Source organism: Leptonychotes weddellii, chromosome 16, assembly GCF_054177405.1.
Source record: "Leptonychotes weddellii isolate Sample4059 chromosome 16, ASM5417740v2, whole genome shotgun sequence".
Taxonomy (NCBI): domain Eukaryota; kingdom Metazoa; phylum Chordata; class Mammalia; order Carnivora; family Phocidae; genus Leptonychotes; species Leptonychotes weddellii.
This window is the reverse complement of record NC_138384.1, coordinates 21785869-21857957: the sequence shown is the minus strand read 5'-3', so window position 1 is coordinate 21857957 and position 72089 is coordinate 21785869.

Here is a 72089-nt window from a genome sequence, read left to right as displayed (position 1 = left end):
ACTAAAGAATACCTAAATAAATATATTTATTTATTCTTGACTTGGAAGAGTCAATATTGTTGATATAGATACTTCTGAAACTGATCTCTAGATTAAATTCAATGCTAATCACAATAAAAAAAGGCTTTTTTGCTATTATTGTTAAAGTTGTTAAACCGATTCTAAAATTAATATTAAAATGCAATAGATATAGATTGCAAAACAACATTTAAAAAGAAGACCAAAGTTGCAGGGCTAACGCTAGCTGATTTCAAGAAGTATTATAAGGCTACCATAATTAAGAAATTATAAGCAAATATAAACAAAATGATCAGTGGGACAGAATAGAAAGTCCAAGAATAGTACCTTGAGTACATAGGAGCAACTGATTTTTTATAAAGATGCATTTCAATAAGGAAAGTAAGGAAATTATAGTTTTTCCTTAAGTAAGTAATTTCCTTAAGTAAGGAAAGGATAGTTTTGCAACAATTTGTCCTGAAAAAATGGGACGTGTGTCCACATGTACACATATATATATGCATGCACATGCACATATCCCATTTTTCATATATATACATGAACTTCATTTTGTGTCTTACATTATATACAGAAATTAACTCAAAACAAATCAAAGATTTATATGTAAATCCTAAAACTATAAAATTTATGGAAAAAAGGGTAGATGAAAAATGGTGACCTTAAGATAGATAAAGTTTTCTCAGACTTGATATCAGCCAAACATGGTCCATTAATGAACAAACTGATAAAATGGATTCCATCAAAACTAAAACCTTATGATCTTTAAAAGGCAGTGTAAAGAGAAGAAAAAGGCAAATCACAGACTGGGAGAAAATTTGCAAAACAAATATCTGATAAAGGACTTATTTCCAGAACCTAAGGAATTTCAAAATGCAGTAAAAAGGGAAGTGAAGTAAAAAGTGGCCAAAATATGTGAACATTTTACCAAAGGTATATGGATAGCACAAAAGCACAGGAAAAGATGCTCAACATCATTCACCACTAAAATACTACAATTTAAAGTCACAATGAGATAGACCTGTCTGAATGCTAAAATTAAAAAACAAAAACAAAAACCAGAAAAATCTAAAATGATTGTACCAAGTGTTGGTGAGGTTATAGAGAAACTGGAACTCTCATAAACTACTATAGGAATGTAAAGTAGAACCACTTTAGAAAATATCTTGTCAGTTTCTTAAAAAGTTAAACATACACCTGTCATGTGACTCAGTCATTCCACTCCTAGGTATTTACCTAAAAGAAATGAAAGAAAAGAGCTGTACAAAGACTAGTACAAGAATAATTATTGCAGCTTCAGTTATAATAGCCAAAAATTGGGAACAGCCCAAATGTCCATTGATAGGTGAATGGGGAGAAAACCTTTGGTATACGTATTCAATACTCAGCAATAATTTATAAAATGGACTATTGATAAATGCCCCAATATGGATGAATCTCAAAATAATTATTACAAGTAAGAGAATAAGTGTATATACAGCATTGCTCTATTTATATATGATTTTAGAGAATGCAAAACAGTCTATCCTGACAGAAAATAAATGAATGGGAGGGATGACCTGGAGAGATGAGCGAGTGGGAAGTAGGAGGGACAGATGACAGGGCCACCAGCAAACTTTTGGGATGATAGAAATGTTCATTATTTGGATTTGGTGATGGTTAAGTGTATACACAAAACAAAACTTGTTGTATGACTTATAACTGTACATTTTATCGCATATCAATTATATCTCAAAAAAGATGTTAAAAGTAAAAAAGAGATGTGCATGAAAACCTTCATAAGGATAAATTTGAAAATATGTACAAAAAAACCAATTCTCCAGAAAAAGTAATTGTGGTAGTTACATTGAAAATAATGCAGTAATTAGTTACTCCCACAGATATGCACACTTCTGTACAGACTTAAAGTAAGAACTGCATACTCTGTTAAGTTGCTGTTTTCTGTTTTCCCCCCAGCTTAATTGAGGTATAATTGCCAAATAAAATTATACACATTTAAAGTATACAGCATGATGATTTAATACACATATACACTGTGAAATCAGTACTACAATGCTATTTTATGTTTTCATAACTCAGGAAAAACTGAGGACAGTGGAAAAATTATGGTTAAAAAACCAGAGAAATTTTTTTAAAAATAAAATTAAAGCTTAGTTTAATGTGACTTTCCCATTCTTGTTCTTACTCTTATTGATAAGGGATTGGTTTTCCTCTCTTCATTATTTATTTTGTATTTTATAAGTTCTTTCTATATATTTATTCTTTTTCAAGTTATTTTCTCTCTCTTCTTACCAAACCTTCTCCTAAGGAAATTGCAATAGAAAAACCAACAACAACCACCACAACAATGTAAAAATCCTCTTTACTGTGATGTTTACTTGGGGCCTCTTAGCTCTGATGTGTCAATAAATGGGAGCACTTTTCCTAAGGCAGAAAATAGAATAATAGGAAAAATGTTTCTGAATCAATAATGAAAAGATGAAAGTAAATATGTATTCAAACTTCAGCTTGAAAAAGTACAAACTGGAAATACCAGATTTATGTTTTACTTACGCTAATTGACATTTTAGTCTTGATCAACATCTACAAACATCAGCATCTACAAATGTGAGCTCAGCCTTTTTGTAGAAACTTCTCTGTTAATGATATCTCTATTCACTTCAAGCAACTGATGTAATAATATTTAGCTCTACTTTACTCTCCCTAGCTCCTCATCGATGTAAAATTGATTCAGTTTTCTAAATGTCTCTAACAGATATATTAAATTTAAGTAAACTTGTGGAAAGTAATCAAAATATAACTTTATTTTTTGTATCCTACTATCCTTTTAAAATGTATTCAGTATGGGAAATTAAATTTTCCCTCTGTTATTGCACGATAACTCCTGCAGACTGCCTCACTTCTCTGTTCACTTTAGATAATAAAATGTCCTTTGCTCAATTTTTGCTGTTAAAGTCTTCATTCAGAAGTCATCCAGTCCTATATTAATATTTTAATCCTCTCTTAAGGTGAAAATTTCTCCCACCTGTCTAACTAGGACTGGCTTTGCTTTGGCTATTCCTGGTAGACAAAAGATGCTAGCAAAGCAGACCTCTCTTTCTCATTTACTTCCTCTCTCACTAGCTATCAGTGACCTCTCCAGTCCTGGTACATATAGGAGATTAAAAAGAAGGAAAGTGGCCCTTCTGACCTAATACCATTTTATTAGAGTTCTCCAGAGAAACAGAACCAGTAGGATGTGTGTGTGAATATATAAAGGGGTTTATTATAAGGAATTGCCTCACCTCATAATGGAAGCTGGCTAGTCTGCTGTCTGCACGGTCTAGCAGACTGGAGATGCAGGAGACCCAGTTGTGTAGATGAAGTCCAAAGGCATTCTTCTGGAGAATTTTCTCTTGCTCTCAAAGGTCGATCTTTTTGTTCAGTTCAGGCTTTTGGATTAATGGTACGAGGCTGTTCTCATTAGAGAGGGTAATCTGCTTTACCCAGAGTTCACTGATTTAAATGTTTATCTTATCCAAAAGCACCCTCTAAGTTGACACATAAAATGAACGATCACATCATTGCAAGGAATCTTTACTCCCTTTAGGCTCAGCAAATGCTTGAAACGGATGATTTAGTCCTAAATTTCTAGAGTCCTATCTTCCTTTTTCTTTGGCTACATCTCATTATCTCCCCAAGTTATGCAATGGGCAGGAGTCAAGCAGCACTAAGGTACCTGTCTTTACCATATGACTCCCTTTTGACAAAAAAAAAAAAAAAAGATAAAAAAGTAAAGAATATCCACCATACTTGCACCCTTGTCTCAAATATTCATACACACTTGTATCTCAAGAATTGACTGAAACATCTGATAATAGATGTTCAATTAAAAACTATAAAAGAAGAAAGACACAAGGACAAATGGAAGAAAGAAATAAGGAACAAAAAAGTATGAGCTGACTTTGGACTTGGAGGAATCTAGAAAGAAATATATATATAATAATGACATATTATTGGGATAAATAATTTTGCAAGACCATCAAGACTTAACTTATTTTACACTCTGCAAGTGCAAGAATGTGAATAGTTTTCTACTCAGCTAACAAAATAGAAATTAAGAAATAAACAGCTTAACTTTTAAGAAACGTTACAATTACTCAATGTAGCATAGTAAAATGAACATATTGTTTTTGTTCTAACATAAGCATGGAACTATCCTGAAATTATAGATCAAAAACATCAATCTGTATAATGTTTCCAATGTCAGGTGGCATGAATTTACTACAGTGACACTAGTAGGATTAGGAAAAAAAAAAAGTCAGGCCTCTGAAATTTATTTAGACCCCCATCTCTGTCAAAATTTGAGCCAAAAAAAAGAGAGTATCAATCAGTATCTATCTCACACAAATTTATTTGATTTTCCATCTTGTTGAATAGTTATATATATATATTTTTTAACTGAGGTTTTAAAGGTGACTTCCCAGGGCACCTGGGTGGCTCAGTTGTTAAGTGTCTGCCTTTGGCTCAGGTCATGATCCCAGGGCCCTGGGATTGAGCCTCCCTGCTTGGCAGGAAGCCTGCTTCTCCTTCTTCCACTCCCCCTGCTTGTATTCCCTCTCTCACTGTCTCTCTGTCTGTCAAATAAATAAATAAAATATTTAAAAAAAATAAAGGTGACTTCCCTGGAGGGTACAATGTAAAAATAAGTAAGTCCAGTATGAAAACCATGACCTGCATGCACCAAAAGTTGCAAGTAAAGACCACATAGACCCACATGCATAGGCACACAAACACATTTCTCACATTGCAACTTTGGATAAAGGGTAAACTAAAGTAATGCTTATTTATTGAGACACTATTTTAATTTGGTGGTTTTTGAGCTGTGAATTTAGCTAGTGGCAATATGCTAAATGTTTTGCATACATCATATCATTTAATCCTTACCACCACACAATAAGATCTAAGTGAAGATTGGGCCTCCCTAAGAATCAGACTGTGAGGGGTGCCTGGGTGGCTCCATAAGGGTGACTCCAGCTCAGGTCATGATCTCAGGACCTGGGATTGAGCCCTGCATAGGGCTCTGCACTCAGCAGGTAGTCTGTTTCTCCCTCTCCCTCTGCCCTTCCCACAACCCATGCTTGCTTTCTCTCTCTCAGACAAATAAATCTTCAAAAAGTGGACTGTAAGAGAGTTAGCATGCCAGATGCCATTAAAGAATGCTCTTGGGATCAAAATCCCTGCAAAGGAGACAAAAAAAGAAGGTATTTGTAAGAGAAATCTAAGTGTGATACAGGCCTAACTAGAACCACAGCTAACCTCACCGAAATCTCTGCAATTAGAATGGCTTTTCATAGTTGGTTTTATTTGGACCAAGATGGGAAGACCTTTATATCATGTATCAAATAGTTATTGGATGTGGGCCAGCTCTGAAAGGATATAAATATGGTGAGGGCTTTGATTCTTAGCTGAGGCAATCCTTGAAGAGACTGACAGGTAATGGCCATCAGCAGCAGAATTCCAAGTAGCTGGAGCAGAAGTCTTTAATTGAATGGGGTCTTGGTGTTGCAACAGAATCTACTCAAAGTGTAACTACAGTCCTCCTCTTTGGCCACTGGCATCTACTTTTCATAGAAATTCTCGAAGCGGGACCTCCTTTGTTCTGGTGGAGCTATCTTTACTGGGGGTAAACTTAAGAAGAAGAAGGTTTATAAATTAACCAAAATCTGAGTCTGATTTTTGGGTCAGAACAAATTATCCCAGTCTCTCCTTCCACCATTAGTTTTAGATTCCCTTCACCTGTAGCTGGCCTGTCTTTGGGCTCAGTGGCTTGATCCAGAGACATGATCACACTTATATTCTTCATCCTAGGTAGAGATTGTTACTATTATCCATTTGCATCAAAATTAAGTAGGACTGCCAACACACATCCAGTTTGATCACCTGAATGTCAAACATATTCCTCCCCTCCCCCATTTGTAACATTGATCCTACCTCCTTCTGATAATGAAGGTCAATTGCAACTTCCAAAATGGTGAGGTCCATTATTTCTAGCTTGTCCCTTCGAACAAAAAGCCTGTATTAGTTTTCTGGAGCTGCAGTAACAAAATTCCATAAACTGGGTGGCTTTAACAAAATTATTTTGTCTCAAAGTTCTGGAGGCTAGAAGTCTGAGATCCAAATATTGGTAGGGTTGGTTTCTTTTGAGGGCTTCTCACAGTTTGCTAGCAGTCTTTGGTATCTCTGCTCTATGCCTTCATTTTCACACATTCTGTGTGTATGTGAATTTCCACGTCCAAATTTCCCCTTTTCATAAGGATACCTAGTCATTGGATTGGGGCTGACTCTAATGAACTCTCTTAACCTGATAAGCTCTATAACAACCCTATATCGAATTAAGGACTGGGGATGGTAGGACCTCAACATAGGAGTTTGAGGGAGAGAACAGTTCAATGCATAATAAGGCCCAAAGTGTCCAGGGAGTACTCATATGTGACTCTTTTTCTATCCTGTGATGTAAAGATCATCTTATTGGGAATGCTAAACCTGCAGAGCACAATTTTACAGGGATAGGAAATACTTATTTTCTGAGGGGGTCATTAGAAATAATAGTAAGTAGGATTACTCTTCTTCCAGCCCTTGGTTCCAAGACCCATGAATTCTTACTAATATGGATAGAACACCATATACAGATCTTTGCTTCATAATATCTACTACATACTAGAAGATGGTTATCAATCTCTTGAAGTACTAATCTATGCTGTCTCTTTATCTGTGCTTTAACAGGCCATTCTAAGTCTCACTGCTTATGGATGATATAGTATATGATAAGAACAGTGGATCCCATAGAAAATGGTTCACTCTCATACCTTCTTTTCTGTAAAATGAGTCTCTTGCTATATGAGATGCTAAATGAATGGATCAAGCACTTTATAAGCCCTGGATAGTGGTGCTCATTGATGCCCTCTAGGCAGGAAAGACAAGTTGATACCCGGAATATGTGTCTATTCCTGTCAAAGAAGAAAGAAAAACAACAACAACAACAAAAATCCCTGACTCTCTTTTAAGTAGAAGAAATCCAATGTAGTCAACTAGTCATAAAGTGTTGGGTGAGGGGTGGTACAATGCTGGAAATTCAGTGTTGACCTTTGTGCTGGCAGTTTGGAGATTGAGTGGCAGCAATAGCTAGACAAGCCCTGGTCTTCAGAGCATATGATATACCCATGTATATCCTCCATTGCTTATGTAGATGCTATATTTATGAGTCCATTTTGCTAGCATTGGGTTCAGTGAACAAGACACTGGTTAATTTTAGTGGACTGAGTTAATTTATATATTTGGTGTTTTATTTCTCTTTTCCATGGTGAGTGCCTTCTGAATTCAGGTTCTTCACACTTTGTGCTCACTCTAATATACCCATTCATGTAATTCTACTCCAGTTCTCCTTGTCTCAAACTTGTAATCTTTCTTCTTCCAGGAACCTGACTAAACAACCAAGCCTTTTGTCATTGCTCGTGAGTCCATATACTTTCTAATTTTAAACCACTTCTCTTTCTTTGATTTTTTTTGTTTGTTTTTGGTTTTGTTTTTAGAGATTGTGGGGAGGGGAGCAAAGGGAGAGAGAGGGAATCTTAATCAGATTCCGCCCAGTGCTGAACCCCATGCGGGGCTCGATCTCATGACCCTGAGATAATGACCTGAGCTGGAATTAAGAGTCGGATGCTTAACCGACTGAACCACCCAGGCTCCCAAACCCCTTCTCTTTCAACATAAAGGAGGCAACCAGGTATATTGGTTAAAGCTCTGCCTTTAGGATTATTCTTTGATACTGATGTATGTTCCTTTCATTTATGGCTTCTACCTATGTACCAAACTGACCAATCATTAGCCAAGCTTGGGGTTTTTCTTCCTTCTGTGAGCCAGTCATAAGGGATTCTCAGGAAGCGACAGGTGTGAACTGAGAGAGAGGTCCTGATACAATGGCAACAGATGACACAGGAGGCTGGACTACCCTGGCTCCAGTTCAAAAATTGAACAATGGACCATCATATTTTATTAGATTGACTACCCTCAGTCACCTAATCTATTCATCCTTGATTTCTTATGATTGTATAGGTTTAGCGATGATTACTTTTTTGGGTACCCATCTAAGCCCCTAGAGATTCTGTGTTCTATTAAATGTATTTATAACTCTCTGTAGATTGGCTCTGCCTCTTTGGACCTTTGGACCTTGCTGTGAATTATAATTGTGCCCATCTATATGATGAAACTACCTGGACTTTTCAGGGGAGATCCTATTATCCTCATTGAAATCAGTGACCCTAATTTTGTTACGGCCTCTCCTATCATCAACCCTGGCAAACAGAGGAGAGACATTGAGTTTGGTGCCTCAGCACCTATATAATCATAGTGGCATTGCAAAATGGTGTATTTTCCAAGCCTTCCTGTTGCAGATAATCATCACATGTATATCTTCTCCACCACACCCACTTTTCTGAACATTCTAATCTCTTTTTTTTTTTATCATCTTCTATAGAAATTCTGCCCTCTCAACTTCATTTCAAGTAGTTTACCACAGTTTCCATTTTTCCAGGGGGCCACCCCAGTAGCAAATTCCGACAATCTCTTCAAATTTTTGCCAGTGTGTTAAGTTCTATATGTCAAGATCATGTTCTTAGGATGATAAAGTTCCTCTTACTCAACATTAAGAACTTTTGTTCTTAGTCAAGTGGACTCAAAATCCTATCCCGTTTATGTTCTTGTGAATTGCACATATAAATCTTGAACCTCTTTGGAGTATAGTTTCTCCTTCCATTATCAGTCCCAGTGTATCCCCTGCTGAGTTATGATGTGACTTAATCCTATTTATTTGTACTGTGACAAAGAGGAGAGATGAGGGTAGACCTTGAGGGGACACATGGTATCTTGCGGAAGAGAGAATTTCTGTTGTCTCCAAGCAAGGAAAGAATGCTATCTCTTATCATAGAGGGGTGGTTCACTTCTGCCTCAGAAAGTTCAAGAGAATTTGTGGATCCAAAAGTTTCAGAGGAATCAACTCAGATATCCCCACTCATTTATTCCAGCCAATAGTTCAACATTGGCATAGTAGAGTTGCCTTGGTTGGAGATTTATCATTCTTTGGAACTCTGCCACTCTTTAAGCCTTCCCTCAGTTTTCCCTGACATTCTATTACCTGATCTTTGGCTTTCATTTTTTATTCTTTTTCAGAGGCAATAGAGCTTGGCAATCATAGCCACCCAGTACTCATTGACCTTAGAGTTACTATTCCCTTCACATTTTTCAAACAACAGATACTTTGCACCAGGCAGTACATTTCCTATCAAATGTATATCATCTCAATTCATTGCCAATAAAAGTTTATTTTTATTTTTTTAATTTTTTAATTTTTAATTTTTAATTTTTTTTTTTATTTGCGAAAGAGAACATGAGAGCACGAGAGGGAGGAGGGTCAGAGGGAGAAGGAGACTCCCTGCTCAGCATGGGACTCGATCCTGGGACTCCAGGATCATGACCTCAGCCGAAGGCAGTCGCTTAACCAACTGAGCCCCCCAGGCGCCCAATTGCCAATAAAAGTTTTAAAAATCATATCTTATTCCACAGGCCAGCTGTGCTCTACCTGCCCGTTGCCAAAGATTTCTATAAGATTCCTGTTGCCAAATAGGTGGCAAATAATGCAACTCCAAACCTTTCCTTATCATCTTTATCAGAATATGTCTGACAACTGCTACAGATTTGGTTCCCCAACAAACAGATTCTGTCGAATTTAGCCTACAGGAAAATTGTTAAGGAGTGCCCTAGGAATCAACACCCATGGAAGGGAGGAGATGAAAGTAGTAAGCAAAGGCAGAATTCAGACTTTGATGCAAGCACAATTACAGTCTTGGTTGACCCCACAGAGAGGTCTAGAGTTACAATCATCCTTAGCCAAGTTGAGCCAACATGACCAGGCCTTAAAACTCAATCATTGATACTGGTCACCTTTGATGTGATAGCTTCTGAATCTAAAGCAGTCTCTGAAGTCACAAAAAGATACCTGGTGATGCCATTTTCAGCACCTGTGGTAACAACACTCATTAAAACAGCATCTGGGAAGTACATCATGGTGTAGGTACTCTTAGCCTTTGTAAGCCTCAGTTTCCTAAAATTAGGATAAGTAAATTGACCACCTGGCAACTGTTAGGGAAATTGAGGTTCAGTCTGATCCTTATTTGCAGAGCTTGTACTCTGAATCTTTATCCAATAAATCTTATTATATACATATGAGTTCCTCTTCATATCATCTTAAAATATTCCCTCTACTACTAATTACGTATTGCTTTTTGTTTTAATAATTAGTCTTTTGTTGATGCTAATTGTTGTTCTTTAATAAATATTTGTGGTGTTAATGAGAGTTTTAAAATAAAATTTCAGTCCCAAATTTTTAGGGTAGTTGATAGGATTATATAAATAATCTATGTAAATATTTGTACATTTTTTTACTTATTATCTGATAATACATAGTATGCTATTGTTGATTATATTATTTTATTATAATGAACAAGCTAATTAAGAACTTGGGTCATCAAAGCATTCATTGTTTTCTTTTACCACATATGCCTTGGTTATTTTTCGTCATGCATGAGTTGAACTACATAGACCATAATGGTATAAAAGCAGGTTCACTAGTTGTTGGTTTTTTTTTTTTTACTTAAGTTTTACACGTTCATTCAATAAAGATGTTTCAGTGTTTACTATGATACAGGTTTAGTGCTTGTTGTCTATCAGTCTTGACATATCACTGATGATCCAAAGTTGAAGAGGGCAAATTCCTGTCCTTGATAATAATAATGCAATTATATTCTGGTGGGAGAGAGAGATGAGTAAATCATTGACAATAATGCTCTGTGATTAGGCTATGGCTTAATATCCATTCAAGATAATTTCTTTAAATGTAAATCATCTACACTCTCATAAATCAAAGTCTACAAAAGCAAACCTCCATTTTATTTCTTTACTTCTTTGAAAGAAAATTAAAGATTTTTCATTCTTTGAATATTTGATGAATTGCCTTGAAATCATATTTCTTATTACCTGTATAATTTTGTAGGAGAAGGTGTGTGTTTTTCTTAGGGTTTATTAAGAAAAAACTAAAATAATTCGTTCTCATTTTAATTCACACTGTGGCCTCTGTTAAAAATGTTTAAATGCAATTATACATATATAACATGAAATGCTATATATAAACATATAAAATTCTAAACTTTTTTTTAACAAGTTGAGTTCATTAAGAATGGAGAATGCGGATTTTCTTAAAATTCAGGAATGATTTCTCACATTGCGTTATCAGGTATTCAATATTATTATTTTGTTTGATTTTTTAAATGTATTTGGTCTTAGAATGCCTGTGTGGATTGATAAGCAATAATAATGCTTGGGTGCCTGGGTGGCTCAGTCAGTTAGGTGTCTGCCTTTGGCTCAGGTCATGATCCTAGGGTCCTGGGATGAGTCCTGCATTGGGCTCCCTGCTGAGCAGGGAGCGTGCCTCTCCCTCTACCTGCCACTCCCCCTGCTTGTGCTCTCTCTCTCTGTGTCCGATAAATAAATAAAATCTTAAAAAAAAAGAAATAATAATTCAACTGTTTTAATGTGTATTTTAAACTTCATGAGAACATTATAGGAAAATCAATGCAATATAGAACTAAGAATTAGTACTTAATTTCCATGGGAATTTAAGCCACTTATTTGTAGACATGAAAAGTTCAATTTATTGTAACTGTGGTTGAAAGCAACTGGTTGAAACAGATCTCGCAAGATTTAGCACAAGGATTTCTTAAAATTTAAGGCTTAAAGCAATTTAGAGCCCAAACTGTATAATTCTACTTGGTTCTAAATGAGAACCTGGATTGTCAACAGAGCTTTTACTAGTGTAAGATGAAGACCCTTTATGGGGAAAAAATTGAAGACCAACATAACTTCACCTTGGTTTGCGAATCTTCAGCTGTCACCTAGAAGTGTATTGGATCATGTCAAAAGATCCAGAGACAAATAATTTTGGCTACAACTAACAAACTAAAATCTCTATAAAATTATTTATTTTAATTGATTTTCATATTTATAATTTGATAACATTTCAATTGGATTAGATACGTGTTTTCCTATGAAAACACTAATTGAACTTTTTTCATTTTAATTTTGATATCTCACTATTTATATTAACCCTTAAGAATCAATGAGTTTCTTGATAATAAGCAATGAAAGTGATGGAGAATGCATTTTAAATTGAAACAATAACACACTCTAGGAATAAACATTCCTATTTGTTTACGAGATAAGACATTTTCCAGTTTCATTTTCCCCAGCGCAGTTACCAGTTCCTGCTTTGTACATATAATCTTAATTCTCACCAACTGAATCTCCTACATATCTCTAAAATGCACTCCCTTTTTTTTTTTTTTGACTTTCAAAATAGAGGCACACCTTGGAGATATTGAGGGTTCAGTTCCAGACCACCACAATAAAATGGCTATCACAGTAAAAATAAAAATGCACTCCTTATTCTTGTCTTAGTTGTCTTATGTGTCAGACTCATAAATTCTCCCTTGGATTACAGACATAGCTCCCAAAATGATCTGCCTTTTTCTTCCCCTGCTTCAGTGGATTCTCTCCCATGGCAGTATAAATCATATCACTCCTCTTCATAAATACCTTTCAGAAACTCTCTATAATCTACAGGATAACATCCCTATACTAGTATATATCTCATTTCATAATTTGTTGCATCACCAACTTTTCTGTATGAGTCTTGAAAGCAAGCCACATTAAGATACCAAGAGCTTAGATTCTTGATATACTCCTCCACTAATAAGCTGTGTGATTTTGGAAAAATTAGGATGATTCCAAAATCTGTGCCTTAATTTTCTCATTTGTGGAAGGGTTACAAAAAATATTTGATTCAGAGTTTTGAAGAAGAATAAGTGCTACCACTATTAACACAATAAAGTAATGATGATGATAATAGCAGTAGCAAATATTTCATAAGCAATGACTTAGTGCCAGATACAATGCTAAGTATTTTAGATGTCTTTACCCAGATTTCCCTAAGACTTTAATTGTCTCTCACTTTCTGATGCTTTTTTATAGGATGTATTCTCTCTATAAAGTAATTTTCTATCTTTATCTACCTGGAAAATTCCAATACATCCTTCACAACAAACTCAAGCATCTCTTCCTCTGGGAAGTTTTGCCTCATGCTTTGTGAGGCACAGTGAGAAACCCCCTTTCTCTGATCCCATCCCATTTATTCTGCTTGTCTTTTTTTTCCCACATTGTGGTGGACCTACTTTGTTCAAGAAATGGACTAGGCACTTCTTAGAGACAGAGATAATCTCTTTTCTCACCTCTGTATTCCCAGTGCCTAGTTTGGTGTTTGGCATAGAATAGCTAATCAGTCATGTTGTATGCATAAATGATTAATTCCAAGACTAAATAAATAATGTAAAGCCCACATGTTCAGCAAATGTTGTCAACATTTCTTGAATTTATTTTCATTGAAATCAAAAGGAAGACAAGAGAAAGGTCAATTTTATTAAACAGCTATGCTCTAGGTTTCATTTGAGCAAAAATCCTTTGTTATAACATATTATTATGCTAGATGCCTCATATTCACAGGATAGTATTTCAGGAACTTTCTTAGAAACAATAGTAAACAAGGAATTATGATTTCCATCCCCAACAACAAACACAGGAATTGTCTTGTGCATAATCATGACCTCAGTTTCTATCTTCTTTATATACACCTTCCATCAAAGATAAAAGCTGAGTGTGAATATAATAATTTGAATTCATTTTTATATACGATTAAACTTATAGAGATCAAAACTATATGCTGCGCTTGACTCTTTATGCTGTTTGAATTCTCAAAAAGTTCATGGCCTGTGTTGTTTCCTCAAAACATGTCCAGATTTGGCAAAGGAATTTCAAGAGTTCCTCAGACATTGAACCAGGAATAAATATTGGTGAAAAAGAAAAAAAAAAAAATAGAAGTCAACTCAGGTATGAAAATGTTAAAACCTACTTACTCGTTTGCTAGCCAATTCCATTTCTAGGAATCCACAAACAGAAAGACTTGCACCAGCACATAAGGATATATTTATAATTATGTTTATTGAAGCACTGTTTGACAAAATTGTCTGAGACAGTCTAAATGTATATTAGATCAGGGACTATTGAATCAAAGGCTCCTTTTTGTTGTTTTGTTCATTTTTAATATCACCCCTAGGAGATACAGCCTATACAGTCTCTTACTTCACTGTTAAAAATTTATTTAGAAAATGAACCCAAGGGTAAACATACCTAGTAAAAAAAAGCTTCTCAGTGAGATCTTGAGCAGGGTCCTCATAGTCCTCATTTTCTTAGGCAATTCCAGAGCAAGATCCTTGATGAGCACAAGGCAACCATAGACATACATTTGATTGCATAGGCTAACGCCGAGAGAAACAGTCTGAAAAATCCAAAGATAACTGCACTGAAAATTTAGGGGCAGGGGCAGAGCAAAAGAGGGAGTTTTTTCCCCTTCATACCTAAAGCTCTATTCTCTATTTCTTTGTCTACTTAGTATCCATGGCCCACAATTTATGTCCTTCTTCTTAAGAGAAGAACAAGGTAAAGGAGATGGTGAAGGTAAATCTAACTTCCTGGCTGAGTCCAGCAAACTTATCATCAGTATTAGCATGAGATTGAGTCCATGAAGCTCAGACTCATCTCCAACATGAGAAATTTCCATTCTTGGTACTAAAAATGTATTCCAAAAACTTTCAGTAGAGAAAATAAACATATAAGCAATAAATTGTTTAAATTCTACTTAATCTCTATGTTCCCCATAAACTTTTCTTACCATCTCACTTCAGTCATCCTTCCCTCCAAGAATGTTGGTTAAATGGGAGCTCTACTAGAATTTAGGACATGGGTTGAATCTCAACAAAAAAAGGCCATCAAAATGAAATGAATTCCATAATAAGTAAGTCTTTTTATATTTACCATATTTACTCTTAGAAGTATAAATGAGAGACACCATTCATGAGCAAAGCAGAAATATCTAGAAGTAATTCATGTGTGTGGAAGGCTAGATGTGGGAAAGTAAGGATGATTCAAGGAAATCTCTATTACATTAAATAATACAATTGATCTAGGAAGAATAAATATCTTTTAAGTCATTTTATCACAAAAATCTATATTGTTGCAGGAAGTACTGTGATCATTGCTTTTTTTCCTTTTTTTTTTCTGGGATGCACTCCAATTTTATGTTATTCTTAAGGAATGTTAGATTAATTTAGTAGCCCTTTATCTTAGTAAGTTTGACCAGCAATAGACATTAAAATAGGAAAGAAATATAAATTTATGGTAGTTATTTTAGATCATCACAGATATCCAAATAAGGACACATCTTTAAATATTCTAATAAGTTTTTTTAAGAGCTTGGTTATTTGTAGTGTAATCTGATAAAGTCAGCTGAATTCAGAGTCTTTCTCAAAATTTTATTGCAGGTTTATATATTTCATTAAGAAGCCAAACACCAAAAGAGTAATACCTTTCATGATGTTAGAAAGAAAGAAAGAAAGAAAGAAAGAAAGAAAGAAAGAAAGAAAAGGAAGAAAGAAAAGGAAGGAGGAAGAAAGAAAGAAAGAAGGAAGAAAGGGAGGAAGGGAGGAAGAGAGGGAGGAAGGAAGGAAGGAGGAAGGAGGGAGGGAGGGAGGAAGAAAGGAAGGAAGGATGGAAGGATTGCATTTTGGAGAATATATGATGTGGGGCAAAACTGTCCCTTCCCCAAATCTGTTTTGTAGAGTGCCTCTTAATATAACCACAAGAGTAACCAAATTCTGATGAAATTAATATAATCTCTGTATTTAAACCAAGTTAATATTCTATCCATATCAGGTTTAAAGTATTACCCTTCTGGGGCACCTGGGTGGCTCAGTCGGCAAACCATCTGCCTTCGGCTTAGGTCATGATTCTGGGGTCCTGGGATCGAGCCCCGCATCAGGCTCCCTGCTTAGTGGGGAGCCTGCTTCTCCCTCTCCCTCTCCCCCTGCCACACACCTCTCTCTCGTGCTCTTTCTCTATCTCTTAAATAAATAAATAAAATCTTTAAAAAAAATATTATCCTAATAGCGCAAATCTTGATGCCATTATGGAGAAAAAGAATAGGGAGGAGTGGGCATTACTATAGGAGAGTTAAGTTCAAATTTCGGGTCTATCATTTGCTCACTGTGTGACACTGGGTGAAATTAAATAATTTGCTCAAAACTAAGTTTTCTCTGGATATGTTATTTAATTTATCTCTCATAAGGAAAACATGCTGATAACCATTTCAGTGCCTGTATATGGTAGATGCTCATTTAATGATGGTTCTTTCTTTCAGTGGATGCATTCATCTCATGTCAGTATTCTTAACTTGTTCTTTTGTTGTTGTTTTAATCTTGTGAAAATATGCCAGCGTTCAACATTACAATGCAGTAAGATTTTAACACAATTTTTATATTTGTCATAATTTCGAGATATGTATCATTTAAAAAGCTATTAATAGTGAGAGCTGCATAGTGAATGACACAGTAACCGTATTAACACATAGTTTGGGACACTATTCCTACAGTGATATAAATTCACTGATTCACTTAGCAGTTACTTTTTAAATGTAATTCATCTAAATCATATTATTAAATTTATCTGAACAACTTGAATAGACATTTCTGCAATTGAAAAACGTGTTCCATAGGCCTTTTTGAGTGTATCCCAGAAATAGTGAAGATGTTCTTCTCTGCAGTACCAGATAGCAGATTGAATGGCTACTTTAGGTAGATCATATTTATACTAATAAGCATTAATTGATAAAAGATAATCGATATATGTGCCAGGAATCTATAATCCTAATTTAAAATCCCACTATTCTGTCTTAGCTTCAGTGAGAATGACACATGCTTAAAGTGTATTTGCATGTTCATTAAATGTCAAAATCCAAAATAAGCTTGTTGAAACATTCTTTTTAGAATTTATATTCATCCCTCATCATTCTTCATGTATTTCCAGAGTATAACTTGCATGTGAAATTTCATGAAGTATGACATATATAGTTGTATGTGATGTTATAAAAAAGATTAAATAATTTCAAGATGTAGTATATTGATTTATTTAGGTATGAATGTGGTTTCTTTTCAAGAAAAAAAAAAAAAAACTCCAGAAACATAATTAACTGGACTGTCTTAGTCAATATGACAAAAACTATGGTGACAGACTTTAAAAATCTATTTTATTTTTAGCCAACCCTGAAATCAAGGCACTTGCTTTTGATAATTCTATTTTAAAATAAGTTTGAAGTCAGAAAGATTTAAAACTCAAATGATGTGGCATTTTATGTGCCTGTTTTTGATTTAATAATTCTTGCCTGCTATTTGATAAATAATGAGTGAATTTTCTCTGATATAACCTGGTGTTCATTCAACAAATCATTTAGATTGAAACATTATTTATAATTGTGCAACTTAATTAGTTTTTAAACAAGTTTAACACATCTGATGCTTTTATTTTCCTGAACATTTTGTTGTGTTTAGACTTCTGATGTTTTTCGGATAATTTTCTTATGATTAAATTAAATGTTATACTCTTATCAAATGAGAAACAGAAATATAAATATTTTATAGCTTTTCCCAAAAAATACAAGAGTCCTTCCCTTGAGTACTCTGTTACATATTGAGACCTCCACATTTAGGGACAGGGATGTGTGTGTGTGTGTGTGTAAAAGTATATTATTTGTACTTTGGGTAGGGTTGGAAGTGGAGTAAGTGCAATAATCCTAAATTTCTACCTTAAAAATTTCTGTTTTTCAGAAAAGTACACACATAAAACAGTAACAGTAAATCTGCCAACTGTTATCTGTATCAGTAAAAATTTTGACATTGGCATAGCTTAAAAAAAAAGAAAAAACTCTTTGAAAAAGTATGCCATATTTATACCCTGCATCTATATCTGCATTTAACTTTGAAATTATGTCAGAAATATTTTGTAATCTGTGTCTGAAAAAATAGGATCTTTGAGAGTATTAATCAACAGTCCCCCAGCTGGGGACATGATGATGATATCACTAATGGATATAACTATAGGAAAGGAGAAGAGGATTTAGAGATAAGGTAACTGGTTTTAATGTGGTAGAAATCGGCCTGGAAATTATTTTATTCCTGTTTATGCTACAGATGGGTTGTTTGACCTTGGTAATGTCACTTCTCTGTTCTGCCTCAGTTTCTTTGTATGTAAAATGAGAGTATTAAAATATACATCCTCTATAGAGCACCAAAATTTTCTTAGTGATTTATGAATGGTCAGTAATTATATTTAATGGGCACATGGGTGCATTGTTTTCCATTTGTCTCCAACCACTTAATACCTATGAGTCAGTTGCACTGGCATATGGCTAGATTCTGAAAGATAATCAATAAAAAGTGGAAATTGCTAATGAATCTACCATACAACCCATTATGTATTTTGCTGATGCAGCAATTTTTAAATAATATGATTAATAATACTCTTTTAATATCAGGAGATCTGATGAGGTAAGCATACCATCCTCAAAAATTATCTCAAACTGGGCGGTTCACATTTCAAATATATATATATATAACAGGAAAATTTAAGACATCTTATTATCCCATTCTATTTTCTGAATTTGGATACAAATCCAGGATTACAGCATCAGTGAGCTCAAAAATTCCCTTCCTCCATACCAGTTTGGTTTTGCACAATGGTACTTGCTCAGTACATACCTGCATGATGACTCATGATGCAGAAATTGTGAGCTGCCTACCCAGGATACTGTCTTTCATCTCTATCAGTTGAACCCAGATTTTATTTAGGGGACCAAAGTCACTAGCTGGAAAGTTCCCCAGTTTTCCTTTCAGCTAAGGTGGATTATGTGGCCTACTTCTAGGAAAAGTGAGGGACAAGGAAGTCATAAGGTAGGGGCTAATAACGTTCTTTAAAGGAGCGCACTCACTTGGCTTACAGCTTTTTGCCTCACACCCTTGTCCTTTTTAGGTGCTATAATGTAGATACTCTGGTCTCTCCCACGTGGTCACAGGGTGATGGCCCTGAGTGATTGCATCAACAACAACTACTTAATTTCAGAGTTCCTATTACCCAAAGAAAATTATAATAACCTTTCATCTTATTAAGCCAATGTTAATTATTTTCTCTTATGTCACACAAGACTCATTCTTAAATGATGGCTACTTGGGTGATAGACAGGTGTATTTGATGAAGCAGTGGGAGGGTACAATATCTAAATGACTTCAGAAACACAGCGATTTTAAGTATTCGGACACATTTTACAGACATAACATTCAAGTCTGGTAGATGGAGTAAGAAAATCATCATAAGCCATTCTGTAACATAAAATTACACATTTCAAAAGTTCTATCATCAAATGTAGGTGTTCAGAAAGAATTACAAAAGAGAGAAAACAAGGACAAATTATAATTCATTACAATTGTGTTTCCATTGCCACGCTTGGGACTACCATACAAAGATCATGATCAACAGCACCAAGTTCTGACAAATTAGAAGATAAACTTCTAATGTAATTAGCACGCAATAAATATGACAAACATTTACAGCATTGTGTTCAGAACTTTACAGTATGGACAGTAAAGGAGAAAATGTTTTAACTTACCTATTTATTCAACAAATATTGTTCAAATACTTGTAACTTGCTTTTTAAGATTTTTAGAATTTGAGGTAATATACTTCTCCATTCCTTTAGAGTCATATTATAAACTGTATATCAGGTTAGTACAATCACAGAGATTGAAAGACTGCTAAGACATATAGCTAGAATGTAGTCCTGCTTGATCTAGAATTAGATGGCTGATTTGGAGCCAGTTGTTTACTCTTTCTGAATTTGGGTTTCCTTATATTTAAAATGAAAATAATACTAGATTCACAAGACTGCTTTATGATTAAGTGATTTAACATATGTAATTATCAGAATAAATTGCTAAATGAATACAAAGAAGAGTGCAGGAGAGCAAAGAGAGTTAATTTCTAAGCATTAAGAACCCCCCTCCAAAATATTTACCAATATAAAAATATGAAATAAAGGTCAAGTGGATGGATAAGAGCAAGTTAGATCAATTTTTAAATCAGGTATTTTGATAAATGCATAGAAAACATTTGGAATGATATAGATCAAAGTATTATGGGTAGCTACATTTATATGGTAAGATTATATTTGATACTTTCTTTTTATATATCCTGGAGAAATATTTTGCTATAGAAATTTTATATATATATATATATATTCTCCTCCCCACCCTCTACAAAAAGAAAGTTCTTAGCCTCTCTTTTATTTTCCCGAGGCTGCCAAATAAACATACCACAAACATGGTATTTTAATACAACAGAAATTTATTCTCTCACAGCTATGGAGGCTAGAAATTCAAAATTCAAGTGTTGGCAGGGTCATGCTTCCTGTGAAGCTCTAGGGAGGAATCATCTTTCCTTGTCTCTTCCTAGCTTTTGGTGGCTCTTGGCCATCCTCAGTCTTCTTTGGCTTGTAGAAAGAGGAATCACTCCAATCCTTCTGTGTGTGTGTGTCTATATGTCTGTTCTTTCTTTTTTTTTTTTTTTTTTTAAATAAGGAAAACAGTGATTGGATTTTGGGCCCACCTGCTTCAGTATGACCTCACCTTAACTAATTACATCTGCAAAATACCCTATTTCCAAGTAAGTTTGCATTTTGAGTGTCCAGGTGGTCATGAATTTTTGAGAGAATGCTATACCCACAGCAACTTCCTATTTCTAATTTTCAAGGCAAAGGCCTTCCATAAAGTGAATAACAAGCTCTGTTCTCCTTTCTCTTCTCTTAGTCAAACTAAATATAGTATTAATCTACTTCATCAAATAGAATTACAATCTAGCAAGCACCCTGCCTTTCAGCCTTGCAGGAATGTATGTGCTGGGTTCCTGGTATCCTTGGGCCTGGACATCAGATTTCCAGCTTCTGAAGCTCCCCTGCCTCATCCAATTTGCCATCACAGGTGCATCCCAGTGTACCTACTGACCACAGACCCCATACCCTAGGTGCACTCATTCTGTGCAGGTGACGCAAGTGAAGATTCATTTCCTCACCCAAATGTATTTCATTCTTTCCTTCCTCCTTCAGCCTGCTTCATATTATTTCCTCTGTTGCTATTTTTTTTTTAATTATCTCACTGATAATCACACAAATCAGTTAAAAGCTGTTGTGACAAGTTTGATTTTGTGCTTGAAGTGCACAATGAAAATAATTTTGTATCACCTTCCTATGTCATAAAGATGTCTGGGTACCAGTAATAAGACTGTTGTACATTATTGGATCTGTATTCTGTGATAAGAACTATGTCCCAAACGAGGTGGGTGCTTTACATGAATGATGTTAAGAATGCCTTGCTAGAACTCTACAATGTAGGTAGTATTACTGTCACCACTTATAAAAATGGGGAAACTAAAGCTCGGACCATTAATCACTTTGTTCAAGATCACACATCTATAAATGGTCTCCAACTTACGATGCTGCCACTGAGGATTTTTCAACCTTATGATGGTGTGAAAGCAATATGCGTTAAGAGAAAGTGTACTTTGCATTTTGATGTCTTCTTGGGCCAGTCATAGGTGGTAGGATACCCTCTCATGATGCTGGACAGTGGCCGTAGCCACAGCTCCCCGTCGGCCATGTGAGCCCAAGGATAAACCACCCATACAGTCACAGCTCTTCTGCACTCATACAGTCATTATGTTTTCCACTTTCAGTTCAGCATTCAGTAAATTACATGAGATGTTCAACACTTGATTATAAGATAGACTTTATGTGAGATGATTTTGCCCAACTATAGGCTAACGCTAGTGTACTGAGTGCCTTTAAGGTAGGCTAGGCTAAGTTATGATGTTCAGTAAGTTAGGTGTATTAAATGCATTTTCAAATTATGATATTTTCAACTTATGGTGGGTTCATCAGGACCCATCATGAGTCAAGGAATACTATAATTGCCAGACTGGCATACGAACTCAAGCACTGCTCACATAATGTTCTTAACCGTTAAAACAGTCTCCTGAAATTCAAATCACGACTGTCCACACTCTGACTAGGAATTGTTCCCCAGCTGCTTGAATCCAATATAGTATCAGGTTCTGGTTGGAGAGGGGAACATGAGGTTAATAGTTCTAGTTGTCATCCTCATTCTTCTAGGACATCTGGGAAATACTTATGAGATGAATTAATTGTATATGTGGGGTCACCTACTTAGATTGATATTACACAATTAAAATAAAAAACAAGTGATTATCCAAGGGTACCTTCAGACATAACTTATCTAGATGCCCAAATGATATTACTAGGGACTGTACTTCTCCATGGATCCCTTATTTCTCCTATCTCCTATGTTGCCATTTTTGCCAGGTTTCAAGAGATGGTCTCAAAAAGCTCCAGGTTTATATCTAGGCTTCCAATAATTCTAGCAAAAATAAGAACTCTTTCTTCTTAATTTAGAGTATACTAATGCTAATCTGACTATATGCCCCTACCTGACCTAATTGATGTAGCCAGGGAAGTGTGATGATCTGGTTGGACAAAACTGGGTTCCTTTCTCATCCTTTGAACCCAAGAAGGAGTTTTCTCCTTGCCAAGCATGAGAACTCAGAAGTGGAGAGGGAAATACATGAAGAAATTCAGAGTGAATAAATGCTGCCTATGGCAAGACAGTAGACGTCTACTAAAGCTGAATCCTGAAGGCTTAACACAATGAGGAAGGACATTTCTGAAAAAAGAATAGGCTAGGTCCCCAACTGCAAGTGGACACTCTCCAAAAATTATTGCTACACTCTCTGCCCTCACTCTAAATATCCATTGTAAATAATTTTTTTGCTATTTTTAAAAAACAGGTATTTGTCCTGATTGAATAAAAATTGTCTTGAGAGGGACGCCTGGGTGGCTCAGTCGGTTAAGCGTCTGCCTTCAGCTCAGGTCATGATCCCAGGGTCCTGGGATCGAGTTCCGTATCGGGCTCCCTGCTCCGCGGGGAGCCTGCTTCTCTCTCTGCCTCTGCCTCTCTCTCTCTATCTCTCATGAATAAATAAATAAAAATTTTTTAAAAAAATTGTTTTGAGAAAAATCCAGTTATTTTTCTTTAGCTATCCCAATCAGCAGGCGATTTGCTGAATGTTTTATCATAAATTATAATAATTACCATCTCAAGCAACCAAATAAAATTTGTAGTAATTATTATGTCCCAAAAGATTTTATTTTAGAGAACTTAACATCTTTTTCCACTTTTCATTCTGCATATGTAGCTGAGCTTATTGCAATTAAGGGTATGGGGTCAAACAAATGAAAACTACTAATGAGGAAAAAGAGGAAAGTCTTGTCCTATTTTGTGGGTTGTGTTGATTGTATTTTTTAGATAATTGTAGTTCCTTGGATCTTCCCCTAAATGTTTCTGTTAAATATCTCCCCTGAAGTCTACAACTGACTCTTTTGACATTAGTTTTTCCCAAACTTAGGTTCTGGATTTTTAGAATTTGTGAAAGTAAAAGAAAAAATCATGGGTCCTTAGTTTATTATTTTTTAACTTAAAAATATATTTGAGGGGTATGGTGAGGTATGAAAATCATGAGCTTTGGACTATAAAAATACCCTGGCTTAATTTCCAATTCTGCCTTTCATATGCATGATCTTGGTAAACTAACTGAACCCTTTCAACCTTAAAAGATAAAATTCTAAGAAGTTACTACTGTGGTCTCTTTAGAAAGAATGTGTGACCAATTAGAATGTATTAAATTTTGAATCTACCATTTTGAAAGTACATAATGGACACTGCGTATGTATCTTATGTAAGATTTAGCAATCTAGCTGAAAAATAAATATAATTGAATGATGACTGAAAACTATGATCACTAATTACATATCATTATTTCAAAGAAACTAGGTGTAATACTGACTACCTTAAATATTGATATTCTGTCTAAAACATGAAGTTAGTAAAAGATGAAAGCAATAAAATTTAATTCTTGTTGCTTGTGTTGTAGATCCCCAAATATTCAAATAATTACATTACCTCATTATGTAAATACATTTATTTATATAATAGTTTGCTTCTCTCCCTATGTTTTTCTTTACTGTGCCTTTTTAAAAAAAATTATTATAGCTACAAAAATATTGTGATTTTTTTTCAAAGGTGCACATCATTGCAAGGGGGAGGAAATACAGCAAGGGCTGTCTCCAGTTTTGAACTTCCTGAATTCAAATCCCTCTTTTACTTCTTGCTAACTTTATAATCTGGAAAAGTGTTTTAACTTCTTTAAACTTCAGTTTTCTAATTAGTAAAATGTGAACCAGAACATGTAATTCATAGAATATTACAATATTGAGTTATTGCATTTAACATGATTGACACAGAGCGTGGTAACTTAGTCTAAGTTTGATAAATGTTAGCTGTTGTTTTTACCATTAATGCTGAGGTAAGGAAGATTGAAATAAAAACTTATAGGCTGGCCATGGCAATTTGTTTGAACAACTAGATGTAACCCAAAATTTGTTCCTAAGCGTCATAGAAATCAATATCACAGGAAAGCATTTTTTTCCCCAATTGTGTTAGGAACCTGTAATTTCTATCAGAAGAGAAAAACTCTTCCTGCCACTTATCTCAATGTTTTTTCTTAAGTAATGCTTCTTCAGGGAGCGTACAGAGTAGTGTATGAGTTAATGTGTTTGGTAACAACTGTCTAGTAAATTTCAAAGCAGATTTTTCTAAAGCTTATTCGTATCACTGATGAAAGTGGGTTATAGGATACCAAATCACAATTTATTAAAAACCCCAACAGAAGGTATACAGTACCACACTGATGAGCCAGTGTGTGCTTTGAGATTAAAATGAAAAAAAAAAAAATTAAAACCTGTTTTTATGTAAAAAAAAAAAAAAAAAGGCAAACATATCTCCCACATGTAAAGTGTATACTTTACTGTGTACCAGAATCACTTGAATTACTTGTTAAGTCTACACATTTCTGGGCCAATCCTTGGTGATTCTGATTCAACATTTTTAGAGTGAGATCTAGAGACCTGAAGGTTAAATAACGTCATAGTTGGATTCTGATTCAGGTGGTTCAAGAAACAGTCACTCCTTTAAAAGTGTGTGTGTGTGTGTGTGTTCTATATAAAACACTAGACATAGTAGGTAAAGTGGATCAAAAATAATTCAAATAAATTTAAGTTTGAAAATCCTGTAACACATCATCCTCTCAAAATGTGACATCAAATCATAGTATATTAAAGGCCTTGAGGTGTTCTTCATTAGAGAAACAAATTTATCTTTATTTAACGTCATGTTCCACAAACATATTTATCAACATAGCCATTTGACAATTACAACTATCAATGCGTCTTGTAAACACTGTTGGTGTTCTTCCTGATCTTCTCAAGTGGGCTGGTGTCCCATCCCCCAGGTTCTGCCCAAGTTAGGCAAACTTTGTGGTGCCCTTCACACTCCAGAGCTTCCTGTGACATCAGGCTGAGACAACAGACAAAAGCACATCTTTGCTTTCCTCTGCCCCCTGCCCTTACTCTGTTTCCCTCAGTCCCCTCTCTGCACAGGATTTTGCTGAGATCACTGCCTCAGTAAATCTCTTCCTCAGAAATCTCCATCTCAGGATCTAGTTCTAGGGATCTGACCTAACACAGTCTCCTGTTGAAACTCATGTTGCACAAAACACACTTTTAAGAAAAACTAAAACAGAAGAGTAGAGGTTCTGTATCTATGACACACCATCCCCTGAGAGGATAACTTACTTCCATCACACCTTCATTGGTTTGAATAATTGTTGAGCACCATGTGTATCCTGTTTGCCTGTGGATATCTTGAGTGTTGAAACTTTGCCTCATTCATTTCCTCTATCCTTAAAGGTCCTTACGAGCACTGTGAATACCAAAAATGTTTCCTCAAACTGTTTTGACAATGCCTGGCAAGGGCATCTTATTAGGCAGTACTATGCATTATTCTAGAGCCTAGGTTCTGGTTCATAAAACCTGAGTCCACATTTGATTTTATCATTTATTTGACCTGAGGCAAACAAATTTGCCTGTTTGCAAAATAGATATTAATGTATTTACTTCAAATGTCTGTTTTGAGCATTATCCTCCTTTGCAAAATGGAGTAAATATATTCAGCTTAAGTATTTTCATGAGTATTCAAGGTAATAAATAGTATTTAACTTGGTAACTGGTACTAAGATCCTTAATATTTACTAAGCATTACTGTCCAGCACACTATCTGGCACATTGTAGGCATTTTTAAAAGTTCTTTGGAACAAGTATTGTTGAATATTTAGATAATAAAGTAACTTCGATATCTTTCACAAAGTCAGTAATTCACCTGGCATTGGGTTATTTTCCCTTTTTAAATAACCCAAAGGCCACCTCAGATCCTCTGTGGAAAAAGGCAGAGCATTGAATAACAATAAACAGATTTCTACAGGCAGTACATGGTTAGTGATTTAGTTGCTTTAAGAAATAGTGAAAAGCACTCAGGCAGAATGCAAACACAGGAACCAGTTCCTAAGGAAAATACCCTTTCCATGCAAAAGTATCTGATAAAAAATGGTGATTTTTTTTTTTTTTTTAAGATTTTATTTATTTATTTGACAGAGAGAGACACAGTGAGAGAGGGAACGCAAGCAGGGGGAGTGGGAGAGGGAAAAGCAGGCTTTCCCCCGAGCAGGGAGCCTGATGTGGGGCTGGAGCCCGATGCGGGGCTCGATCCCAGGACCCTGGGATCATGACCTGAGCCGAAGGCAGACGCTTAACGACTGAGCCACCCAGGCGCCCCAAAAATGGTGATCTTCTTATATTTACTACATCTATCAGAGAATGTAAAAACCTTTTTTTTTTTTTAAACTTCTTGGTTTATGCCAAGATATGCCTGTAAAATGCTATGTGGACAGTGAGAAATGGGTTCCCCCACCCCCACATATACACGCAGAAACACACACATGCATAGCTTTTTTGTTATGTTCGCAGACATTTTGAAATGCTTGAAGCCAGGTTGATTATGTTAAGTAGAGAGGGTATTTTCCCAAAGATTGAGAAACACAGCAATTTGCCTATTGGATCAGACAGTCTCATCCCAAGAGGTATTTATTTAGCAAAGCTACTTGAAAAGGAGATAGGAGTTGCTTTCTGTTGCTTTTGAACAGAGCTTTTTATAGGTAACTGGTTAAGAGAGAAAAACAGAGAGAAAGAGAATGAATTATCCTGTTAAGTTAGTTCTTTCAAGTTTCAAGTTTCTTTCCAACAGAGGACACCAGGGTGGTCCTGGTTCCTGTGGCTGGTGTGTATATTACCACCACTTGAAAGACGCTAAGAGGGGAACCAGACCTCCCTCCTATCTTGCATTTCTCTGACATTCCTCCCATCCTGGGTATGAAAAATGCCAACTGTCTTTTAAACTGTCCCTGTCCTAAAGAATTCTGTAAATATAACCACCCTAGTCAATCTGCGTTTGGATTGAAGCTAGTGATTGTGCAGTTAGCCATGTCTGCGTAACTTTTATCCTGCGGTGACAGAGGACACTTGGGGTTAATGTAGAGCATGAAATCAGCCGTAATACCTGGCTTGCTAAAATGTAACACAGAGGCTGCTGAGGGCAGGGAGGGTTTCGGAGAAGGGTGTGGGCCTCTGGAATGCTGAGGATGCCGAGGTCTGCAAGACCACTCTGCCATTGGAATGCCGCGGAGAGTTACCTTCCCCGAAGCTTTCTTAGCCCAAACAGCCGCCCTGTGATCTGAGAGATGTATGCACTGTCCCTTAAGCTATGTTTAGCAGAACTCCTAGAACACGCCGATTAGCATATGGTATCTTTCCTGTAAACAGATCCTCCCAGTTTCAGTAAGACCCCTTGTCGCACATCACGTGCTAGAGAAACAGGGATAAGGATTTGTGATTATCCTGAAGGACCAATAAAAGCAGGAGCAAAGAAGCGCAAAGGGTCTTTGACTCTGAGCGTTGACCCCTTGCCTTTTCCTCTATTTCACAGCAAAGTTTGGAGTCGTCTTTCATCCGTTGGTACAGGGATTTCTGGCCATTCCCGGCAGACACTTCATTCCCATCTTCCTGTAGCTGGGCTTACAGAGTATGCCTTGGGTTATGTGTGTATTTTCCTCCTTTGCATAAGTAGTGCATTCAGAATCTGGTCAGCTGGGTGCAGACTGTGTCTTCAAGGTAACTCCACAAAGGGACTTACATCATTTATTCAGATTCTCATTTGCTTTCTCCTTTTCTTTCATTTCTACCTCTTACAATGATTCTCTTGGCAGTAACTACTTAATTGTATTACCATAGTCAAGTCACCTGAACTTTCTATTTCTTCATCTGAAAAAAAAAAAAAAAAAAGGGAAATATTCTAGGAGAGAACAAAAACAATGCTCCACTCCGGCTTGGTGTGATTGGTCTTCTCCAACCTGCTCACTCCAGTTAGTCTCCAGCGTCCGTGAGGCATGACATTTCTATGGAGAATGAGGAGAGAATTGAATTTCAGGGTCTGCCCTGCCAACTCAGAGATCAAGCCTGATCAAAGCCACTGTTTGAATGAAATCTCCTTGAACACAGTACTGTCCATATATATTCATATTTAAAATCGATAGACCTATGTCCTATCTTCCACATGTCAAAACTGAGGTAGATTTGTTTGGTAAAACACATTAGTTTGCTTCTAAAATTTAGATTCTGAGTTCTAACTCAGATCTGTCTCTGTTGGTGCCAGTTATGTATCATTTTTGGTCAGACTGTGATTGATGAACTGCCCAGTGCCTCAGATCCTACCATTAGACCCAAATTTACACAAAGATGTTTCCCATTACTGAAGGGCGGGAGTATTTAACTTCAACCAGGCAAGATCCATTGTTCGTTATATTCACGCTACAGACTTCATTGTTTTTTGGGTTTTTTGTTGTTGTTTGTTGTTGTTGTTGTTTTCCAAAGGGAATGTCTTCACTTCCATGGGTTGTCTCATGACAACGCATGGGTTGTTTTCCCATGGATTTATAATTTTCATTAAGAAAAAAAATGGGAAGTAATAGATTATACACCTAACTTGTGTGTCATTTTTTCACAAATTCTTTTTTTTTTTTTTTTACAAGGGAGTTTTTCATCCCTCACTTTATCAGTTGAACAAATAAAATAAGGAATGGTCAAGTAACTTGACTAAAATCGTACAAATAAGTAGAAGGCCTGGGGCTTGATTCATGACCTACTCTTAACCTCTTTGTGATGATATTTGCATTGTAGAATGTTGCTCTCAATTATCCTGTAGTATTTTTCTGGGAAAAATAGTACTCAGTGATCATGTCACCCTGATGGATTATATAGGTAGAGTTTATGCAGATTTTGTAAGCCTAATATGATAAGAAAGTACTCTCCTTTGAAGAAGAAATTACTGAGTCACTAATTTAAAATTTTATGATCTGGTACCAGAGCTATAATAACACTGAAAATTTCAGGCTAAAGAAAAATCATGAGGGCAATAATTGTGTCATTTTCAAGATAGTAGGCTCTTTCAAAAGCCCCAAGCCACATGTACTTTACCTTTGATCATATAAATGTGGAAACAAGTTTTACCCTATTATGCACTGGTATTAACTATTCTCTCTTTCAAGCTGCTCTACCTCCTCTCTCTGCCCCCCCCTTTTTTTTTTAGAAACTAAAGAGTCAGTGTCATTTAACATTTCTATAAACTGACTCTATATTTTTGTTTTAGGTGTCCTGCTGCCTAGGATGCCACCACCGAACTTCTTCTCTACACGTTAAACAGAGTCATTTTAAGTAGATTAATTTTTAGATGCAATGTGAAAATAGGTCAACTATAAAGGTATTGAACAATGAAGAGGTGTATTACTGTATATAATAAGTCTGAAAGTAGTCAGGATCCCGAGTTGGTTAAACTATATTGATTCGGTGGATGTCATCAAGGACTCAGGTTCTTCACTAGAGAGAATGTACAGAGGATAGCAAAGTTTGCTTTTTATTCTTTAAGATTCCAAGATGGAAGTCTCAGTTCCAAGGGCAATATGCCACAAATGAAGAGCTATTCCTTCCCTAATGCCACATTTAAGGAGTAAGGAAAACCTTTCCAGAAGCCCCTTAGCTACTTCTCCATCATGTGTCATTATCCAGAATCATGTTACAGGTCATGACCTAAATCTGTCATGGGTGATGCAAGTGGATCCATCCTGATTGGCCTAGACAGATTCTAATTCACCAACCGAAGCTGGGTCTATGGCTGCAACAGCCTCTCCTGAAGAACTTGACTGTGGCTAATTGAGTCAACTGTAATTCTTTAAACAAGAAAGAAGATCAGGTGGGGTGCACCGTGCAGATTGCTGTTTGGGTAGGGAACCAAACTTCTTTGCAGCTGCATTCTCCAAAATTAAGATACTAAATTTTTTGTGAAGTCTCCAGTCAGAACAGACAAGGTTAATTATTTCCTCTTCTGCACCATATCTGAACCTTGCACATACCTTTATTGTTGTAATTTTTCTGTTGCATTGCACAAAATAAAATGTGTGTCTCTCCTACCAGTGGTGAACTCCTCAGGGCAAAAAAGAGGTGTTTTATTCATCTACATAGTCACAGCCCCTAACAGTGGCTGGCACATAATTGGTTCTCAGTGAGTGTTTATTAAGTATAATTGTAAAGTAGATTCTATTCATAAATGTAATCATTTCTAAACATAATATATCATTTATGATAAAATTTTAAAAGAAAATTTCACTTTGCTTATAAAAAAGAGCCACTGCTACACTAACATTATAAATGATAGTTAAGAAGAAATTACAGCCACGTAGAAAAACACTTACTACAAAATGAGAAGAGAAAAATAAAGATATAGATTTGAACCTATGCTGGATATGAATAGATATGTTATAAAACAAGTATAACAAAATATGAATAATAAAATTCAGGTGAGAGGTACAAATGTGTTCACTATAAATAGTCCTTCAGCTTTTTTTTATGTTTGAAATTTGTCATGATAAAATTTGGAAAGTAAAGCATTTCAGACTTATCCTTGGTTATAACTGCGTGAACTATTTTGGGAACATGTGCATGTAACACAAGAAATTGTGGAAAAAATTAATGATTAGTCAAGATGATGAGATTGTGAAATTCTGTTTTTGTTTTTGTTTTTTTTTTCCTTTTCCTTTGAATGATTGTTCTCACGTGGTTTGGGTGAGGCAGTTTCAAACTGCAAGAAAATCTACACTGAGTCCTATTAGAGTGGAGTCAGGAAATATAGAATATTTTTGGTTAAAGGCTAATTTATACAGAGAAAATTATTTAGGAAGGAATATTTAGTAGTAAACAATAACTTAATACATGAGTTAGTCATATAGAGAAACATCAAATTACATTTGTAAACTAAGACCTAACAGCTGAATTTAATCATTTTTATAATAAAAGCCATAAATAGAAAGTGTAGAAATAAAATGAAAGTGGAAGACGCTCATTATTTCTTTTGTCCTAAATCAGTTTTTACTGTATGAAAGACTCTAGGAATGTTAGCTTAATAAACATCTATTGATCATGTACTGTATTCCATCCACTCTGCCCTTCAAACTTTGAATTCTGTCTAAAATTCTCCATCTGCAGGTAACTGAGGGAAGAATGAAATTATTCAATAATACTGAGCAGTGTAGAGTCCGCTCTATTATTATTTTCTTGTCTTTTCTAATATGAGACTAACATCCACCCAGTCTCACTTCTATTTAATTCTCTCCAGTCTGTTTATTCACCGATGGCGCATATATCTTTGCACTTAGGAGCCAAGCACAGAATTTACTGACACCTGGAAACAGGTGTGTCCAGCAAATGGGGTCTCCCTTCTGCTGACCATGACCTCTCCAGTATGAAGAGCACATTTCTGCAGCTGAGATTCACCTTTAAGGTAGAAAAACAAGTCCCTTCTGGTAGAGGAAATGAGATTGATAATAGGGAAGTGATCCCACTGTAAAATTAGTGCCACCATTAACAGATTAGTGACAGTTATGTAGGATTTGGCTTCCTGAGGAAACAGTACAGAGGGGAGAATCAGTTCAATCAGCCTTGTTCCTAACACAAAGTATATTTTGCTTTACAATTGAAGTGGTTTCTTTTTTTTTTTTCCCTTTGGATATGTATGTTTTTTCCATTTGTGTTTTTGTGATTATGAATTTACAAAAACACACCTACAAGCATATTAGCTGCTGCTAATGAAGACAATGATTGCGTTCCTTCCATTTTACCACTGTAAGGAGATACCACAAGCTTAATGGTTTGAAGCAACACAAATTTATTATCTATGGTTCTAGAGATCAGAAGGATGAAATGGATCTCAGGCTAAAGTCAAGGTGTCCTCGGGCTGTATTCTTTCTGGAAGCTATAGAGGAAAATACTTTTCTCCGGTCTTTTCCAGTTTCTAGAGGATGCCCACCTACTTTGGCTCCTGGTCCCCTTTCTAGCTTCAAAGTCAACAATGACTCACATTCTATCCCTCTGGCACTTAATCTTACACATTTAAAGGACCATTGTGATTACAGCCCATCAGAGAATCCAGGACTATTTTTTAAAAAATTCCGTTGTCAGCTGATTAGCAACCTAATTACCATCTTGCAGTGTAACACATGTATTCACAGTTTCTAAGAATTAGGACATAGAGATAGGTGAAGGAGGTTATTCTCTCTACCATAATAGTTGATAGAGCTTACTCATTTGTATCTTTTCTTTCTCTCCAGAGAATGAGATTTGCTGAACCTATTATGTACTGGTCACTTTACTGAATGTTGGCCATATTGTCACTTGTTTATTCTATTTTTTTCATGAAATAAATGATTTAAAATATCATTTTCCCCTTTAACAATAAGGAAACTGGGATCTCAAGGACTGAAGTGTTTACAGAAGGGGGATGATGATTTTTTTATTTAAATCTGTCTAACTAGGAAACCATCCCCTATGCTTGAATCATTATTTTATAACCAATTAAACTCGAGAAAAAAAATGATTGATTTCTCAAATTATTTGAACTCTAAGATTTGCAGTCAAATGCTCTACCCCTGAGCTATACCCCCTGAACTCTAAGATTTGAAGAGAATGAGGAAAACAATGTAAACAATTGTGAACATTCTCAACAATCATAGAGAAATTAAATCCTTGGAAGACACTTATATGAAAAAGGCAATCTATGATCAGTGGATAGCCAAAATGTGAATACCTTTTGTCTCCGTAAGTTCGATTTTCCCAGGAACACCCTGATAAGGGCCAAGAAGGACTAGATTTGAAAGCACCAAGTGGGGATTGATCAAGTTGTGGGGGTAGTGGAAGACATTACTGAAATGAAATTAGAAGGTTAGGTAGGAGTTAACCAGGCTAAGATGGGAAAGTAGAGCTTTCTACTTGAGAGAATAGAGTGGGCAAAAGGCCTTTGAGGGTGAGGGAATAGGGGGATTCCCAATCTAGAAGACCAGTGTGGATGGGAGGAAAATGGTACAAGGTGAGCTGGGAAAGGTAGACGCAAGGTGTGCCATGCAGGGTTTAGTTACCTACCTTGAGAACAAAATTTAGCCCCAGGCAGGCAGGTTGGTACTCAGCACAAAGGAGGGTGATGCGTGTCTCATCACAAAACAAAGCATCTGAGGAAGGTCTAGATTGTTCTCTGTGCCAGGTGAGACCCATCCTTTCCCTGGGAAACATCTGGCATACCAGATTTAGAGCAAACCTCTAATCATTTCAGATTATTTTTTAAGTTGGATGTTGAAAACGTGTGCTCCATCCCATGATGCAGAGCTCAGTGTTTGACATTGTCACTCCCCAGGGAGAGTGGGCCTCCAGGGCCATCAGAAGAGGCCATATTAATCACGTAGGTAATTTACAGCTGTTGTAACATTATGGAACCCCAGAGCCTTACAGAGTTAGCTTTCACCACATTTAAAGAGGAAAATGATGGTAATTAAAAATGGCATTTCTAATTAGTGAGAGGTTAATTAGTGAGAGGCTGGAAGGACTGAGAAGCACAGGTCTCCCATTTCCCAATCCTCTTCTCCCTGCAACTGGCTGCAGTGTTCTCTACTTTTCTCTTGCCTACAGGGTAGCTGTGGACCTTGGGGAAAGTTTTTTCAATGTATTTGGCTACAGTATAACTTCTGATAAGGAGAGCAGGTTATAATGTGTCTCAGTGTTTGGTATGGAACAGAGATAAGGATATATATGAGCTATATGGCCAACACTGGTTCAACACATTTGCAAGACTCAGCAAAGTAAGAGAAACAGACTTCTGGGGATCCCAAACTGCCAATGCATTTTACTCCTGTGAGAATGTTCCAGCTTCTCTCACAACCTGTTTATTCTTGTTTTACAGTCAAAACTATTGTGATTACTTTGAATAAGTGACACCAGATTAGCAAGGGAGATAAATGACTACTAGCAAATATTCTGACAGTAGAGAGAAGAGGGAGTTGAAAGACAAAAATAATAAAGAATACACTAAAAAAATCAAAACAGAAAGTAAATTTTAAGAAAGTAATTAAAAAGCAAGAAATAATTGAATGGGAGACTATTCCTATTCTAATACACAGTAAGTAGGTATGCATCTCTCTTTTGGTACCTACCTTATAATAACCTACTTTATTTTGTCTTTTCAAGAGGATTCAGGATTATTAAATTTATTTTTGTCTATATACTTAGACAAACATTTTTCTATAATGTTTCATACACTTGACTATCTTTTTTTTAATTTTTTAATTTTTAAAATTTATTCATTAATTTTTAAATATTTTATTTATTTATTTGACAGAGAGAGACACAGAGAGAGATGGAACACAAGCAGGGGGAGTGGGAGAGGGAGAAGCAGGCTTCCTGCAGAGCAGGGAGCCGCATCAGGGCTCGATCCCAGGACCCTGGGATCATGACCTGAGCCGAAAGCAGACGCTTAAGGACTGAGCCACCCAGGCGCCCGGCTGTCTTTTTTTTTTTTTTAGAGATTTATTTTTATTTATTTGAGAGAGAGAGAATGTCAGTGGGGTGGAAGGGCAGAGGGAGAAAGAGAATCTCAAGCAGACTTCCCACTGAGTGTCGAGCCCTATGTGGGACTCGATCTCACAACCCTGAGATCATGACCTGAGCTGAAATCAAGAGTCAACTGCTTAACCACCTGAGTCATCCAGGTTCCCCTTGACCGTCTTCTTAATCACCACAAGTTTAACATAGCAAAGGGCTATGAGTCTGTGTTCATGTCTGTGCAATGCAACATAGCTTTGCTTATCCTTTTAATTATTAAAAAAATAGTTGTAATAAAAGACCAATCCCCATGACCGCCTTCCATGAGTAAAATTTAGATAGCGTAAATTGCTTTATACCATTTCTCTGAAGGATACACTTTGTAAATTCAAGGAATCGTAATGTTAAAGTCAACTAACATTTCTGTTTTTTAGAACAGATTCCTTTTTTTTTTTTTTTAACATTACACAGAACTCTCTGGAAGTAACTCAAGAGCCAATAAGGAAGTTTGATGGGGACAGAGGAAGTTTCCTTTACTCATGAACCAAAATATTTCTGTTTCTGTCTGTTTATATAAAGCCCTTCTATTTAAGATCTAACTGGGGGAAGAGTTAAGATAATTGTTTTTTTTTTTTTTTTTAAGATTTTTATTTATTTATTTGACAGAGAGAGAGAGATAGCGAGAGCAGGAACACAAGCAGGGGGAGCGGGAGAGGGAGAAGCAGGCCTCCCGCCGAGCAGGGAGCCCGCCGCGGGACTTGATCCCAGGACCCCGGGACCACGACCCGAGCCGAAGGCAGACGCCCAACGACTGAGCCACCCAGGCGCCCCTAAGATAATTGTTTTAAAAGTAGTTGAGCTGTTGCTTAAGAGAAGGAGAATTTGTCACAGATTAAGGACCTACTTTGTGGCAAGCTACTTTATATATCTATTATTCTCGGTGACCATTACCACAACATTGTCAGTAAGAATAGCCTTTTGCACAGATGAAGAAACTGAGGCATAGAGATTAATTTTTTTTTTTTTTTTGTAAATCAGGCTGCTCTATCAAGTAAAGCCAGAAGAAAAATCCATGATTTATGTGCTATTGAACCCAAAATCATTATTAAGGATTAAATTTACTAATGCCTTCACATCTATTTTCAAAAGATAAACTTATTTGTCCTCAGATTGTCAGCCTTCCTAATTTTCATTTCCCATGTTTTTGCTAAATGCAAAAGTTGTTTTTGATTCTGGTGTTCTTGTGAGACTCTTATTTGAGGCTTAGTATCTTTGTGTGGCCTTTGTAAATTATCATTAAAAGAATGTAGAGCTTGACTACAGATCCCTTAGTCCTTGAGAAGAATGATGGTAATTTTTTTTTTTTACTTCTGAAGATGATCCTATGACCATGTAGATTATTAAGCATCGGTGATTCTCTCTTTTTTTAATTTTAATTCCAGTGTAGTTAACATACAGTGTTATATTAGTTTCAAGGCATTAGTCATTCTCTTTTTTTCTGGTTGCTGCCAGAACCAATTACCACAAACTTGGTGACTTAAAACAACACAACATAAATGTATAATCCTGCAGTTCTGTAGGTCAGAAGTCCAAAGCCCAGTGAGTCTCATCAGGCTAAAATCAAGGTAATGGCATACCTGTATTCCTTTCCATGTTCTCAATGGGAGAATCTGTTTCCTTGCTTTTTTTTCTGCTTCTAGAGGCTGTCTACATCCCTGGGCTTCTGGACCTATCCCTCCATCTTCAAAGTCAGAGATGCTGCAAACTCTCTGACCTTTCTTTAATCTTCCTCTGATCATACCCTGTAGAAGATTCTTTGCTTTTAAGGATTTGTGATTAGATTGGGCCCTCCTGAACCATCTGATACTCTCATTCCAAGGTCCTTGACCCTAATGACATCTACAAAGTCCCTTTTGCTATATGTAAAGTAAGTTTCATAGGTTATGGGAATTAGGACTTGGGCATCTTGATGGGCTATTATTCAGTTTTCCACAGTTAGGGTGGGTTTGTCAGTTAGGTATGTTCATCTGCATAGAGCATCCTAGGATAACAATGAGTAAATCTGTGAAGACATTGAGTTTACCATAAACCAAGAAGGAAGGAGTCAGGTGATTTCAAATTCATGCAGTGGTTTAAGCATGAAAACCTGAATCCTTCTGTTACGTTACAGTGCCATGCTCAGCTGTGGCTCTTGCTTAGGCTCTTGCCCAGAGATCACAAAGAGGCTGCCTTACCTACCCACTGCTTTCTCAGACAAATGTGTTCAAAGCAGAAGAATAGAGAAGAGGTCTCATAGGTGGTCTTTTGTATGCATTTGTTTTTGTTTTTGTCAAGATGAAAAACTGTCAGAAATCCTCATATAAGATATTACCTGTTTTTGTATGGACCAAACTGTATAATTAGGCTACACTTACCTGTAAGAACAAAAGGTAAAGGAAACAGATTAGCATTTTATACCAATCATGATTCATACTTACCTTCCTAGAATGTTTTTCTAATAGTTCCTGATTCACATCAGTTCCCGTAGGCAAGAAATAAGGAGGGAAATGGCTGTTGAGTGGGCAGCCAACAGGATCTACACAAGGGCATATTCTTTATTAGACCTGTATTTTTCAAGGTTACTATGGCAGTGAAGTGAGTATGTCCAAGTTACCTAATATCAGTTATTGTACAAGATGCAGGCATTCACTGAACAATTAGTGCAATTCTAATTCACCCACTAATATGGTGCCCTGTGGCTCTGGAAGAGTTAGCTGCAATAACATAAAACATTCCAACATAATGTTTTATCCTATGATACAGGATAATGGCATGTGTTACAATAATGATTATTATAAAACTTATAAAACCATTTAATCATGTAGACATATATATATATATGATACACTGATATATACTTTTCACCTTGCCCTCAGTAGTCCATTAAGATCTCCATTTCTTATATAACCAGTTCTCATATAATTGAACTAAAGCTTGAAATAAAACTGATATATTCACTACATCTTAATAGACTCTTAAATTTTCTTAGGTACAATAGAAGAGCTAGTTGTATCTACTGTCCTGAATCAGTGACTTTCAGCATTCTAGAGGGAGACAGTCTAGTTGTGAGGAGCTATACAGTCAGAAGCCAGGCTCCCAGCCTTGGACCTACCATCTAATAACTGTACATCAACAAGCTGTTGTGTCTCTCTGAGCTTTAGTTTTTTCAACTTTAAATTGGGAATAATAATACTTAGTCTAAATTAATGCTGAGTAAATGAAAAAATCATAAATGCTCTTGGAATAATGTCTTAAAAAAGTAGAATGTCACTATATAGTTGTATTTCTATATTTCTATATATCTCACTATTTAGTTGCACTTCCTAGAATATCACATAATTGCAATTACAAGATGGGAGGCAAGAAGCAGTAAAGTGATTATGAACTAAACCTTGAAGTTAGATAACTGTAGATTCCATCATCCACTCTGCTACTTTATTAACTCAGTAGACTTCATTTATTTATTCAAATTTGCAAAGCCTCAGTTTTCACATGGTCAGAATGGGCATAATGACCATACTGCGTCCCCAAGATTATTGTATTAAATGAGTCATTCTATGTAGTACGCTCAGTTAAAACAGTGCCCGCTGTACAAAAATCACTCAGTAAGTATTAGGTGCTATTCTTTATATTGATGAAGGATAGAGATTAGAGAGAACATTTTATTGGAGAGCATCATCAGTGTGTCCCCTCTTGTTCCAGGCCAAGTAAGGGAGTCATCTGAGAACAGCTTAGAGAGTTAGAAGTTGGGAGGTAGGTTATGCCATCTCCAACCTCTGTGGAAAAAAATGCTAAAGGTAAGACTAAGTCCTAGTAGTTGTAATAGTAGAATAAAAAGTTGTGGGGTCCATTGAGGGTGGGATCCCCAGTGAACCTTGCTTCATTACAGGTGGGTATTGCATGAGCCAGACATGTCTCACCTTGAAATGGACTGAGCTTAAGCGGACTGTATGGATAAGCCAGTGCCTGAGCAGGGGGTCTATCTGTGGGATTGATGAGCATCCATCCAAGGAATGGCAACTGGGGTTCTGCCCATAGCCTAGAGGAATGCTAAGGAACCCTCAAAATAATTCTCCTTAGAAAGAACCAGTGTTGGGATGTTTGCCAAGTTGAGAAGTTTACAATATAAATCATAACTCGTTATAACTCGTTATATAAAAATGTGTTCACCCCTCTCCCGTCTCTTAACTCTAGTCAAGAAGTTCTTTTAGGTCAGCTGCCTAAAAGGAGGGATGGGAGAAAGATGTTGAAGAGAAAAATAAGGTGGAAAAAAAAAAGTTAAAAAAAAGAGAGAGAGAAAGAAAAAGAAAAGAAAACAAACAAAAGCATACTATGGTGCTCTTAGCCTCCTCCCCAGTTAGCCAACTCTGTATTTGGGGCTGGATTTGAAAAAGTAGAAAAAAATAAGTTGGCAATTCAAAATCATATTATGAAATCTTGATTTTAAAAATATTAGCAAAAAAAGATGTATTTGTAAAGTATTGAATATGTCAACATTGAGTATCAACAAAGAATGTCAATAAAGCATATATGTGGGTGTCCTTGGTTGGCCAGTTTGCAACTTATGAATTAATATTTTATATTCTGTGTTGTCTTCCAGTGCTGAGGTACACAGGCCTTTCTTAGCTTGCAAACTCTTGGTTGAATTAATGACTTTCTGATTATGAGAAACTCTAATGCTGGTAAATAGCATGGAAGGGCACAAGGGTTATGTTCCCTTCTCTGCTATATTATCCTAGATATTCTGAATTATCCTCCAATCTGAAAACCAGTTCTAAAATTTAACAGGTAGTAGAATCATTTGCTTGATTTATCTTTTAAAAATTGCAGTGGCATTTTTACACTTTTCCAGAACCATTTTACTTTGCCCTTGGGTGCCAACACAGTGTGTCCTTTAGATATAGAAGTGTGACGAACTGGTTGAATAGAACATTTCTTTCTCCATAAAATAGTGCCTTCTATATTAACCACTTAAGCCTCCAGGCAAGTAACAGATCTTCATTTCTTTATTAATGTGGGGATTCCCTCTGGCAGATGGATGTCAAGTGTCAAAACATTCATTGTGAACAAACCTCCTCATGATGGGGAGGTCAGATGCCTGGTGATGACATCATTCCTACCTGTCTTTCTTTGGGTGAGTTTGAAACCAGGACAATTTCCCTTTGTAAGAGGAAAAACAAGAACATTTGCCAGAGTGATAGACTTTTCCTCGTGTTAGCACAGAACACATAGAAAAGCTGCTGAAAGAATGCTGGCTTAGGAGTCCGTCAGTTTTGAGTTTGAATGCTGCATTTGGTATTGAAAAACTGTGTGACTCATGCCAAATGAGTTGTCTTCTATTAGTCTGAGCTATGAATTTATACAAGAATAATTACCAAAGAATAGTGGCCCAGGTTTTAGCACATTACATTGTGAGTTCCTTTTCTTTTAAACTTATCTTTCATTATATCAAAACAGAAGTATCAGAAGTGAGAAATTTTAAAAAAATAAAATGGAATAAACACAATTTCCAAATACTCATTGAAATATTAGTTTCCTTATTGCTGCTTCTGGAGTTTCCCCTTTGCCAAGACCCCTTTATTCTTAATAAGTTAAAAAAAAAATATTTACTGATCTAGTACTTTGAACATATCACAGCAGAGCAGGATGAATATGAGCTTTGTGTTTATATTCAGTGTAAGCAAGAACACATAACTTGTATTTGGAACTCATAGTGTCTTGATTTATAGTATTAAAGTAAACATACCAAACAATAATTTTATAAGGATGTAGTATAATAAGAGCAAGGTGGCTGGTGTACAGAAGAAGCACTCATTGCTAATAACAACATCTATTTGGTTTTTTTTTTAAAGATTTTATTTATTTGAGAGAGAGAGAATGAGAGAGAGCACATGAGAGGGGGAAGGGTCAGAGGGACAGGCAGACTCCCTGCCGAGCAGGGAGCCCGATGCGGGACTCGATCCCGGGACTCCAGGATCATGACCTGAGCCGAAGGCAGTCGCTTTACCAACTGAGCCACCCAGGCGCCCAACAACATCTGTTTGTTAAATGCTAAGTACTATTGCTAAAAGTTCTCAACATTATAAGTGGGTATTCATTTTGGTAAGTGATGATTAGGAGTTTAAAGTAAAGTAATAACATTAAGGTATAGAGTTATAGTACAGAGCCCAAGCTTTGGTTTCACAGTGACTCTATTTGCTTACATTCTCCATTAGATCCCTGACCTTTCTGAGTCCCCATTTCCTCATCTGTCAAAGAGAATGATAGAAATCCACTAGTTGGTAGACAAAAATATCCAATAAAATTTAATAAACACTCAGTATATGCCTTTTAATAAAATGATTACTAATGTAATGTATTAATTGTTTCACATATTCATGACATAAAGTCACAACTCTTTTTTTTCCTAATAAGTGGAACCCCTAATGCCTTATTAAAAGGAAATCCAGTTTCCTTCTCTTGAGATTCCTCTCCTTCAAACTGTCCCCAAACCCTCACGATTTGTTCAATTCAAAGTTAGATTTCATTCTATTCCAACAGCAGGTTAGAGAGAAAACCCAAGTCTGTTCAGTTAATTACTGTCAGCATTGTTTACCATTACATGGGGTCACAATTGAATGATGGTCCTGCACACTCTGATAGATGATGCTTGTCTATTTGCTGGCCCAGATCCCTGTGCAGACCATGATGAATTCCCAAGAGAAGATGGTAGCATGCCCTCAGTAGTAGGTCAGGCCAGATGTTTCCCAAGACACTTGGCACACCAGGGTTATAGCTCTTGGGAACCCATTTTTTTGTTGTTCATATAAATAGCAACCTTTGTGAAGCACTGGGTCAAGGAAAGAACTACTGTCTCCTCTTGTTCTTCCCAGTGACTTTCCCCTTCCAAGGAATAAGAGAGATCCTCAAAACACCTCAGAATTTAGTATACTCTCCTCCCAACAATGACAGCCTAATTATTTTAGTTTTAACCTAAATGGGAAAGAAAAGACAGAGGAAAAACAACATTTCAGTTGATAATTGACATATTCTGTCTACTGCTATGTGAATGAGAAGCTGTCATTTTAAGCAACTCACAGAAGTGCATCTGGCTTATCGTTTACTTTGGAAGACACTCCATGAAATGGGAAAGCATTACAATAACACACACATAAGATCAAAAACCATGGTCATCGATTACCTCAAAGAATGGAGGTCAATACAAGGGTACTGTGTATTCCTCGTTTTCTGAAGGCAACATTGCATAGTGATTAAGAATATGCACTTTGGGGGTGCCTGGGTGGCTCATTCAGTTAAGCATCTGCCTTTGGGTCAGGTCATGATCTCGGGGTCCTGGGATCAAGCACCGCATTGAGCTCCCTGCTCTGCAAACAGTCTGCTTCTCCTTCTCTCTCTGCCCACCCCTCCCCCCCTGCTTGTGTACACATGTTCTCTGTGTCTCAAATAAATAAAATCAATAAAAATAGAATATGCACTTTGTATGAACTTCTGTGTTTGAAGTCAGCTCTATTAAATTAATTCTGGGTGCTCAAGATGGAGAGAAAAGCCAAGTCCCATTTGTCATGATCTGGAGACCAAATTATACACTATCTTCAGTGGAGAACCAGTGAAAAGTTTTAAGTTGGGGAAGTGCATGACAGGATTTGTGCTTTAGAAAGCTCACTCAAGAAGTTGAATAGAAAATAATAGTTCAGGTAAGAGGCTGTCTTGCAGGTCAGACATCAGAAAAACATTGAATAAATGGAGAGATCTCTTATTTCCCAATAGGAAGATAGACAAATTGGAAACCATTTGGAGGAAAATGTGAACTGTCTAGTATAACCTTAATAGTATAACCAAAATCATAAGTGGGATTCAAGGTATTCTAAAATCAATTCAGGGGCGCCTGGGTGGCTCAGTCGTTAAGCGTCTGCCTTAGGCTCAGGTCATGATGCCAGGGTCCTGGGATCGAACCCCGCATCGGGCTCCTTGCTCCGCGGGAAGCCTGCTTCTCCCTCTCCCCCTCCCCTTGCTTGTGTTCCCTCTCTCTCTGTGTCTCTCTCTGTCAAAAAATAAATAAAATCTTTAAAAAAATCAATCAATCAATTTAGAAGTACGAACAATGGAATGTATAATTCTGTAGGAACTTGCCATCAACTGTTTGAAACTTAAAATATGGGTATTATATGTTATAGTGTGGCATTGGCAGAGGGAGAGAGGAACAGACATTTGGAAAATACTCTTGTACAACGTTGATGAGGAATCTCAAGTTTACTGCACGTTTCATGGAGAAATGAAGAGGCTTTGCAAAGCAGCCACTTAATAAGAATCCTTCAATTGGTTATTTCCCTTCATTTCTACTTTTCTTCTTAAGGCCTTTCAAATCTTCCAAAAGCCAAGACCTTCATTTCACCTTTCCCATACCTTCTTTCCGAATCCTCACTTTACCTATGGCAGGGTCTCTGTTTGTATACACAAGTGGAAACTTGACAACTTGACTCTCCTTCCCATATTCCCATGAAGATTTAACCCCTCATAGCTTATTAAACTCTTCGTTTAAAAAAAAAAAAAGGCAGATCTCTCCATTGATAGAATGTGAAGGGATTCTATTCTTTTTTTTTTTTTTAAAGATTTTATTTCTTTATTTGAGAATGAGAGAGAAAGCACATGAGATGGGGGAGGGTCAGAGGGAGAAGCAGACTCCCTGCCGAGCAGGGAGCCCCTTGTGGGGTTCGATCCAAGGACTCCAGGATCATGACCTGAGGCGAAGGCAGTTGCTTAACCAACTGAGCCACCCAGGCGCCCGGGGTTCTATTCTTTAAGAACATATTTTTGATCCGTTTGGTTACTTAGGAATTTATTTTAAGAAACTACTCCAAATGTGGATGAGTGTTTCTCTACAAGAAACACTGGAAAATTTCAAGGTCAATTTTCTTCACCTTTGTATCATGATGTTGAGGTGGATAACTTATCTTCCCAAATCCCAATCCAAAAAAAAAGTCAATCGCATTTAAGTTCTGCCTGACTTGAAGAGCACTGGGTTCCTGTATTCACATGTATAATTATTAGTATCATGCTGCTGTCACTGGCAATTTTCCTTCTCTAGACAATTGTAAAAATGCCCAGAGAGATCAGTAATGCATTAAAATTTTGGTAATTTAGATTTTTTTTTTCCCAGTATGAATTATACTGTTACTTTCTTTCTGTTGATACTTAACTGGTTCTTTGGTATTTAGAAGGGAGAAAAAAAGATAACACATGCACACACATTACTGTATGTTTAATGCTTCGATTTTGTAGGAACTTTGAGATAGAGTTCAAACAGGTATTTATGCTGTAATCAAATCTAAATGTAATGTCATTCTAAACTTTGAAGGAGGCAAATGACATCATTCAAGAGGACTGTGAACACATGTGAACTTGCAGATTCATACTGCTCTGGTTATAGATAAAAAGATTGAGGCCAGGAAGACAAAGTAAGGGCAGTATTTGGGAGGGACTCCCAAACCACTGGTTTCCAGTCCAGTGCCCCTTGCAGTTATCCCATTTTTTTTTTTTTTAATTTCTTAAGTGTTTGATGAAGCAAACCAGAGAAAAGAGCAAGCACATCGAAGGTAACCACCCCCATTATCCTAAGCTCTGTGTTCACAGGTCAGCTTTACACAGTTCATGGTCTCCTTTTTCTCTCAACACCATAGTCTCTCTCTCTATTGAAAATCATAACTTTTTTTCTATATGTTCACATATAGAAAAAAAAAAATTCTCACTCCTTAACCCCGAGATTCGTAAATGAGAGAGAGAGAGAAAAAAAAGTAGTTATTAAGGTGGGTAATCTTAGTAGCACAGTTTTAAAAAATTGGTTACCTGTATCCATTTTCTCTTTTGGATAAACTGTTGAATCACTTTGAAAAGTGATTTCTAAAGAAAAATCACAGTGCCATTTACTGGAGAATTATGTCAGTTTTTTAGATTAATCTGGGAAGAACCGGCATGTTTATAACATACTATTTCACATTTAGAATCATACACTCTCCAATTAATAAAATTGACCTTTTATATTGCTCCATAAAGTCTTATTTTAATTTTTAGAACCAGATCATTAATTTTAATTAAGCTTATTACTAAACTTATACTTTGAGGTTTTTAAATTTTGTATGTCTGAGTGAAATCTTATTGTTATATAATCTAATATTTTAATATGTAAAAATGTTATATTTTTAAGCAAACTTTCTTACTATTTTAATATTCTTTTCCCAGCAGAGTATCTGTGTTTATCTGGTAGATAATACTATCATTAGCAAGCCATATAAATATTCTTTCTATCATTCTGATATCCACATTAGTTCTCATCTAGTGACTCGTGTAATACAGTTCATAAGCTCTGCTTCTCAAGGAAGCAGTGCCTTTTGATGGTTCCAAAGCAACCTTCCTGACAAAGAATTTTTTTTTTAATCTAAAGCCTCCTTAGTCAAGTAAATATTGATAGGGCTTTTATTATATCAAGCTTATCACCTATTGAAAATCCAATCATCCTGTAAGACTTTATCTACCTACTAAAGCATGATAATAAGGTAAATCGTTTCCAAGGAAAAGTGTCCAAAGTAATTTCCATTGGATGAAGAACACATGCAAATGTATCCATTCATCTGCTAAAATATATCATTTGTAAGCCAGGTACTATATAAGCAGTATAGCAGATTCCTGTTATACACAGACAAAACAAAAACAAAACCAAATCTTAACATATCTTCAAGTCCTTCATTCATGTGCCCTGTCAATATTCTCCTGGAAGGATGATCTCTAACAGGGTTTCTCAACCTAGCCGCAAAAACGAATAACTCACATAGCTTTTAATTTACTGATTGTTGTTCCTCACTCTGAGAAGATAGGACTTCATTACTCTGAATTGGGGCTTGGATATCATGAGATTCGTTACTTTTTAAAAAAAAATTAAGCATTTATTTGTTCAGCAGTTTTTGGTTTTACAGAAAAATTGAATGGCAAGTCCAGAGAGTTCCCATCTATCCTTCACCCCACCACCCACTCAGATTCATTACTGTTTTTGGAGGGGTGGTCAGGATTAAACTTGAGCTTCTTACTTTAAATCTGAGTATTTCTTTTTTTTTTTTTAAGATTTTATTTATTTATTTGACAGAGAGAGACACAGCGAGAGAGGGAACACAAGCAGGGGGAGTGGGAGAGGGAGAAGCAGGCTCCCCGCAGAGCAGGGAGCCCGATGCAGGACTCGATCACAGGACCCCGGGATCATGACCTGAGCTGAAGGCAGTCGCTCAACCGACTGAGCCACCCAGGCGCCCATAAATCTGAGTATTTCATTGCATTGCATTCTTATGAAATGTGAACATATAGAAAACAAGTTATGATTTTCAATTTCATTATCATGTCCTGACATATGAAGCGTCTTGGTAAGGCTAAAGAAAAAATAAATGAAACTCTAGAAGTCTCTTATTTCCTCTTCCCATGCATACCCAAAAGAAACTATGTCAAGATACTAGCAAGTGCTTAGAATTTAGAACATATAAATAAAGTTGTTGATTTTGCTGCTCTTTACTTTTCTAATTTTAAGAATCCTCATGCTGTTGAAAATACTTGTGGCACTTAGTCCTTGTTAAAGGAAGGTACTTAATATTAAAATAGCCAGTAGCTAGAGATTCTCAGGGAAGAAATGTGTTTAATCTTCTATTCTAAATGATTTAGCCAAATTTTTCATCTTAGAAAGAATATTGTTTTATTTTCGATCCTATAACCATCATAGGAAGACAGTGCCAATGATATGTATTGTATATAAATTTTATAATCAGTGTAAGGAAAGAAAAGTAATGAGCAGAGATAGTGAAAGATAAATCTTGACATTGTCCCTGTTGTTTTTATAGACACATGATCCTTATATTTTTATTATATGTCATGCCAATATATTGACATACATTATAGGGTCAAATGTAAGAGCTCCACCTACTTTGTAGGAGTGTGTCTGTGTAAGTTTCCTAGGGCTCCTGTAACAAATTATGGAAAACTGAAAGGCTTAAAACTGAGGTTAAGTTAGTTTTTCACCATCCTGGAGGCTGGGAGACTGAAACCAGGGCATCGTCAGAGCTATGCTCCCTCTGAAGGCTCTAGGGGAGAATCTGTTCCATGCCTTTTAGCTTCTGTTGTTTGCCAGCAGTTATTGGTTTATAGAAGCATCACCCCAATTTCTACCTCTGTTACAGCATGATGTTCTCTGTGTGGGTGTCTGTCTTTGTGTTTCTTCTCCTCTTCTTATAAGGACAGCAGGTTTTTTGGTTTAAGGGCCCATCCTGTTCAGTAGAACCTCATGTTAACTAATTTTGTCTTTACAACTTTATTTCCAAATAAGAACATATACAGAGGTCCCAGGAATAGTTTTGGAAGCATGCTATCTAACCTCCTTTAGTGTGTTCAGATCAATCTCTTACAGTTTCATATATTGTTCTAGATGGAATGTTTGTGTCCCACCCCATCCCATCCCCCAGATTTATATGTTGAATCCCTAACCCCCAGTGTGATAGTATTTGGAATGAAAACTTCAGGAGGTAATTGGAGTTAGAAGAGATCATGAGAGTGGAGCTACATGTGTTGCGGGCAAGGACATGTGAGGACACGGCAAGAAGGCTTCCATCTTCCAGCCCAGAAGAGAGCCTTCACCAGAACCTGATGTCAGGCCCAAACACTCATCTCAGACTTCCAGCCACTGGAACTGTGAGAAAATAAATTTTTGTTATTTAAGCCACTCAGTCTATGGTACTTTGTTATAGAAGCCTGAGCTGACTAAGACATATATTTATTATAACACTACCTTACTTGAGGATCGTTGGGGATTACATGAAATAAACATGTTTGTTAAGCTGAATCTATAAAAATATTGTAACTGCCTCTAGGGTGTGTTCTAGACATTTGAAGATAAGGAAGAAAAGAGCCCTATACTTGTAGTTGTTGAAAGTTAGTGTTCATAACCTCCTTAAACCTCAGTTTCCCATATTAAAAAAGAAACACTGTGAATTGCCTCAAAGAGGAGAAGAGGGCATTAAAAAAAGATGGTAGAGTACAAAGCACCTGTCCCATTGCTTCATTGATGCTAATTTCCTCTCCTTTCTAAATATTAGTATTAGTGTAACTATTAATGTAGATCTTTTGCCTTAAATATAGTTGTTTGGGGTTTTTTCCATGGTATATTCATACATATATCAAAATGCGGGGTGCCTGGGTGGCTCAGCATTAAGCGTCTGCCTTCAGCTCAGGTCATGATCCCAGGGTCCTGGGATCGAGCCCCGCATCGGGCTCCCTGCTCAGCAGGAAGCCTGCTTCTCCCTCTCCCACTCCCCCTGCTTGTGTTCCCTCTCTTATTGTGTCTCTCTGTCAAATAAATAAATAAAATCTTTAAAAAAAGGCAACATGTTTATGGTCTTAGATTTTGAATTTCAGAACACAGTGTCCAGTCTTACGATATTCAATACTATCCCTTTCCCAGTAGGTTTAATTAAATTCAAAATGTTTATACTGGCATTTAAGAGACACTATAATCTAACTGCATGGTAATTTTTAGCCTCATTTATTAAAATTTTTTCTCTCCAGAAATCCTAAGATTCTTACTATTCCTCAGCCCTTCTTATAACTCTCCTTATTCCATGACTTTTATTATGTCCTCCCCTCCACCTGAAATGCTACCCCTTGGTGAGATTTCTAACATGCACTGTAGGATTTGATACTGAACAAGGAAACCATTGTTCCTTCCTGGGACATTGAGAAACCCAGACAATTAAACAAGACATTATAGTATAATGCCATGAGGCGGGATAGAAATGCAGTATCCGGGACTGAAAATAGGGCATCTAGTCAAGACTTCATGGAGACCATATTTGACCTTTGATCTCAAGAAGGCTGGTGTAGTGGGAGGTAGACCGAAGAGTAGCAGTGATCTGTGCACAGAGTACACTCTGCATAAAGTTGTGGGTGAAGAGGCAGCTGGACTTTCTCATGAACTGAAAGAAGTTTCATTTGGAGCATAGAATTTGGGGGAGAAAAAGCAAAATAGAAATGTGATGAGACTGGGAAGCAAATGAGCTGTTAGATGGTAAAAGGTGTGGAGGGTCAAATTAAAGAGTGTACTACTTTGTATTCTAGATCAATAAGAAGCTATTTTGTCCCTGATTAATTAGCATATAACTTAACCAGGGTCCTCCTTATTGAGGCTCTGACTATTTTATACTCTTCCTCAATCTTGTGCTCTCACTGACATGCTGACTTCTATACTACTCAATAAATACTTGGTAGGTGGTATTATAGTATCAGCAAATGCCACAGTTCCTCCAAAAAGGAGCAAGCAACTCCTTTTCCTTTTTAGTCAGTCACTTGTTGAGCATTCTCCCAAGACTTGGGTGAGAAAAGCCCAAAGTCAGCACATACTCTCTACAACAATAAAGTAAGAATGCTCTTTTAAAGATGTGATGAGTGGTCCAATTGAATTGGCCAAATACATTTGTCTGTCTTCTCATTAAAGAAAGACAGCTGAAGAGTTGAAACCCTCAACCATTTCAAGTAACAATTTAAGCCGGCTCTGTACACATTTCAAATAAAATTTTGATTTGATAAACAGAAACACACTATCTGATTTGCAAGAAAGAGGATCAATAAATCTCTGCAATATGGATACCAGTGAATCAACTCTGAGAAAATGGTGCTTGCAAAAATAGGCTAATATCTCAATAGAGCCCCAGCAATATTCCAAATGGAAAGATAAACCTAAACAAATAAGCAAAAAAAAAAAGATAAAAGTTCTCAGCAAAAAGAAAAAAAGCTAAACCAAATTAAAAAAAAAAAGTATATGATTGAGGGTTTATGTTAGAATTAATAAAAGGAAACTACCAATATCCAAAGTTGTATATGCTATTATAAACTTCTTTATATCTGTGGTACTTAGATTTTATTTGCTCACTATGCCTGCATTCTTCCTGAGATATTTTCCCAGAGTTCAGTTATATTGGGAAGTAAGATTATATTGCTATTGAGTTCATTTTCCTAGTATATAATACCAAACTGGGTTGCAATATCTGACAGATTTATGACTATTTGCTGAGATATATTTTATAAAATGGCAGAATAGAAGGCATTTTTTTTCAATCTGCTCTCTGTAGCAAACCTTCATAGAAAAAAATAGTTTTTAAGGAGGAATATATTACATTTTTTTTCAGTCTTTTTTGTCTGTGGCAAAGGATATTTCTGAATAATATGTTATAAAATAATGTATTTCAGATGAAACACACAATTCATTGCTTATCCTATAGAGAAAGACTTCTTCCTGTCAACTGCTAAATGTGTGAGTTCATGGGTATATAAAATAGAATGCACTTGGCAATAAAAGTTACAGGGTGATTGATGACACCCCATTGTCAAACAATTGATAGCTAGTGAGGAATTATAGCAACCTTGTAGTAGAGCACAAATAATTCAGCAGTCCCTGAAATATGTTAAGCAGACTCGCTTCCTTCTTAGGGGTGCCTAGGTCACTTAAGTGGGGGAAATGTATCTCTTTAATTTCCTTGGGACAAACTGTAATCACCTCCAGGAAAGTAAAGGAGTGGGTAATTTCAAGGTGGTTCCTTAGGTTACCTTTTAAAATGTTCGTTCATTAATGTTAGATATAGCCCAGACCTCCCTATGAAACCAGTCAAAACGACATAGGAATAGGACTGGAAATTTTAAAATTTTGTCTTCATAGTAAAAAAAAAAAAAATGGTGGTAATGAAGCACAATGAATTATATCAGCTGTGGTCTCAGCCAGACTTGGGAATAAATTGAGTCTACCGCTTACCAGCTGAAGGAGCTCAGGCACACTTCAGTTTTCTCATTGAAAAGGGAATAAAAATGCATCTTTCACAGATTTATTACTATGGCTGGACATAATAGTGTGCATGTTTGAGTGGACACCAAAACTCAAAGCACTGAAATGCATTTAGGAGGTAGAACCAATAGAACCCTGAGCCAAAAGGGCATAAAGAAAAGTGGGAAAGAGCCATCTGGGATCATTCAAAGACATAGAGTTTTACTATTTGTTGGTTCCCTTAAGAATGTTAAAAAAAAAAAGAATGTTTTTTTCAAATAAAATGAAAAGAGTATTTTTAACCATTTGACCATATTTGATGAAGACTCCTGTTTGATAAATGCTGAGTTTGGAGATCGATGTTATGTTCATATGGGTATTTATTATATAGGGGATCTTACGTATATATGACAAGCAAATCAGAGATAAGAGGAGAAATATGCAAGTCATTAGCTTCTAGATGGGACTGGAAACCACAGGAGTCTTTAAAATCATTCTGGGTGAGCAGTGAGATGCTCTGAGAGGTGAGCAGAGACGGGATCCATGAAGGAAACTAAGTGAGTCTGAAAGCTGATAATCTTGTATTTGAAGATGCCTGGTTCTCCTCAGTACTGGTCAGCCCTTTGGCAATCTTTTTCATATGCTGAAGCCACTGATACATGGAATATTATCACATGCTTATTCAGGGAGGGCAGGGGAGAAGGGTGGAAGCTGGCCAAGCCCCCCAGTCACTCTCAACCCAAGCAAACCACTAGTAAGGAATGACTCTGGCACCCACAAAAGTAACAGAAATCAAACAAAAAGTCTATACCTTGAAAGAATGTAATTTGTTCTTATAAATCAGCTCTTTCATAAATGCCCTGAGATTTAATTTTTGAGTGTTCACTTTGGACAATGGAAGGTGATGATTGCATTCTTGAAAAACTCACCTTCAAGAAGTTGTCACCAAAATAGACTGTGTAATTAGAGAAAAAAAAATGATCATGCTTGGCATTAGGAGAAGAAAATAGAGGCCAAGTTGGAGCTCGGTGCAGAATTTTGGGGGCCTTCAGGCCCATATGTCCCCTGAGTCATGATACGGGGTTTGAAGAAAACTATTCTAGTACTAGTCTTTTGTTCACTTTAGTGGAAGGCACTTACCAAGCATCTACAATATGGCAAGAATTCTGCAAGATTCTGAAAATACAGAGATTAGTAAGATTCTTTAAAAGCTAAAGAAATATGAAAAAAATTAAGGAGTATGTAAGAGAAACTCAGGCGATTTCAACAAGCACAACGATTTTATTTTTAAAGAATGTTGTGCAACGTGTCCGAATGTATCTGAGTACGTGGCAGCTCGGTAAGACCTATGAGATTTCTATTATTCTCTGATGCCCCCTCATTTAGAAAATGGTGTGTACAATGTATGCTTTCAATAAAACTAAACAAAGATCAACACGTACTCTGGCAGCAACACTACCACTGAGGAAATTGAAAGGTAAAAGGCATTTTGCTGTAAAAATGTTTGCTGAAAAAATAAATCCAATTGACATCTCAAAAGTGCTCTTCAGAGAAAATAGTTTACATTTTTTTTTCAGTGTAGTTTGCTATCTCTTTCATGGATAAAATATTTTTTTCTTTTTTCCAGGTAAAATTTTTTTCAAGAATCCTCCCAAATTCTTTGCTTCTGCAAGAACACGGTTTAGCCAGTGATTGTTTCATCAATAACCGTAAGTTTATTTTACCTTCATTGTAATCAGAAATGCATATCTTGCTGAATGGGAAGTAACTAGGAACTCAAACCCAGGTGCTATTAATATAATGATTACAGTAATAGTAACGTTTATTGAGCGCTTATATGTCCCTGGATCTTTGCTCTGTGTTGAATATGCGATGTGTCCATGGGACGTTATTATAGGGTTGAACTGGGATTTCATTACTATCCCCATTTCATGGGGAATATGGAAGCCAAGAGTCAATAGATGAGTTTTAGCTTATAAATGAGAGGTATAGGACTTTCTCCAGAGTCAGAACTCCTTTCTGTAGGATTATAGAAATTCTCACTTGGAAATAAATGTACTCAGTTAATTTTAATTCTTTACCAGAAGTTTGTTTGTTTGTTTATTGATTAATTCTAACATGTGCCTTCCTTTGGCTGCATATTCTAAAAGGCTAGTATTCACTAGAATACTTTTTTCCCGCAGTTTCCAAGTATTTCCCTTTTGTTGTGCCAAGTATTATTCTCACAGTCAACAGTTTACACAGAATGAGTAAGTGTCCTAAGGGCTCTGGTAAACAACATCTCTGAACCACCATTTCCTCATCTGCAAAAAGCTGGTGGTGCTAGACCTCATCTCTGAGAGCTGTAACTAGGATTAAAGGAGTTGACAAATGTAAAACCCTTACCGCAGTGCCAGAGACATTGTATATGCCCAGTAATATTGGGTTTATTATTTTTTCATGTGCAAGAAGATAGAAGAAGGAGTGGTTAAGTAACTTAGTTAATATCAACCAGTTACTTGGTTGCATGGCCACAGATTAATGAGTGTTTAATATACGTTATCATGTCTCGTGCTCACATTGACCAGTTTAGGTAGAAATGTAGCCCTCTTTCCTGAGAAGCTGGTGGGATTTAGTGAGTTTATGCCCAGATGCCCTAACTCATGCATGCCAGATCTGGAGTATGAATTTTAGCTCTACAAGCAAGCCAACTAGGATGCATTTTGCATGAAGTAATAGAAAGCCCAAATCAATAAGCTTAACTATAAGGAAATGTACCGGTACATTATCCCTGGAATTCTAGAAGTACATAAAGTTTCATTGCTCACCTGATCCAGGTGTTTTGGCTCCGTTTATCTGCATTTCTCTCATCTTGGTTATCCGCTTAGTATCAGTGCCGTGTTCAGTCAGGAAGCGTGTGACTGTAGTCACTCAAGGCTTCCGTTCTGGTTACGACAGTATGCAAAAGGAGAGAACATGCTTCTCCTAGCCCTTCAGGCAATATTTACTTAAATTATATCTCCCACTTCCTTGTCTGTCCTTGTACCATGACTATATTCAGGAAGGTGGAATTTGTTGGAGAGCTCAAGGCTTTGACCTTACAAAGAAATTCCCTACTCACACACACATACACACAGAGAGAGAAATAAACAGAAGATAATTTGTAAGATATCGGTGTTTCTTTTCCAAGAAGAGTTGTTTAATCTTTGTTTTTAAATGGATTTTAAATAAATAAGCAACTACACTAGTGTAGCAAATATTTAACCTTTATCACTCTTTGTGATAGATTCTTGTATTTGGAAAGGAATATGAGAAAACATGTCAGTATTTACAGAATAAAGGGAAATGTAATTTCTGAACTTGCTTTTCCATTGCATGACTTTAGTGAGACAGCCTAACATCTTTCAGCCTCTGTTTCTACTTCTGTAAAATGGGTTTCCATGAGGACCGACTCAGACAGTCAAAGCTGCTTAGCAAATTACTTTATAATCAGGGAGCAGAAGTAGAATTGAGAGGTAAAGAGAGAAGGCTTTGGAATTTGTTGGACTGGAATTCAGTCTAGAGTCTATCATATACTGGCTACATAGGCCTGCACACATCCCTAAACATCTGTCATCTTAAAAAAATTTTATTTTATTTTTTTTTACTTTTTTTTTTTAGGATTTTATTTATTTTTTGACAGAGAGATAGCGAGAGAGGGAACACAAGCAGGGGGAGTGGGAGAGGGAGAAGCAGGCTTCCTGCTGAGCAGGGAGCCCGATGCGGGGCTCGATCCCAGGACCCTGGGATCATGACCTGAGCGGAAGGCAGACACTTAACGACTGAGCCACCCCTTAAAAAAATTTTAAAAGCAAGCAGAAGAGAATGAAAAATAAGCAAATAAATGAAAGAAGCAAAACAATTTCAAGTTTGTTATGGGGAAACTATGGCATACTCTACAGAAAGCATTTAGTTCATTGTCTGGCCCAGAGGATACAGTCAACAGATATTTTTGTTATTATTGTTGTTATTACTATTACCACGGAGGTGCAACTTCTGTCATTAAAGACAATAGGAGAAAGAGATAGTAGTAACAAATAAAAGACAGCACAAGAGTATTATAGGCATTCAAAGAATTTTACAGATCCACATGTAGAAGTATTTTCTCCTTGAGGGGTCAAACACTTCATGGAGGAAGTGAAAATAAGTTGTGCAAGAAAATTACAAGGTTCCCCTTTCAGGAGGAACAGGGTACAGAAAGCCTCAGGGGTGTGGAGAAACAAGGCGATTAAGTTAGACAACTCATAGCACGGATAGGAACGCGGGCTTTCGTAGCAAGTCTGCACTGTCTTATCCAAAGCAAAGATGTTCTGGTGCAGACCCAGCCCGAGACAGGAAAAGTGACAGAGAAAACAGATTTCCTCCTTATAATGTGTCAGGGAACTTGGAGTAGATTAAATCCTTATAGGAAGGCAATAGAAAGGCTCGGCAGCTATTTTGACAGAGCTGAAATAGAAGCAGGAACCCATTACTTTAATACTCAGGGAAACCAGACTGATCGACATCAGAGCCATTCAGGAAAGGTGGGTAGATTGATGACATGGTCCCAGGTGACATCTTAGAGCAATAGCAGCCTCTCAATTCTGGGCGGACTTCCAGCTGACACCCAAATTATCTTCACATACTACAAATTCCTCAGGCTCCTGCCAGGTATATAGAGTGTCAAGAGGCAAGCACACAGTAGGCACTCAGTTTATATGGGTTTACTAACTTATTTCATAAACAGTCATGCAAGGTGGGTTAATTTATGTTGGGGTTTGAAGAACAGATTATTCCGTGTTTGATGTACTATTATATTCTGTAGGCAAATATATCTGCTATCTCCAGATTATCTGGCTGCCATTTCACCTTTTTTTTTTCTCCCCAATTAATGAACAATAGAATAGACATGGATCCCAGAGACTTAATCTAAGAAGGACAAGAATCTAGGGCCAAAGAAGTGAGATGGAATTTGGGTAGTGGTACGGATGGATAACATCCAGGCTCCTGTTTAGGGAGTGAGCAAGAAAGCTTATGCTATGCTCTGAAATTTCAGAATGTAACCACTTACAAGCACAAAAAGGCTGCTATTAGCAAGCAGCAGAGACCCTGGCTGAAATGGGTGATCGCCCATCCCACCCTTTTAATATTCCAGGGGAACAGAAACCCACTCAAAATAGTAAAGATTCTTTGGAAGAATAGAATTTTTCACAAGGCAGATATGCCACTGCTATCCCCTATTTAAAATATATACTGACTCCCATGGCCTTAAGGATAGAAACCTATAATCCTTAGCAAGACCTATAAATCTCTTTAACATTTTCTTCTCATCTTTCTCCTTAGGAATATCCTCCCCTCTCCCCGCCCGCCCCCCCAACCCTCCTCCACCCCTCACCTCACACACTCCATCCTGTGCTCCAGTCATGCTAAATTATTTACAGTTACTCAAAAAAATTGTGTATTTTCACACTTCCTTAATCTCGGATACGCTACTTTATGTGGAATATTGTTTCTCTTCCTCACATGCTTATTCTTTGTCTGGATCTCTCAGAACCACCCTTTCTAACTTCTTTCTGACATCAGCTCTGAAATTCCTTCCTATACCAGGGTTGATGAGATATTTACTTTTCATGTTCTTTCATTAATTGCCTTATTCATTTTTCTCGGTGATTGACTCATTAATAAATATTTGTGACTCCCCGTCAGATGCCAAAGTAAGAGAGCATTTAGTAAGTCAGATATTTTTTATTGTTATGTTAATCACCATACATTACATCATTAGTTTTAGATGTAGCGTTCCATGATTCATTGTTTGCATATAACACCCAGTGCTCCATGCAGAACGTGCTCTCTTTAATACCCATCACCAGGCTAACCCATTTCCCCACCCCCTCCCCTCTAGAACCCTCAGTTTGTTTTTCAGGTCCATCGTCTCTCATGGTTCGTCTCCCCCTCCGATTTCCCCCCCTTCATTCTTCCCCTCCTGCTATCTTCTTCTTTTTTTTTTTTCCTTAACATATATTGCATCATTTGTTTAAGTCAGATATTTTCTTACAGGCTCGGACCCTCTGCTTTACCCCCCTGTAGCACTTATCAATTAGTACTCGAATCGGCTCTTGGAACTGGGAATAAGACTATTAATGGGGAATCCTGGAGGCTAGGATTCCCCCGTACTATTCATTTTGATACGCGCAATGCCCCTGTGTATTCATTTTGATACGTACAATGCCCCTGTGTATTTCCTTATCCATAAAATAAGCACATGACTTAATGAATGAAAACAGGCTGTATTAGTTTCCGAGGGATGCATAACAGAGTGCCACAAACTGGGTGGCTTGACCATGCTCAAGGTTCTAAATTAGGGTGCCATCAAGGCCATGCTTCCTCTGAAGGGCTGTGAGGAAGAATCTATTCCCATACCTTTCCCTACATATTTGCCGGCAATCTGTGGCCTTCCCTGACTTGCAGGTGCATTACCTCAATCTCTGCTTCCAGCTTCATGTGGCTGTTTTCCTCTTGTGTGTTTATCTCCTATAAGGACACCAGTCATAGTGGAGTAAAGGTCCACCCCATTGCAGTATTAATTAGTGGTGTCTGGCATATGTTAGGATTCCCTGGGTGCAAGTAACAGAAATGGCGTCTGTTTTGTATCAAGGAATTTGTATCGAGGGTTTAGAGTGTCTTACATCATAGAAGGGATGGCTGAAGAATGTGGTCAGGAACCACGGTAATTACAAGAATCCAGGTAGCAGAAGGTAAATGGCAGAATTGTGACAATTGTGTTACATTAAAAAAAAAAAAATCTGTGCTTTGATAGTTTTCAAGATCCAGAGTTCTAGAAAAGACAAATTGAATGTTTAGCTTCTATTATATACCCAGCTTTTATTTGAGGAGTGCACAAAACTTGGCAACATTTCACGAGGGGAGTGAAGCAGTTTCCTAGAATGGAATAGGGTACTGTAACCATGGAACAGGGGAACCCGGTAACGTCCAGGTCATTGACATGAACAGGGTGATGGAAAACACTTCCTTTGTTTACCTCCTTCCCCAACCATCTTACAGTTGGAAAGTTAAGCCCAAGAAAGAGGAAGTGAATTGCAATTAGTGGAACGTCAACTTAAAGCTGGTTCACTCTTCTGTTAAGTTCATACAAACATGAATTCTAATTCCTCTCCCCAAACACCGCAATGTCCCAAGAGAACTATTGGAGCCCAGAAGTAACTTAGGTAATTGGGAAATCTTATTCAATATACTTAATTCAAACATTTAAAAGGTAGAGTTTGAAATCACTAAACAGTTAGACTCTTTTATCAAATGCTACATTTTTCAGTGATATTCTAGCTCAAACAAATTTATGATGAAGAATATTAACGCAAACCTTTAAATCATGCTCAGGCTCAAAGTATATTGCTTATTAGTATAAGAATCAAAGCTCTAAAAATAGCCCAAGTAGAGAGATGATGTTCCCATTCTAAAGATGAGTAAGAACTAGGTATTATTTAGAAATGTTTCCTAAAATCAGACCCAAATGTATTCATTTTTACCTTGCATCTGACTGGTTTGATACAAACAAAAACGCACAAACACTCACTCACTTTGACTTTAATAAAAGTACCCCCTATCAAGGGCCAAATACTGAAGCAATGGGCATTAACAAATACCATATACATTTTTTTCCAATTTTTGACCTCGTTATTTTGTACAGAATGCCAATTATACTTCTTTCAGATACAAAGTCCTCCAAATGTGGAATTAAATCTGAGTCATAGTGCAGAAGGATTCACTGAAAATTGTCTCAATACTGGAAAGCAGTACCCTCACTATCCCGCATTTCTTTGTTGCCTTGCTTTTCTCCTCATTCAGGTTGTGCTTTAAATGTATATATGTATATATGGTTATTGTTTGGGAATAATGAGAAAACTTCGCTCTTACCAGTTGGCCTGAAAATTTTAAAAACACAGATACAAAAAGTACATTTTTCAGTTCATAAAAACCTCTCTAATGAGACAGATGAAAATATGAATTGCTTCTAATGAGCTCAGAATTGCATATACTTCCCTTGGTTTAATTTTCTAAGTGTTCAGAGATATTTTTTGTTGTGCTTATTATAAAACAAGAAGTGGCCACTAGGCTGTGATAAACCAATTTGTGAGATTAAAGTGCTGAACTCGAGCGGTTTCATTAAATTCTAAGTCATGAGTTGAAATCAGAATATTAAAAGCCTCCTTTTCTTACATACACAAGACCCACAGCATTTATGCAGGCAGAAAGTAGCGCCATGCCAACTCTGTGTTGATGAGGTCCACAAGTATCCCTTAGGAATGCTGTCTTTTCACCATTATCTGCCCTTCAACCCTCCTCCCCACAATGCAGACCTCAGACTTTAATGGCATTAAATCTAGACACCTCATAATCCCCCAAGCCTGTCTCCTGGCTAGCACTCATTTACACATGTTTAAAAAAGGCTCTTATATGCCTTACTTAATATGTTACACCAGGGGAGTTTTAGAAAATCAAGTTTATCAAATTGAAAGGGTATTGATCATGGTAATGTGCTCCATTTTTTATATAAAGATGAACAGAATTACAGTAACTATTATTTGTATGCAAACAGCAGCCTCTAGTTAATTAGTGGTGCTACTTAGAAATTACGGGTTTCTCAAAAAACTGCAGGGTGTAATAAAATAGAATAGAAGATCATTAGCTTTCAGTAATGAAGTTCAAGGAAAATAAGTACAGCCCTGCCTTTCTTTAACTCACAAGAGCCAAATTAAACTATATAATCTGAATATAAGTACATAACACTTAATAACACTAAATGCAGTATAAATTTTAACATATATACCTAGACGCAGGAATATATTTAATTTTTCTATAAAAGACATTATCAAAATACCTTAGCATTCTCAACTTCATGTATTACCATACTTATAATTGGTGACCACCAGTGTCATTAAGGGAAAGTTATTTATATCACTTGAAATAATTGAACTGTCTTGATGTACTACTCATCAAGACTCCTCTAAGCCTGTCTTATTCTTATTCTTTCCAAAGACATAATTGTATATTGTATACGTATATGTATACCTAATCCCCCAGGAAACAGAGTCTACTCCCTTTCTGTACCCATATTAAAACAATAAAATAAAACATACTACGCGCCAGGATTTTGTAACCTGATGTCAACAGTTGTAAGACTGTTTCACGGTCATCATCGTTCTTAATGCCAGTGTTAGGATATGTAGTACTGGGTGTATAACCATGGAGCATATGACTTAATTTCTATATGGCTTAGTTTTCTCATCTCCAGAATGAGATACCTACTGCATGGAGATGAAGCAAGATATAATTAGATAGGGAATATAGAATAATTAGTAGAGTGCCTGACACGTCACTGGTACTAGACAAGTGTTAGTTACTGTATGTTTTCTTCCTTAGCCATGTTATCTGCAAACCATAGGCTTCTGCTTCACATTGTTGATGAGAAAAGAAATGGTCAAGCAATTTTTCTTGACTACAAAGTGTACCATGTGTATCCTGATGGATTGCACACTACAAATAACTCAGAAAAAATTAAAATGAGAATTATTCTTTTCAGGCATGTGAGCCACCCAAAGACAGAGCCATGGGGGGTAATATTGTTGTTTTAATTTATGTGTTTTATTTTTTTCTTTCTCCAAAATTTTTTTTTTTAAGATTTTATCTATTTATTTGACAGAGAGAGACACAGCGAGAGAGGGTACACAAACGGGGAGTGGGAGAGGGAGAAGCAGGCTTCCCGCCGAGCAGGGAGCCCGATGTGGGGCTCGATTCCAGGACCCCGGGATCATGACCTGAGCCGAAGGCAGACGCTTAACGACTGAGCCACCCAGGCGCCCTCTTTCTCCAAATTTTTATTTAAATTCTAGTTAGTTAGCAAACAGTATAATATTAGTTTCAGGACTAGAATTCCATGATTCATCACTTACATACAACACTCAGTACTCATCACAAGTGCCCTCCTTACTGCCCGTCACTTGTTTCACCCATCCCTCCGCCCACTGCCTCTCCAGTAGCCCTCAGTTTGTTCTCTACAGTTAAGAGACTGTTTCTTGCTTTGCCTCTCTCTTTTCCCCCCTCTGTTCATTTGGTTTGTTTCTTGAATTCCACATATGAGTGAAATCATATGGTATTTGTCTTTCTCTGACTGACTTGGCTAATGGTGATATTTGGATCCCCAAGTAACCTTTAAATACACACCACAAGCAAACATACATTTTTGGAAATTGGTTCCAGAGAAGACACAGAGGGTTCTGAATGGTGAATGCATTCTCTTGGCAGGGGCTGCAGCATTATGACCAGGTAAAAGTATCTCTATGTCCTCCCCTGGCTTCTGCCAATGTCGCTAAGTCAAAGGCCCTTCACATAATTTCAACGCTTGAGGAATTACCCTCGCACCTGGAAAACCACTAATAAGCCAGATAAGACACCAGAAAATATTATCTCCAAAGCCGACTCTGTAATGCTCCATCAGGTTATGTTGTAATAAGCTCCTGCTATCAAAACTGCTACAGTGGGAAAACAGTTTCAGAGGGAAATCTGGGCAGCCCAGAGTGGTTTTCATATATGAATATAAAGCAACCAGACAACTTAAAGGAAACAAAGGAAAAAGTGAAACAGATATTGGGCCTGAAAGATAGATGGAAATGTTGTAATACAAAAATAGTTTTTTCTTGTGGTCGTTGTTGTTGCTTTCAGTAAGCTGGTACAAGGCACACACACAACTCAGCTGGGAAATAATGAGCCTTAAGACATTAACCTACTTGTAAATCTGTGGCATAGGGCAGAGGTCTTACTAATGCAAAAGAAGGATGGGGGAAGAAGCAGAAGCAGGTGGTAGATTTGAACCTTTTTTCAATTTGCTTTTATGTATTCTATTGAAATGTAAGAATCTATTCTCCCTCCCTCCCACAAGCAACTTTTATATTTGACTTCTTTTAGGGTTTCCCCCCCCCCCCCCCAATGATATCTGCTTTGGGATTTTCCATTAAGGAATGTATGTCTGCCTGGTGCACTAGATACTACATAAGCTTGGCCTTTAAAATCTTTGTAAATGAAGACCGTTGGCAGAACAATTAGCATTTAAAAGCTGACTGACCTTACCTCTGTGTACCATTGTGATTAGTTTGGACACTAACATCAGGTGTATCACCGATCTGCCTTAGATGCCAAGATAAAGAGCCTCTAACTTTAGCCCGAAGGACATTGGGTAATAGTGTGATACTTGGGCAGTGAAACATAAAGGACAAACCAGTGTGATCATGTTTGATTTGTGTTGACTTAGAAACTGGGAAAGGTCCCTCAGACCTGAGAGTGCAGGCAAATGAGGATAGAAATGGCCTGTCGGGTTTGTCTCCTTTGTAACAGCTGTGCTATTTAAAACCTAATTTCAACACAGTCTTTCTCCCCAGTGAGATTCTCTTAAATTTTGTTAGTTACAAGGTTCATTTATTAACAATGGCAACAAAATAGAATGTGAAGAAAGAAATATTTGCTTTTGGTATTAAATAGGCTGTCACTGCTTTTAATTTAAAGCATACATCACGGGGTCTGTTGTTTTGCCAGGCCCTGTGCTTATCACTGAAGATGAAAAACACCTTCTGCTTGGTGTGTGTGTGTGTGCGTGTGTACTATACTGAATCAGAATATGCCATAACCAACACCCGTAGAGCTGAAGTGATATGACATACCTATGCACAGTAATATATATTTTATGATTTTCTACAATTTACAATCTTATATCTTATTTAAAATCATATATAAAATCTTATATAAAATCTCATATTAGGGCAGTGTAACTGGTCTGTATGGGACTGTAATAGTGAGTACACATCATTATAAATTTACCTAAACATATACAATATGCAACACTAAGAGTGAATCGTAGTGTAAAGAATGGACTCTGGGTTTTGCTGTGTCGTAGGCTCATCAGTCCACTCTGGTGAGAGATGTTGGTCATGGGCGAGGCTGTGCACCTACAGGGCAGAGGGTATACAATTCAAGCATAGCAGTGGTGATTGATGTTTATGTTACTGTTAACATTGTTTCGATTATTACTAGCGTGGAGTTTTCAATGACCTGTTTATAAATGTGACTCCTTGTTTTTATTTTTTTCTTCTAAATAGGTAGACATAGTTTAAAAAAGAAATAAAATGAAGCACTTCATGAAAGCAGTAGTTTTCTTTCAAATTTCAAATATAAATACAATTAAACTCGATTAACAGAACAGAAGTTCTTTTACACATTTAATTAGCATTAATTTTGTCTACTTGTAAATAACTCTAATCACAAGGAAGATCTTAAGGATTGCTTTATCGAAATGCACTGATAAAAAACAGTCTTAAACTCCAAAATAGGTAGAAAGTGACTACCTACTGCATGAACATTAAACAAAGAAAAAACCAGTCACATGTCAGAGCTCATGGTGGGAGTGGGGAGAGAAAGGGAGAGAGGGAAGGAGGGAGAAAAGAAAGAAAGAGAATGAGGGAAGAAAGAGGAAGGAAGGGAGGGAGGGAGGGAGAGAGTATAAATCAATTAAACTATTATTAAAGGCCAGCAGAAGATACGTATGAGAGCAAACAGGAGGAATATGAAACTCATTTGGTGAGGGACAGACAGTGAAGGTTATTCCATTTGGCCATTGAAAATGAATTTAGGCTGGGTAATATTGTTCCATAACTAAAATAAGGCTGCAAAGAAAATCAATGAGTAGTAATAGGTCATGACTCTGTGTCACATACGTTGACTCCTTATATGCTTGTTTATTTTCTTCCTGAGTTTTGGTCAAATTCCTGTTTGGTACAGTTGCTAAGGAGCAAAAACCTGAATACATAGGGTTTTCTATATTATATATTTTTCATGAACCTTCAGACTAGTGAGGATCTTATAAAGAACCAGTAGGTTAAAAAATAGATATGAGTAAATGCTCCCATTTGATTTGTGGAGTTCCAATAAATAATTCACAGGGGTCTCCCCTTATCCACAGGACATGTGTTCCAAGACCCCCAGTAGATGCCTGAAACTGCTTGTAGACCAGAGCCCTTATATACTGCGGTTTTTTTCCCTATATGTACATACCTATAATAAAGTTTAATTTACAAATTAGATACAGTAAGATTAAAAATAACTAATAAAAAATAGAACAATTATAACAATATACTTTAATAAAATTTATGTGAATGTGGGTCTATCTCTCAAAATACTCTCTTGTACTGTACTTGTCCTTCTTGTGATGATGTGAGTTGATAAAATATCTACAGTGATGAGATGGAGTGAGGTGAATGATGTAGGCATTGTGACGTAGCATTAGGCTGCTATTGACCTTCTGAAGATAGGTCAGAGGAGGATCATCCTTTTCTATCTGTGGTTGACCAGGGGTAACTGAACTACAGAAAGCAAAACCACAGAGAAAGGGGGTGGGGGGGGCGCTACTGTAGGTAAAAGCACTGACCTACCAGGCCAAGAATATGTTACTGAATAGAGAAGAAGAAAATTCCCAAGGTCTGATAAGCCATGAATTTAACTATAATTTATTGATTGATTGTATATTCCCAAATTAAAGTGTACATGCACATCTCTTGAAGCACAATTGTCTAAAATTGCCTTTAGGCAAAATTCAGCGAGAAATGATTGTTTTAATTTTATGGTTATCTAAATCACCTAATAATTTGTCCCAACCAAAGAGAAAGTTCTAGTAATGATTGTAGCAATGAATTTCATATCAAGGAACCATGGGGCCAAGAAGTAAAATACTTATCAAGCAAAAATAGGGGCTTTTATTTACTCTCATGAAAATTTCATGAATTTGACAAATATTACTTAGGTTCCTTTTCTCACCCAAATTCATGCAAAGCAAACTCACAATTTCAGCCAGCTGGAAACTTAATGAACATTCTGCAAAATTCTAAATTAGCAATGAGCCCAACTTGGAAACAATTCAATAGGAAGTCAAAGTGATGAAGTCGGCACAAATGGATGAATTTCTTGACTGGTTTATTTTGTTTGGGGGACGTTTTGGAGGATTCAATGGTTTTTAATTTGTTTTGTTGAAATCTCTTTTCAGCTACTACTGACAAAAGCTGGAAGAAATACCACTTTAGGTATTTTCAAAAAAAAATTCAATGTTTTCAAGCCCACAGATGATTTAATTATATTTGGAAGTCTAGGAGCATTTAACAAGAGGCAGGGGCGTTTGGAGATCATGTACATAGTTTTCATATGCTTTCATTTTAATAATCAAATTTGTATATTAAATCAAGCATTTTTTGAAACAACAATAACAAAAAGTTGTTTCTATAGGTTTGTGAAAGTTATGGGTCCTATTGGTGATTCTTTTTAAGAGTGGAATAAGTGAAGTGTATAAAATGAAGTGCTAATTGGAAAACATATTCAAGCCTTTGGAATTCTCTAATGACAGCCGACTTTGTTGATTATCCAGTGTGTTACTTATGGGGTAAATTCACCTACTTTTTAAAATTTTTTTTTTAGATTTTATTTATTTATATGTCAGAAAGAGAAAGAGAGAGGACAAGTACGGGGAGCAGCAGGCAGAGGTAGAGGGAGAAGCAGGCTCCATGCGGAGCAAGGAGCCCAATGTGGAACTCGATCCCAGGACCCTGGGATCATGACCTGAGCCAGAGGTAAATGCGTAACCCACTGAGCCACTCAGGCATCCCAAGGTCTCCTACTTTATACATAAATAAAGCGATATCCTGATAGGTTAAGTAACTTGTCCAAAGCCACATGTTACTTAAATGAGTAATGTATAAAAATGTTGCACCAATATAAAAGAGCCATGATTAGAATAGAATCTGATTTTGAACACATGCATGTGAGCACTATTCTGTACATCTATTTTGTACTATACAGATCAAGGAGAATCTTTCAGTTTATAGACCGGAATCAGGAAAGAAAACCTTGGTCCAGAATTGGAAGAAAAGTAGCAATGAGTAAAATGGACACACAAAGATTTTACATGAATTTTAGTGACTATGTAATTATTGAAAATAAAGCGAGAACAGTAGATTTCTGTACTTCAGTGAATGTCTGGACATTTTTAATATTAAATCTTTCCACACATGTCCTCCATACCTAAAGCACTATCTGAATTAAACTAAATTCTCTGGCAATTTAAATGAATATATTTTGAGATAATTTAAATAGAAAGTTTTTTTAATCGAAGTTCTTAAACTACAAGTGAATTCTTCTTACAACTTTAGATGGAAAATCAGTGAAGCTTACAAATGTAAATGGTTTCTAAACTATATTTTTGGGAAAAGGGCACATTTAGGGGACAGAACAAAGCAACAAACAGAAATAAACATCATTACTCGCCTGTAATGCTTTATCCTCAAAGTTGGATGTCTTTCTGAATGATGAGCCCAAGATCGATGCCTCATAAGCTAGACATTTCCTTATAGCTGTTTTTTGGCTACTTGTTTCAGCGTCCAAATATAGGACCAAGAAGACTCTCACATCTTTTGAAAACTTGGTGAATTCTGAACAACATGTGTTATTACAAAGTTTTGTGAAACTGTGGGAATACTATATTTTCTTAGAAAGAACATTATTTGGTAAAATGGATAAAGAGAACTGAGTAGAGAGAACACAGAAATTTCAGTTTTAGTCTTGGCCATACTCACTTACTATCTGTGTGAGATGAGCATTAGAATATATCTGTATGAAACTTGATGTAGCAGAGGCCATCATTGTCTCCCACCCCTTGTTCCTTTGGCCAATGGCATCTTACTGTGATCACCTTCTTTTCTTTGCTTCAAGATTTTCTCTGGTGGAATCCTGAAATGCTGAGGATTTAATGCCTGAGAGCACATTTCAGTCAGTAACAAATGAGAGTTGGTTCATAACTACCAAGTTTCTTGCCTGTAGGTTTTACATAACATACCAAGGATCTCAGCAGGACTTGATTGCATCCTGCAGGATGAGATCCACTTGGTTCTAATTAAAATCTGTTCATTCACATACTCTATTTGGTTTTTTTCCCCATCCCTGTCTCCTGTTTTTGCTCCCATACAAAAACACCAGAGCTTTCTGGAATCAACTTCTGCATAAATTACTTAAACATGACTCCTTTCTCAGGCTTTGCTTAGGTCAAATACAACCTAAGACATTTGGCTTTTTTTTATATATCTAAAGATTTCACTAATCCTGTAGTTCCTGGTTTCAACTCCACCATGTAAAATGTTTGAAATTTGTCACTCCCAACCTTATAATAAGAGGAAAGATGAAAAAAAAAACAAAACAAAACCCTAATTTCAACTGCTGTTCTTGGGCCCTTCAGAGGACAGAGGTCTCAGGGCAGGCTGTCAACTCAAAGCCCTGACAAACAGATACATTAAGTGAATATGCTTACTTGGAAGAGAAATTCTGAAGCCATAACTGGTAAAAACACTAAGTGTTTATTTTGAAGAATTGCTGGAGGAAAGTAAGGAACTCCTGGATGCTGCAGCTTTAGGAGGGCATCCGGTCACACCTTTGTGAGGTTTACCTCCAGGGACCCCAACAGGTTCTCAAAAAGAAAAACCAAGAAAGAGCCCCTCTTGGAAAGATGGGAACAATAATCCTTGTGGAATATGTCCAAGGGTACTCCATAACAAAAGCCCATTTTTCATGGGAAAAGCGAAGGCATTTCTCTAACTCGAAGACATTCCAGACTTCCTGTCTCACTCAAGGGTAGAGGAAGCAACAGAATAATTGTGAAGTTAATACCCCAGGGACACAAGTTCACTAAAGGATTTAGACATCAAATTATATAATGTCTCACTTACCCATGCCTTACCATCCCAACAACCTGGCTCCAGTATAACAATAGTGGATTACAGCCAAAATAGCTGCAAGACACAGCTCTCTTTGAGAAGGAATAGTTTGGGAGGCCAAAATTTCAAGAACAGAGATACAAAGACACTAGAAGAAATTTAAGCCTCTGGCACCTACATTCGTGAGTATATCAATGAGCATCTTAAATATGAATGGTTTCAGTGCACATTTTAAAAGACAAAGATTGTCAGATTGGATTTTTAAAAAGACTCAACTACTTGTTATCTCCATGAAACCCAGTGTAAATATACAGACTTTGATAGATTAGAAAGTAAAAGATAGAAAAAGAAATATCATGCTGAGAAATCACAAGAAAGCTCAAATAGCTGTACTAATGTCAGACAAAGTAAACTTTGGAATGAAGAATATGATCAGGGATAAAGAGGGACACATATAATGATAAAAGGGTCCATTCTTCAAGAAGATGAATAACCCTAAATGTGATGCATCTAATAATACATGAGGCAAAAAGTGATGGGACTGTAAGGAGAAATAAATTCACTATTATCATGGAAGACTTCTACATTCCTCATGCAATATTGATAGACCAAGAAGAGAGAAAATAAATATTGATATAATTGACCTTAACTGTATCCGCTAGTTTAGTCTAATTGATATTATGGAATATTCCATCCAACAAGAGCAGAGTACAGTCTTCTCAAGTTCATTTGGAACCATTCTTCACAATAGATCCCATTCAAAGCCATAAAACACACTTCCAAAATTTCAAACACTATCATTCAGACACAATATATTCTTAGACTACAGTGGAATGAAGCTAAAAACCAATAACTACTATGCTGGAAAATCCACATGTACTGGGAAATTAAGCATTTCTATGTAACACATGGGTCAAAGAAAATGTTTCAAATGAGTTCAAAAAGTATGTTGAATTAAATGAAAACTAAAATGCAACTTGTGAAGGCTTATGTAAGGTAATAAAAGTGTTTAGGGGAGAATATATAGTATAAATACATATATTGTAAAAAAGAGGAAGAACCAAAATCAATAATCTAAGCTTTTGACCTTAGTAAACTAGAGAAAGAAGAGCAGCTTAAGTAGGCAGAAGCAAGGTCCTAATACAAGTTAGAGTAGAAATTAATTAAATAGAGAATTAATTAAATATTAAACCAAAAGCATGTTCTTTGTAAATATTAACAAAACTGACAAATCTTTAGCTAAACAAAAAATAAAAAAAAATTAAAAAGAATTATTAGAATGACCAATAAAAGACATTACCACAGATCATACAGATATAAAAAGGATTATAAAGGAATACTATGAACAATTATATGCTAATAATTTAGCTCAGATAAAATGAGCAAATTCTACAATTGTGTGTCAAAATGAACACAAGAAAAAATAGACAATCTGAATAAACCTACTACAAGGTAAGATATTTAATTAGTTATCAAAAAACTACCCACAAAGAAAAGCCTAGGCCCAGATGTCCTCTCTGCTGAATTCTGCCAAACACTTAAAACAAGAATTAATAACAATCCTTTACAAAATAGAAGAGAGGAAACACTTTCCAGATCTCTCTATAATGTTAAAATTAAGCTGATGCCAAAATCAATCAAAGACATAGTAATAAAATAAAACTACAGACTGATATCCCCTTGAACGTCAGTACAAAATCCTCAACAAAACACTACCAACCAAATCCAGCAACATGTAAAAAAAAAAATTCTACTCCATAACCAAGTAGAATTTTTGCCAGGAATCAAATGTTAGTTTAATTTTCTAAAATCAATTATGTAATACACCATATCAAGATATATTACATCATATCTTAATGTAATACACTATAGCAATATAATAAAAATAAATATAATAAACATATGTTTTATATATATAATAAAAAACAAACAAAGCAGAAAAACTCACATGGTCATCTCAATAGATACAGAAAAAACATTTACCAAAATCAAATATTCTGATAAAAGCACTCAACAAACTAAGAATAGAAATAAAATTCCTCAGCCTGACAGGATATCTATGAAAAACCCACAGCTGCCATCATATTTAATGATGAGAGATTAGATGTTTCCCCCTCAGATCAGAAACAAGACCATGATGTGTACTCTTACTTCTATTCAATGCTATACTAGAGGTTTTAGGCAGGGAATTTAGGTACGAAAATGAAAAGTTAGGTGGAAAAAAGGATCCAGATTGCAAAGAGGTAAAACATTGTTCACAGGTGACACAATCTTATATGTAAAAAATCTTAAAGAATCTATTAGGAATCTATTATAATTATTAAACAAGCTCAACAGTGTTGCAGGATATAAACTCAATATACAAAAATCAGTTGTATTTCTATACACTTGCAATCAACAGTCCAAAACAAAAAAAACAGAAGAATTCTATTTAAATAGCATAAAAATTTAAGAATAGATTTAACAAAAGAAGAAAAAATCTTGAATTCTGAAAAACTACAAATATTATTAAGGGAAATTAAAGAAAATCTAAATAAAAGGGGGGATCCCACAAAGCATCCCTGTTCATGGATCATAAAACTTAATATTGTGTAGATGGCAATATTTTTCAAATTGATCCACAAATTCAACACAATTCCTATTAGAATCCTAGCTGACTTCTTTGTAGAAATTAGCACACTGATTCTCAAATTCATATAGAAATTCAAAGGATTAGATAAGCTAAAACAATCTTGCAAAAGAAAAACAAGATTGAAGGACTCCCACTTTCCAATTTCAAAACTTACTATTAGGCTACAATAATCAGGAAAGTGTGGTATTGGTGAGGGAAAATAAACAGAGATTAATGTAACAAAGAGCCCAGAAATAGATCTATATAGTGTAGCCACCCAATTTTGACAAAGGAACTAAAGTAATTAAATGGAGAAAGGACAGTCTTTTCAACAAATGGTGCTGAAACATGGTCTGTATCCTAAAAAATGAATGTAAACACAGTCCTTACACTTTTCACAAAAACTAACTCAAAATGGATTATAGACATAAATGTAAAATTCAAAGCTATAAAACTTTTAGAAAAGACATAAGCAAAAACCTACGTGAGCTTAAGTTACATGATAAGGTTTTAGGGGCAACACCAAAAGCATGATATAAAAAAGACAAAATAATAATTTGGACTTTATTAAAATTAAAAAGTTCACCTCTGTAAAAACATGGTTTAAACAATGGAAAGACAGGGAGAAAACACTGGCAAGACACGTATCAGATAAAGATCTTTTATCCAAAATATACCTAGGACTCTTGCAATTCCATAATAAGAAAACCAACAACCCAATTAAAAAATAGACAATGGATCTAAACAGGAATCTCTCAAAAGAATATATAAAGATGGCAAATAAACACATGAAAATATGCTTAACATCATTTGCCTTTAGAAATTGCAAATTTTTTTATTCAGGGATAATTGACATATTAGTTTCAGGTGTACAACATAATGATCCTATTTTTGTATGTACTATGAAATGATCACCATAATAAGTCTACTTTCCCCCGTCACCATATAAAGTGACATAATATGTAACATAATATTGTCGACCATAGTCACCATTCTGTACGTTGCATCCCATGACTTATTTATTTTATGACTGGAATTTCATATCTCTTGGCCTCTTTCTTCCATTTTGCCCACTCCTCAACCCCTTCTCTTCCGGCCACTACTGATCTGTTCTCTGTATCTATGAGTTTTGTTTTGTTTGTTCATTTGTATTTTCTTCTAGATTCTACATATAAATGAAATATATGGTATTTGTCTTTCTCTGCCTGACTTATTTTACTTAGCATAATGCCCTCATGATCTGTCCATGTTGTCACAAATGGCAAGATCTCATTCTTTTTTATGACTGCGTAGTATTCCATGTATATATATGTTACATCTTCTTTATTCATTCATCCAGTGATGGACACTGTACCAGGAGTGGGGTCTTTGACAAGACTTTGCCTCTTCTACCCATCTTGATGTGGCCTTTTAATACTTTGTGATGGAGGAATTGTTTAGTCATCAGGTCTTGTTCAGAGAGAATTGCTCTATGAATAGCTATAGATTTGCTGCGTCCATGAGAGTTTAGTGTCTTCTTATTCTGCTATCTTGAACTGCCCTCCAGGAATAAACAGTAATGAGAGACCACCACCACCTGTTAGAATTACTAAAATCCAACAAATACACAGTTTCAAATTTTGGTGAGAAGATGGAGTAACAGGAAATGTCATTCATTACTAGGGGAATGTAAAGTGCAACAGACACTTGGGAACACTGTTTGGCAGCTTCTTA